The sequence below is a fragment of the Xenopus tropicalis genome, chromosome 10, assembly GCF_000004195.4.
Source record: "Xenopus tropicalis strain Nigerian chromosome 10, UCB_Xtro_10.0, whole genome shotgun sequence".
NCBI lineage: Eukaryota > Metazoa > Chordata > Amphibia > Anura > Pipidae > Xenopus > Xenopus tropicalis.
In genome coordinates, this window is record NC_030686.2 from 27,472,807 (window position 1) to 27,531,830 (window position 59,024).

General features: G+C 39.8%; 1 protein-coding gene across 2 annotated transcripts; it reads right to left on the minus strand.

Annotated features, from left to right (window-relative positions):
• Positions 1-8,212: 8,212 nt before the first annotated feature.
• ccdc57 (coiled-coil domain containing 57) lies at positions 8,213-51,841 on the minus strand. 2 transcript variants are annotated; one of them, XM_031894665.1, is made up of 18 exons: positions 51,698-51,841; positions 49,711-50,119; positions 45,410-45,518; positions 43,866-43,967; positions 38,820-38,977; positions 38,167-38,241; positions 37,366-37,566; positions 35,691-35,849; positions 29,216-29,378; positions 28,604-28,738; positions 27,232-27,439; positions 25,840-26,007; positions 24,402-24,502; positions 22,934-23,147; positions 21,158-21,264; positions 18,469-18,585; positions 12,752-12,944; positions 8,213-8,578 (listed from the first exon to the last, which is right to left on the minus strand). In XM_031894665.1, the coding sequence occupies exons 2-18, from the start codon at positions 50,109-50,111 to the stop codon at positions 8,403-8,405; spliced, it is 2,787 nt and encodes a 928-aa protein (XP_031750525.1). In that variant the 5' UTR covers positions 50,112-50,119; positions 51,698-51,841; the 3' UTR covers positions 8,213-8,402. The 2 variants fall into 2 exon arrangements, with proteins under 2 accessions (XP_031750525.1, XP_031750526.1); XM_031894666.1 differs by lacking the exon at positions 51,698-51,841 and adding an exon at positions 51,211-51,631.
• Between the last annotated feature and the right edge of the window lie 7,183 nt (positions 51,842-59,024).

Genomic DNA, 59,024 nt, shown 5'->3' on the forward strand with positions numbered 1-59,024 from the left:
TTGGATGTTGCTCCCCGTGGCCTCAAAGCAGGTGCTTATTTTTTAATTTCTGGTAAAGAGGCAAGTTTTGGGCATAAAAACCAAGTATAATGCCAAACAGAGCCTTATTTAGGATCCCAGTCCACATAGGGGCTATTAAGTAGCCAGTTATAGCTTATTGGCACCCTCAGAAACCTTTTTCATGCTTGTGTTGCTCCCCAACTTTTTTTCCATTTAAATGTGGCTCAGGGGTATAAAAGGTTGGGGATCCCCAATAAATTTGCCCCTATTCTCCATATAGGTGACAAGACACTGTTCTAAATCTTGAATTGTTAGGGAATTAGTCCAAACTCAACATAAAAAACTGATGTGAAGTACTCAGGGTACTACTACAAAACACATGACAAATGTAGTCACAAGCGTCAAAATATATAGTGGGACTGATACAAAAATCGGATGGTTAAATAACATGTAATTTTTTCCATCCGACATAATACGACTGTTGGATGCGTGTCCACGTCCAATGCAATATTGTCACATCCAGTCGTAACGCCTTTTTTTCACATTGAAATGCGTTGACTGTTTCATGTAGGCTAGGAACATCTGACTTTATCTGATCTGACATTACATTACAGCCTAAGGATCCTACAAAATCTCCTGCTGCTGCAGCATGGTGCTGCGTGCTATTGCATGGAGGATCAGATTAAATCTGCCCCACTAAATCTGATGAAAAAGGCTTGTGGAGTTTAGCCCTAGTCTAAACACTTTCTATGCTCTGCATGTAACAATAGTAACATGGAGGATAAAATAATCATTAATTTATAGTGACAGATTCTTGTGTTTCCTTTCATCCTTAGAGTGGAAACCTACAGCCACTATCACCCCAGTTACTGTTACCCCAGTTAATGAAGAACTACGACTCTCTTAATCCATCCTACCGAAGACTTCTCTCTGGCATTAACAAGAGAAGTGACATTTGCACAGTCATGGGTTAGTGTGTTGCAGATTAATTGATTTCAGTAAATTTGAACTGGTCCTTATTTACTGCTGTTTGATTAGTAGGGTCAGTATCCCTTGTAACCCAAAAATACTTAGAGGCTATTTTTACCACTAAGGGCTCTTAGGCAGGGGCGGGCCAAGCCGACCGGGCGCCCTAGGCAACCCAGTCGGCCAACTCCGCCCACCTCAGGGCGATTAGATCGGTCATTGCCTCTGCCGCTAATGACAAGCGGTGGAGGCAATGACAAAGTAGCACTAGGGGTAGGCAGGAGAGGCTCCTAGGCAGCTGCCTCTTCTGCCTACCCCTAGTTCCGGCCCTGCTCTTAGGGCCCTTATACATTGGCGTTTGTGGTTGATCCTTGGCACAGAGCCATCAACCAACCCAATATCATGAGGAAGATAATCATCCAGTCCTGGTTTTTTTAGGCCTGAATTCCTCTTTACACTAAATTATAATGTGAAATAAGGTCTCAAAAAGGCCTGGAGTGGATCACTATCTCCCTCATGACATGGGGTCCATGTTTCCTAATTGGGATATACTCATTGAGGTACATGCAAAAGCTGAATGCAGGTGGAAGGGCCCTTACACACAACCATCTACAGAGGTTTTGTTTGGAAGTATGTTGAGGATGCAATATTGCTTGCTGTGGCTATGAAATTCTCCATAACAGCAAAAGCAACTTATGAACATTACTGAAGGTGTGGTTGTTATATCCAATTTGGGCAAAAGCTCATTAAAGGCAAGCAGTATGGCAGCATCCACTACTATGTTAGGTAGTTGGCCCAGATGACTAAAATAACTGAAGGGCAGACATAAATGTGTATGGCCCCTTGTACAAGGCATATCAAAGTAGCGGCCTCTTTACCTGTTTCTGAAATACTCTTTTAGTATCCCCCCCAAAAATTTTCTTAGGCTGGGATAGTATAAGTTGCTTTTTAAGATTTAGAGGCTGAACATTGGAAAAAGTTTATACTGGTAATACCTAACCACTGTTACAGCATATCATGTATATTATTGTAAAAGCAAGTACCCTCTACCAAAACTAGCAATCCATATGCTTATAATTACATTTAATTTTCATAATACATTTCAGTGAATTGTGCGAGACTAACGCTATTATTTTTATAAGGATTTATTATATAAGTTATTCATGTCTCTTGGTTATTATAAGCAAATAATGCACTGATCTCTTACTAGTTCTTTATTTTAAAACTGCAGGCAGGTGTGCATTCCTTTATATTATATAGACATACACCTACACCCTTACACACCTTGGTGTCTAATGTTCTCTCAACTCTTTCCCCAAAGACATGCCTATTTATTATTCAGTCACTAAATTCCTGCTAATAATAAGGCTTCAGTAATGGAATTTCCTCACATTCAGGGACATATTCATCAAAGGATGGCCATATAAAACCTATACAAGTATATAGAGAGAACTGTAGAGTTTCCCTCTGGTGAACTCTATTTTCAGCCTTTTGACTAATATATCCCCTTGTGCAACCTTTCCCTTTAGATTGTCACATCTCACAAGCAGGGTCCTCCTTACCTTATGTATCTGACACTATTTGTAGTGTTTAATGTATGCCTTTCTATTATATTAAATGCTGGTACTTGTAAGTGCTTGTGAACAATAATAACAGTAGGAAATGGACAGTCTGGCGTTCATAATGACTGAAAGCAGCTCAGAAAATGACTGCAAGAAAGAACAGACCATTGGGCATAGCAACAGAATTTTCCTCGCAGCAAATGTTGCAAGAGTTTCTTGTACATTTTGTTAATGGAAATGCTACTCGTCTGGGCGACAGAGAGGTGTGCCTTAGGGGGAGTTTCCTAGCCAATGGAAAAGGCTGTGTAGGTGTTGCTAGGAGATAGGGTGATGTGGTGACTGTGCCGAGTGGGAGGGCTCAGTTTGAGAAAGAAGCCAGTAGTGATGCAATCTGAGCTTCACTGAATCAAGTCTTATTTCAGGTCATTCAACTTGCTGGTGCGAGTGCTTGTCAGGGTTATTAGGGTTCACATCTTGGAGAAAAAAAAATAAAAGTATAATTTTTTCCAGAGGTCTTGTAACCACTCGATTTAACTAGAGTTCAGTTCTGCTTTAGCATAACCTGGTTTATGCTGAAATAAGGCGTCAGGCACCAAACCGTGCTGGAATTATTCCTTGGAACACAGAAGCACTGTATTCTGGGCTTGGGATTTATGGGGCTGAACAGCTCCCCATCAGAGATGCAATGAATAGAAAGGCACTGTGTTTCAGAGGGCTAGCCCTGAATTCCAGATTCCTATTTCACACTACTTTCTCATTTGTGCCTTTGTCATTTGCCAAATTCCCCATGTGCATTTATCAGATTAATTCTGGCTCACAGCTTTGTTCTTCTGCCCTTTCACATTCACTCCAGTCTCTCTACATTCATGTGTCACGGCAATGGCAGCAAAGAAACTGTAAAATGGAGGTTTGTGAAGCACATTGCCTGTTTTACAAAACTGGTGCAACTTTTACACATGGGCTCAAAAAATACCTATTTGCACAGATTTATTGCAATGAACCTAAGAATCCAGCACACCAAATATGGGCCAGGGAGTGATATAGTTAATGGTGTCGTTCATTTTAATGAGAAATTTAAGGAGGTGTTGAGACAGATGCCATCTTGTAGCCTAAGTTTCCCTTTGTTGCAGTCAGTGACATGGAGCAAGTGCTGTTGAAGCCAGATCTTGGGCAGTTGCAACTGCACGTGCTCCACTGATGAAAAGAAAGAGGACTAAAGCAACATTATATGACCACTATCACCACTGTATTTTTAAGTTAGAAAAAAGCAATATTTTTTGTTTATTGAGTCCTTGGTTGCACACTTTGAGTCTGTCTGTGTTGTAAGAACAGGCTTTGTTCTCCTGTAAAGGGGCAAACAAAAGGAAGACAAAAAATAGGTCATCTCCTGGCTTCTATCAGTAGCAGGGGCATTGCAGAGGTGAAGGCCAAAGGGATGATATTTAGTATTTATAGTGGTATTTCAACATGGTAATATATAATGGGCAGCCGTCCATGAAGCTCCTTATTTAGCAGAGCACTGCAAAAAAATTATGCCTAAGGAGCAATCCTTTATTTATATAGTAGTGTGTCATCCATTTCGTAAAGAGAGCTGCCTTCTCATATTCAGATTTCAGTCTCAGACAGCTGCAGATACTCCAAACTCCAGAGCTGCTAAAGAAAAAGCTAAAAAATTAAAAACCCACAAAAAAGTACAAATAAATTGCAAACTGTTTTAGAATATCACCGTCTCCATCATACTAAATGTTACTAACCCAAGTCAAGGCACAGCAGCAGGGGATTCAGAAGCTATTGGCATACGCCAGCTGTGCATGCAGCCACATGGGAAGAATACCAAGTACATCTCAAAGATGGGCATGCACAAGTCATTACTTGTGTACTAAGTCTCTTGTGCTGTAGTACAGAATTTATCTAAAGCCTGAATCCCTTGCAGGTACCTAATTATATATTACATTATCTGAATCATGTAAATAGCATTTTAGTTATGGCTATAAAAAAAGAAATTATGTAATTCAGCCATTGATGATCAAGTTGTAATATAGCCAGAAAAAAAACATTTGATTGTTTTGAAATTTTTTACTTCAACAAATATGTGTATATGAGTTGCAGAATTGTCTGTAGGGAGTTCAGGCAGGAACAGACATGCTGCACTTTATGCTCATTGGCAGGGGTGTAAATTCAGGGGCCCAGACACCCCCTGAGAAAAGAAATACATTCCCCCCCCCCCATGGTATTCCCCTGCACAAAATCAGGGGTGACTTGCAATGAAGCCAAAATTTTGCACGTGCATGGGGTCAGCTTCTTCAGTAGTTATGCCATTGTTTGTTGTGGTCTATTTCACAGAATTGTCTTGTTTCTGTAAAGGAGTTGCTTCTGTGCAACAGGGTATACAGTATGGCTAGGCGGCATCAGTAAAACTTCAGGGCTTTCCAACACAAAGCTCACCATCACTTGAACTGTGAACTACATATCCCATCATCCTCAACAACAACAATAATTTGTAAATAACAGGGCTCTGAGCAGCTGTTGAGAAGCTAAGATTAGGGGTTGTCCAGATTATCAAGCAGAAAATGAGGTTGGCCTGTCATATAAACGGATGTTACAGGTCAGATTAATACATTCTGATGCTAGTTGCACTGGTTTTGGAGCTGCCATTTAATTTAATTCTGAATGAATTAGTAATCAGCCTTGTACCGTTCCATCTATATTCTATATATACAGTATATTGTGAGATGGTCCCTAAATTTACTGACTGACTGACAGCAGCACAGAGCATGTGCTATGAATCAGCAGAAAAGAAGATGGGGGGCTACTGGGGCATCTTTGGAGGCACAATCTTCCCTGCTAAAGGAAATGGTTGCCTTGGGCTGGTAGAGTTGTCCAAAGCATTATGTCCACCTTATTTTAAGCCTATTTTTTTAGTAAAGCTTTAGTTCTCCTTTAAATGCAATGCTACAAATAGTGTAATAGTGTATGACAGCTATTCAGGTAATATCACAGCGATTTAACAGACCTGAATTGGGGCAGTTTTCCCATCATAGTCTATGAAAATTCACTGCCTGTTGCACAATAAAGCTCATATCAAAAGCAAACATATTACTTAGTAGTTTTCATTTCCCTGCAATACCTACCTAATGCTCACAGTGGTATGTGTGGTAGGGCATTTTATATAATTATATTGGAAAGCAGAAACCAGAGCTCAGTACAATTACATGCATGTTTTTTCTCTAAGATACTGATGATCAAAATGCTCTGTATACCTTTGCCTTTTAAATATTTATTGTTATTGTGCTATTTTTTATGTACAATTTCTCTCTTCATTTTTTGACAGCCACTGTTGGTCTGAAAAGCCTATTAAAACATAATGTCCTACCAAACATCCATTATATCTACCACATCAGATAAAATAGCAGATATTTGTTAGTGTGGCTCTCATTTAAAGGAGAAAGAAAGGTAAAAACTAAGTAAGCTTTATCAGAAAGGTCTATGTAAATACAGCCATAAGCACTCATAGAAACACTGCACTGACTTCTCTGAAAAAAGATTAGTTGTGTCTGTTTTCCTCTGCCAGAGACACGCAGCTTTCTGTTCTCTGCTCTTTCCTGCTCCCCCCTTAGGAATGTGGATCTGAGCCAATCAGCAGGAAGCTGACGCATAGGGGCACATTTACTAATCCACGAACAGTCTGAAGGCATCCGAATGCGTTTTTTTCGTAATGATCGGTATTTTGCGATTTTTTCGTAAATTGTCGCGACTTTTTCGTAGCCATTCCGACTGTTTCGCAAAATGTAGCGACTTTTTCGTAGCGTTACAACTTGCGCGAATTGTCGTGACTTTTTCGTAGCCTTCGCACCGAGTACGAAAGTTTCGGATTCATTCAAGCTTCAGTATGGTGACTTTTCTTGGGCCAGGTTGGAGCTGCAGAGTGCCATTGAGCCCTATGGGAGACTTTCCTTGGGCCAGGTTGGAGCTGCAGAGTGCCATTGAGCCCTATGGGAGACTTTCCTTGGGCCGGGTTGGAGCTGCAGAGTGCCATTGAGCCCTATGGGAGACTTTCCTTGGGCCGGGTTGGAGCTGAAGAGTGCCATTGAGCCCTATGGGAGACTTTCCTTGGGCCGGGTTGGAGCTGCAGAGTGCCATTGAGCCCTATGGGAGACTTTCCTTGGGCCGGGTTGGAGCTGCAGAGTGCCATTGAGCCCTATGGGAGACTTTCCTTGGGCCGGGTTGGAGCTGCAGAGTGCCATTGAGCCCTATGGGAGACTTTCCTTGGGCCGGGTTGGAGCTGCAGAGTGCCATTGAGCCCTATGGGAGACTTTCCTTGGGCCGGGTTGGAGCTGCAGAGTGCCATTGAGCCCTATGGGAGACTTTCCTTGGGCCAGGTTGGAGCTGCAGAGTGCCATTGAGCCCTATGGGAGACTTTCCTTGGGCCGGGTTGGAGCTGCAGAGTGCCATTGAGCCCTATGGGAGACTTTTCTTGGGCCGGGTTGGAGCTGCAGAGTGCCATTGAGCCCTATGGGAGACTTTCCTTGGGCCGGGTTGGAGCTGCAGAGTGCCATTGAGCCCTATGGGAGACTTTCCTTGGGCCGGGTTGGAGCTGCAGAGTGCCATTGAGCCCTATGGGAGACTTTCCTTGGGCCGGGTTGGAGCTGCAGAGTGCCATTGAGCCCTATGGGAGACTTTCCTTGGGCCGGGTTGGAGCTGCAGAGTGCCATTGAGCCCTATGGGAGACTTTCCTTGGGCCAGGTTGGTGCTGCAGAGTGCCATTGAGCCCTATGGGAGACTTTCCTTGGGCCAGGTTGGAGCTGCAGAGTGCCATTGAGCCCTATGGGAGACTTTCCTTGGGCCAGGTTGGTGCAGCAGAGTGCCATTGAGCCCTATGGGAGACTTTCCTTGGGCCAGGTTGGAGCTGCAGAGTGCCATTGAGCCCTATGGGAGACTTTCCTTGGGCCAGGTTGGAGCTGCAGAGTGCCATTGAGTCCTATGGGAGACTTTCCTTGGGCCAGGTTGGAGCTGCAGAGTGCCATTGAGTCCTATGGGAGGCTTCCAAAATCATGCTAAGTCTGAAAGTTTTGCCCGCAGTTTACGAGCGCTCAATATGAAAAAGTCGCGACAAGATACAAGCAAATTGTAATGGCTACGAAAAAGTTGCGACAATTTACGAAAAGTCGTAAAGGCGACGAAAAAACCGGAAAAATAGGAAAAAGTCGCAAAATGTTCGTTTTCCAATTCGGATTTGGCTTCAGATCTTCTGAACAGGTGAAATATGGGGAGACTTAAGGGCACTATTGAGAAAACTGAAGATATGCCTGCAGCTTGAGATTAACTCTTAACTAGCCTTTCCTTCTCCTTTAACATCTCAGGAATATCCTTTCAAGATGGGAAAGATGACATATGTCTTAATTTTAAGCACTTCAAGGTTTCAAGTAGGCATTATCTATGGAGGGAGCTGACAGTATTTAGTACAGCACATGAATTAGCTTAAAGGGACTATATACCTCTAAAATGGAAGGCATGTACCTTTAACAACAACCTTTTTTACTACTTTAGTGACAACTTTTCCAAAACCCTTGCCAGGATTAGCCATTCCATTCCCTTATGGTTAATTTCTCACGGTGTTTGGAAAGCTGATGCCAAATGACAGATCATCCAATACCTTTCTGATAGGCAGGCAGTCAGAAGCTAGGTGGGCCTGACAGGTAACTGCATTTTATGTTTCCTGTTTCCTTATGTTTCCTTTTTTTAGCACAAATTAAAATCAGATGGCATACATTATACATCACTGCATATATGACAAGGATGATTTTTTTAAAAAAAACTAGTTTTGGTGGATTGCATTGTGTGAACAAAAAAAAAAATACATTGATATACATTAAATCAGTCCTTGACACTGTAGTTTCGTATTTTTGGGGTATTTTGGGAACCTCTGATCTTGTGCTTGGCTGCTGCTGATTTGATGGTTATCTCTTTTTGCCGTTTGAGTGATACAGGGTCTGTAGACAGATCTTCTTTATTCAATTTTCTTTGCTCCAATTTTCTCCCTGCAGATGTAACTAGAAAGAAAATATTTAATTAACGTAAAAATATGAAAATTGCAACACTTAATCGTAATCATTCATTTTATTGTTTGATAGGGCTACTCATTTTACTTTGAAATCAAATATATTTTTCAGTAAAATAAGTATTTCCCCTGAGTTTTGGGAGATTAAATGGATTGATCAAGATTGCAAGAAGGTGACAAATAACAAGGTACAAGGGCAAGATTCAAAGTCGAAAAAATATGCACTTGTCCCCTTGGCCGATGGGTTTCCTGCAAAGGCTCAACTCTTTGCTCTCCTAAAATGGGACGTTAAGAGCTGTGCATTGGTCTAAATACAGTGCTGCCTGCATTCATTTTAGTAGAAAAACTCCTTCTGACTGGGGCCCTCCAATCAGTCTCATTTTAGGGGAAAATACAAGTTTATGTCCATGTAAATTAAGAGGTCATAATTCACTGTGTGTGTAGATAAGGCATATATTACATATAAATGGAAAATGATTATACTGCTTAAAGGGCACCTAGCATAGGCGTGGTTTAATAGTGCCTGCACTCAGATTTGCAGAAACAACCATGCTCATTATGGACATGTGTGTTACCAACATGGCTGCCTACACTGGGAGCTCCTTTCCAGTATAGGTGACAATAGCTACAAGCATTATTCAGGCAAAGTAGTATTATTTCCACTAGCTGGAATATGGGCTCTATTAGCCTGCACCTCCTTTGGAAACAATCTTCCTATAATCAGTGCCCTTTAACGGAAGCACACAGTTAACATAGCATCTCTGTTTATGACCACTTAAGTTAATGTTACACTAAAGATATGATTGCAGCCCTAGCAAGCAATAAGGCATCTCACACTCATATCTACTTATGGAAATACACAAAGAAATGATGCTTTGACAATTTATTATTTTTATTTACAAGTAGGTATGAAACCGTTATAAAAATATGGCACATTATGCCTTTGAAATGAAATGAGATGTTACATGTTTCTTGGGCAGAAGCAGACAGTATAGGCTGGTTAATTATTTACTAACATTCAGCTACTGAGCAGCATTTCACCCATTTCACCCAGACGCATAACTCCTAATAACCCAATAGACTGATGTTGACATGTGGTCTGATGAGGAAGAGAGATAGATAACCCCCTGCCAGGGTCAAATGTTACACTGATGCAATCCATAGAACCAAGCAGACGTCAAATGTGGTCATACTAATAGCTTTGGTAACATGGCCCGAAATTGCAATACTTGCTTGTCTGGAACACATACCAAGTTCAAAAAAAAAAAGAAAAAAGTACTGCAAAACTTTTAAAGGACAACTAAAGCCCACATGAAATATAGTGAAAAGCTTTTATTCTTGCCATTGGTCTGTTGTCCTTATATTATAACATAGGAGTAACCAACCCCTGAAGTGGCTGGGTGCCTGCTCTCAATTAACTTCAGCTCACCTTAATCAGGTTACCTGCCCCCTTTTAACCTGCCCACTGCACTTTGGGGTTAAGTAGATTCTAAGTATGTGCCATTGGCACTGTAACACTGGTATTAACACTGGATCACCTGCACTTCAATGGGTCTCAGCGGATGCAGTATTTCATGGACCCACATTTCCATGTACTATGGGAATCCAGACAATAAGCCTTGTGTATTTTGACCAACCATGTTTGTGGCCATATTGTGCACAGTGTCACTACTATTGGGTTAATCTCCATAAACTAATCAGTCATGTATAGCTTAATAAAAGTATTGTACAACTGCTACCCCAAAAGGGAAGCTCTATCATCAAGGGATACAGTTATGCCCAATGCGTTGAAACCTCAAATACAACAAATGCAAAACTTGTAGAAGTCAATGGGAGTCAATTCTGTTTCATTCATGTTTGTAGAGGTTTTCGCGTTTTTGTTTGTTTTTTTAAAAATTTGTCCAAGATTTGCAAGAAAACTTAAAACCACAAAAAATTGTGGTTTTCGCATTTACGTTTTTGTTCCACAATTTAATTTGTTTGTGCTTTTTCAATTTGGATTTTTTTTTTTTTTATAAATGACCAGACATCCATGGTTTTAGTTGAAATGAGTTTATATGTGGTTTTAAAAAACTCTAAAACCACGAAGACCAGAAATGCAGGGTTTAATATATTATTCACCCCTCTTACTTGGGTCACGGTTCTTTTGAGAAGCAGACAAATAATTCCCACCAATGAGTGTATATAAAAGGAAATATATTGAATAATAAATCAAGCAGTTATTACACATAAATGATTATTTAAACTAAAACAATATTTACACTATTTACAGTTATAAATTAATTATACAGTCTACACATTATTTTTACCACCAGTGTAAATGAATAAAGATCAGCTTGTCTTCCCATCATGGCTGTCCTCCAGCACCTCTGGTCTGCAGGCCTCACATGCTGCCCCCGGGGAACTGGCTCCACATGCGTAGTGCTCACTTTTTATGCCAGTTTTCCTCCCTTGCTCCCACAGCTAAAATGCTAAAGGTAAGAATCCATGGAATGAGTTAGTTGCCTGCAATAGATCTCTGCTATCGCAGGTGAGTAACCCCTCTGAAAAGGCTTTCCACTGGCAACTTTTATTGTTGCCAGTGGAAAGCCTTTTCTGAGCGGTTACTCGCCCATGATAGTAGCAATCTATTGCGGGTGACTAACTCGCTCCATGGTTTCTTACCCAAACTGATCAGATGGGGAAGATAAAAACCACATCTAGTCTTTGTTCAGGAACTGTTGAGAATATTTCTCGCATACAGTAATGAGATTTACAGCTCCTGCAGCAGATGTACTGTCCCACCTCCATTCACAGAAATTATATGTAAGCTTCCTGGACAACTGTCTCTGTAATCAGTACAACACCCCCATACACAGTGTATAACACATAAATATGTATAAAGCCACAAAAATAGTTTTTTCACATTGACATTCCAAGTATTTGCTGTACATTTAACACAAAGCCAAGCAATGCTGTTTTTGTATCCTAGGTAGCAGGAGCTTTGGATACTGTGCCGGGCAGGAGGCCAAGTAGGGAGAACACTATTGCAGCCATTGTTACTCTTGCGCATGTATCCCAGGGGGAGTTTGTCCATGGTTAAGCAATACAAGCACCATGAGGCATACTGCAAACAAAACTCATGAACAAAGGGTAATGACCTGAAATAGAAGATTAGTACCGACACTGCTCTGGTTTAAAGTTGTTGTAGGGCATATTATGCAAGCATAAACTTACAGCTAAAATGAATAACTTATTAGCAATGCAACATAATGTATTTTGTAAAAATCTGACCAATTCAACTCTATAAACAAACCATATACTGTATAATGCATCTTGTAAGAAAGCACTGATATCTGTGCATCCATGCAGCATGTGTTGTTTATGCAATGTCAGTTAATGAGGTGAATTAGTCAGTGTATCTAATGGATTTAAAGTAATAGGTATGGAATACCTTATGTAGAAATGCGTTATCCAAAAAGCTCTGAATTACAGGAAGGCCATCTCCCATTTCTCTATAATAATAATAAAATAGTACCTTGTAATTGATACTAACAAAGATGCATAAATCCATAATGATGGCAAAACAATCCTATTACGTTTATTTAATGTTTACATGATTTTTAATATAGGTATAGAATAATAAAACCTATACCTGTACTAAAATTAAACCTTAAAACTATGTTTGCAGATGAATGAATATGTTAATTTTAAGCACCATGCTTTAAAGTTTCTAGAGGTATGGGACCTTTTATCCAGAATGCTTGGGACCTGTGACTTTCCGGATATTTCTGTGATTTGGATCTCCATAACTAAAATCTACTAAAATCATTTAAACTTGAAATAAACCCAATAGGATTGTTTTGTCTCCAATAAGGATTGATCATATATTAGTTGGGATCAAGTACAAGGTAATGGTTTATTATTACAGAGAAAAGAAAAACATTTTTAAACATTTGATGGCCTCTCAGTAATTTTGGAGCTTTCTGGATAATGGGTTTCCAGACAACGGATTCCATATCTGTCCTACTGATGTACATGCCCCTAACCTTCCCCTTATGAGGAGAACTCTGGAAAATATATACATTCAGAAAAAAGAGAGATACTTTCCCTTTAGGCAATAAGAAATAAAAGGCATCTTTTAGTTTTCACTTCTTGGGTATTTACCACAACAGTCCCTTATTACCTTGCTTGTTGTCTTCCTGAGAACTGATTAAAGACAGGCTTGATCCAATATTTAGAAGTTTCCAAACATTCTGCAGGGAGGAGTCTTCCTCTGCTAAGGATGATGATGGGACGGGAGATGGAGCAATGTTCACCTGATGTTCCAGAAGATATTTGTTCTCATTACTCCCAGACTTTGTGACAGTATGATATGGCTTAATTCAGCAGGGAAAAAAACAATTAGATGGTTGTTTCTTTCAATCCAGAAAATCATGTTATATTTTCACAAATCATTTTAAAGAAAAGTATTTTGGTTTTCATTTGGTTGTATTGGCAACCGTCTACTCCAAATTAGATGATGTGATTATTTATATCTTTGCTTTCCCTGGAAGTAATTTAGGACTAGGTAAATGAGGTATCTGGCAGATGGTAGCAGTTTGGGCAGGTTTTATATAGTCATAAAAGTTTAAACCCTGGATATGCATCTTTTTTTCAACTTAAGTAACTATGTTACTATATTAGATGAGGTTAGAAATAAACATAGACCTACATCAAATTTAAAGGAGAAGGAAAGTCACAATCACTTTAAGGTTCCAAAAGTTAGGCATCCGCAGTGATTATATTCGCAGGGACAGAATTGGGCTTGGCATGCTCAATAAAAAATAAAATATGGTACCTAATAGCACTACTTCGCACAGGGGAAATGTAGTTCACAAGGGATGCTAAACTACATTCTGCCCTGGTTCCAAAACTAGGTTTACCAGCAGGAAATTTACATTGGGAATACAGACTGGCACATTGATAGCCAGGGCCCCCCCTAAAACATTGGTAGCCAGGGCCCCCCAGCTCCCCCCCCCCAGATTGCTTCCCAGCATCCTCCAGCTCCACCCCCACCCCCAAGCATCCTCTGGTTCCCCCCCAGCCCCCACCAGAATCCTCCAGTTCCCCCCCAGCAACTTCCTCCAGCTCCCCTTAGCTCCCCCCACCCCAGCAACTTCCTACGGCATCCTCCAGCTCCCCCCCACCAGCGACTTCCTCCGGCTCCCCTGTGGCTTCCTCCAGCTCCACCCTAGCTACTTCGTCCGGCACCCCTGCGGCTTCCTCCGGCATCATCCAGCTCCCCCACCAGCGACTGCCACCGTCTGCATCCTCTTGATTTGTGCCGGCTCCCCGCTGCATCTCCACATTTTATAAGGTTGCGCCCCGTGCGTACGGGCGCACGGGGCGCAACCAATCAAATTTCCCGCTGGCCACCAATGAACCAATGACAGGTTTAAAGGGGGCCCGAGCTAAAAGAACTGTATCACGGCCGGGCCCCCTTTAAAGCGACCGGGAGAACTGTCCCCCCTGTGCCCCCCTGATGGTGGCCCTGGTGGGCACGGCTTGTTATAACAGTAGAGCTTATAATTGTGGGTGGGGCTTATATTTATCACGGCGCACATCTCCACTTTTTTCACCCCAATTACTGTTCTTATATACATAGGAGAAGCTTTTCTCCATTTCTCTGATTCTCTGCTGTCACTTATGGGGACAATAAGTCCACCCTTCAACTTTAGCCTCCAATATTCAATGAAATATCCATCACTCATCTCAGAGCAGAACAGCATGACTGTCATACAGCAAGCAATGTCACAATGAGAGTGTATAATAGGGATCATTTCTCTAGATAATTCAGAAACACTCCATCTAGGGGACCCCGCCAAAATGGTCCCAATTGGGCCCCGCAGTTGATAAGACCAGCCCTGTTAGTGCACAAACATATCTGAAACATCCACATAACAAATTATTAAGAAAAAGCACTTCTCTAAATGGCATTAAAAAAGGAGGTAACAATGTTATGACAGCGTCTGTTTAAATGAACCATTCCCACACCTTGTGTCTCAACCCTTTCTCCTTGTAGATTGTAAGCTCTTTTGGGCAGGGCCCTCTTCACCTCTTGTATCGCTTACTGATTGCTTTATATGTTACTCTGTATGTCCAATGTATGTAACCCACATATTGTACAGCGCTGCGGAATATGTTGGCGCTTTATAAATAAATGTTAATGTAATGTAATGTAATGAACAGCAACAGGAGTAACAGATTAAAGACATTCATAAGATACAGTAGGTCCTAGATTCTGTCTGTCAAATTAAAGGGGTGGTTCACCTTTCAGTTAATTTTTAGTATGTTACAGAATGGCCAATAGTAAGCAACTTTCCAATTGGTCTTCATGATTTATTTTTATAGTTTTTAAAATATTTGCCTTCTTCTCCTGACTCTTTCCAAATTACAAAAGAGGGTCACTGACCCCAGAAGCTCAGTAACAGTTGCTCTGTAAAGCTACAATTTTATTGTTATTGTTAGTTTTTTGTTTAGATCTTCTTCTATAAATGTATCAGTCTCTCACTCCTTGGTCGCTAAGGTAATTTGGGCCTGATTCACTAAAGTGCGATAAAAATTATCGCACGCTTTTTTGCAGTAAAAAAGACGCGATAATTTGCGAGCGATTCACCATAGTATTATCGCGTGCGATAAATCGCCATTTTCGCATGCGTTAATTTCCGCGCTGAAAAGAATACGATCGCATGATTCACTATAACTTAGGCGCGCTAAATATCGCATTAGGCTATGCGAAAATTAACACCTACTTCAGGCAGGCGATAATTATAGAAAAGTACAGTAAATGAGCTTTTGGCAATAAAATATGGACTTTGCAGTGTTATTTATTGAAGTCTGTGTTTCCCCTAGAGTAGGGGTCTGCAACCTGCGGCTCGCGAGCCACATGCGGCTCTTTGGATGTGAAGCTGCGGCTCTTTAGTTCCATACATAAATATTATTTATTTTATAAAAAAAAAACATTTAAAAATCGTTCTGAATTGATTAACGAGGATTAGGCACCGACTCTATCTCTCAGCCACTTGTACTCGCTTTTCACCACACCCCTCCCCCGTGACACGCGTCGTCACTGTCGTCAGTCCATCGGAAGATTCGTAGCTTCCGACGCCGTTGGCTGGCCAATTTAAGGGAGCGCTCATGCTCTGCACACGGAATGCAAGTGAGGGGGTGGGCGTTGGTACGGACTATGCACAGTTGGTAGTGGCGGCGCGGTATTAGGAGCGCTGATTTGTGAGTAAGCGCCTCTATAGTAATATTGACACACTTGATGTATGGTATATACTTGATGTTAAGAGTGCCGCTGAGGACGCTGTGACCAGATCGCTACACGTAACCCTCGATTTACCTTGCTAAAATGATTAATTGATTTTGCCTGGTTTGCAATATTATCTGGCAGAGAACACAGGATAATTTGAGAGCTTAAGTCAGTGTATTTATCATAAATAATACACAGGGCATCCACACTAAGGAATTTGATTCCCATGAATGACCGAATAAAGGTGATAGTTGGATTATTGATGTATGGTCATTAATAGTCCTTGTTCCCCTGATTGCTGTTCTCTCTCCTTCCCCCTCTCTCCCCTCTACATGTCCACCAATTTTACTATTTTTTACGCTGTCTCTTTGAATTGAGACATGTGTAATGATTGGTTCCACTATGCCCGTGTGTGGACAAGTGGTTTTTAAGTAATATATTGATCATTGATCAAGAAAAAATTTTGTGGCTCTTTAAAAATTTGAAATTTAGTAAAATGTAATTTTTGGCTCTTCCGACCCAAAAGGTTGCAGACCCCTGCCCTAGAGTGACGCAGCCGCCAGTTTGCAGCGAAATGTTCATTTTTAATACAGTAATTTTCCGCAAGTATTGGCATGTATGGCTAACATGGCGTGCGTTCATTTGCGCGAGTATTTATATTCGGCTACAAGTGATGAAATGTTTCGCCAGGCATGGATTCGCAGCGAATTTTTGGACGTGCGTTGAATTTTTCCGCGGCGGATTTTTTCATGCGTTTCGCAAAACAATCTGCCAATGGCAAAACGCATGAAAAAAATCGCCACGCAAAAAATCACCGCACGTCCAAAAATTTATACAAGCATCAAAAAATAATAGTCACGGGCAACAATTTTTTTGCCCGCACAACATTTTTGCCATTTCGTGGATCTTTCGAAAGATTTGCTAATTTTTCACTAAAGATAACCAGAACACATTTGCTCATCACTAGTGGCTACTATTTATAAGCATCTACTATTTATATGCTACCATTTATATGTGGCTAATATTTATATACACTATTTATATGCGGAGACAATTTTTATACACTATTTCTAAGCTACTATTCATATGCGGCGACTATTCGCGTGCGTTATTTACCGCATTGAAATAGTCTTCGCGAGTTAAATAATGCATGCAATATCGCGCGTAAAATAGCGCAAGTATGCTTATAGTGAATCGTGCGAAAAGTCGCAAAAATTAAGACGCGATAAAATAGCGCACGTTTTATCGCACTTTAGTGAATCAGGCCCTTTGGATCCTAGCAACCACATAATTGCTGAAATTCAAAACTGCAGAGCAGCTGAACAAAAAGTGAAATAATTAAAAAAACACAAATAATAAAAAAAATTAGGACCAATTGCAAATTGTCTTAGACTATTACCCTCTACCATCATACTAAAAGTTAACGCAAAGGTGAACAACCCTTTTAAATAAAAAGGGCAAAAACGAATAATTTTACTGCCAATGTACTTTGTAATGAATAAAGGTTGGACAGGGTCAGACTGGGTAATGCGGGGCCCACCAGGGCTCCTGTCCCAGGGGCCCCACACCCGTCCCAGGGGCCCCCACCTGGCCCCCACCCTGGGGGTCCCTGCCACCCACCCAACCCCCTCCTCCGAGCAGGCCTCCTTTAGTCTTACCTTAGGCTTGAGGGGGGAGGGAGGTCCTAATGTTTTTATTTTTCCAACCATACGTTTGCTTTTTCAGTTTAATGAGTGCAACAGTTTAATGAATTTCTGTACTAATTATCCTGTCCCCATTTACTGTGCTTACAATATAATTGAGATGTGTGTAGGGATGAGGTGGGCAGCACTTGGTCAAGGGCCACACACTTATATCCTGTATTCAAGATAAATAACACAGTAAACAGGGGTTTAATAAAGCAAGGCAAGAACCTGGTAGCTGTGATATAATAAGGCGTTAAAACGAGCGCTATTTATAGCATGCGCTAAAAATTTTATCGCGTCTAATTTTTCTTAACGCACGATTCACCAAAAGGATATTTGTGTTAATTTAGACGCAATGCTGTTTGCGTTATTTAAGTCGCGAAGACTTTTTTTGTGCGGTGTTTGACGCAACGTGCGCTAATTAACGCAGCGCGTTGCTTGTCGCGCGCGCTAATTAACGCACGTGTGTTACTTTTCGCACACACACCATATTAGCCATACACACCATTACGTTAGTTGAAAATGACCATTTCCCTGCAAACTGGAGGCTGCATCACTCTAGGGCCAACACAGACTTGAATAAATCACACTGCAAAGTCCTTATTGTGTTGCCAAAAGCTCATGAACTGTACTTTTCACCTACTGCTCCAAGTAGGTGTTAATTTCCGCATAGACTAATGTGATATTTAGCGCGTCAAAGTGTTTGTGAATCATGCGTTAGTATTATTTCTGCGCGAGAATTAACAGAATGTGGTAAAATTAACGCATGCGGTTGCGCGCTATTTAACGCACGCGATATGCGACAATGCATGCGATAATACTTTAGCGAATTGTGTGTTTTTTTGAGCGTCAATTTTAACGCAAAAAAGCATGCGATAAGCGTTATCGCACTTTAGTGAATCAACCCTTATGTATGCTCACCTGCTCTGTGAGAAATTCTGAAATATTATTTTTGTCTTTGTCCTTCTTGGCTCTTAAAGTGTTGCTCTCTTTTAAATGCAAGCTCGAGGTTTTCTGGTACTGGGCAAACTGAAGTTCCTATGGAGAAGCAAAAAAGTCAGTAAAAGAAACATCGAAAACAACCCAGTCTGTATTGAAACCCTTGGCACCTTTTTTTTTTTTTCTTTTTGCTAAATAGTAGCTAAAGAATGAAGGGGCTGTCCATGTCCAGTATCAAGTGTTTTGCTAATACACGTTACTTTCCCTTTACACAATTATAAAGTGCTGAACAATGATAAAGAGCTGTAAAAATACAGAAGAGCAGTAAACATTCCAGAGGAAAAGCTGTCACTAATCATAAAAAGATAACACCTGCACTAAAGATACAATAATTCTGAAATAATCAGTTGGTATCAGTAATAAGGCTATAAAACGCTCACACAATTTGTCCTGACCCTATTTTCCAGCATCACTTGATAGTTGGAAGGCAGATGTGGCTTGCCATTCATAAGGGCTCATTAATATTGCGTAATCTCAACATGAAAAATTCTGCTGCAAATCACCATGTTTTTCTCCAACAATGCATCTTTCCAGTGTACTTATAGGGAGAACTTGTATGAGATTGTTAACAGTAATTTAAGCTCACAATAGTGAATTATATGCAAGCAGCATTTGTGTTTTGTTTGAGTCAATTTGGCTGCAATTTTTGTTATTTCTGGAGCATCTTATGATAACACCCCTTGCGAGTCATTTGTGTTGTTAGGGTGCAACATGAAAAAGGGAGCTCTGAAAGTTACATCTCCTCCATGCATGTGTTGATTCCAGGGTTCTTTTGCATCAGTATGCCCTGTACTTTGCACCTTATACAGAAAAGCAAGTAAAGCATTTTAGTGAAGACATTTGAAGAGTGCATAGATAAAAGTACTTTTGTTAAAGAACAAGTAAGTTTAAAATCACTGGGGGAGCCAAATGTTGGGCACCCCAATGGGATTTTAATCGCTTACCTGATACCCTGGGCGGGTGTTTCTGTTAGCAGCAAACTGCACTGGCCTGGGGTATTTCTGTAGAAGCTTGTTCTGCATGATGATCTTCCTCCCCTGTCTTCTCTCTTTCGGGCCCCTGCAGTTGTGCCTAATTTGGCACTCTGCTACACATGCTCTGACCGGAACGAAGAGTAGACAGAAGAACCCAAAGGAGATGAAGGAGCACTCACAGAAATACCCCAGGCCGGTGCAGTTTTTAGCAAAAAGGAGCACTGATCTCGGGTATCAGGAAAGCCTACATTCTATTAACTAGTTACCACAATGCAGAAGAATTTTGGACAAAACAAGAAAAGTTGTGGCAAGTAATTAAAGACACAGTGGAAATCTTACTGAAAATTGAATTTGCTGTGTTTTGAAAGAATGAGAAAGGTTGGAATTTCAGAAGCAATTTACCCTAGCAGTGACACAGTGGTTTGAATGACAGACTATATAAGTAGAGAGTATGAATAGAAAGATAAGTAATAAAAGTACAGGTATGGGATCTGTTATCCAGAATGCTTGGAATAATTTGGATCTCCATACCTAAAGTCAACTAACAAAAATCATTTAAACCCAACTGGATTGTTTTGCCACCGATATGGATTAATTATATCTTATTTCAGATCAAATAAGTGCAAAAAACAATTGCTTTATTATTATAGAGAATTTTTTTTTTAAAAAAAATGTGAATTATTTGATTAAAATATTTAACCCCTTTGATATTTTTATTAGACAAATACAAAGAAAAATAAAATTGTAATGCCCTTTGAAGGGAATATCTGTTGCTTTGAAATATTTTAGTAACGTCAACCAACATGACCAATATTGCCGGATGCAGAAATGTTCTGCGCACAGCCCACACATTTATCCCCACACTTTTTCTCTAAAACCAACAAGGTAAGTTTCCACAAAGAAGACCGCAGCGCAGATGGATCTTCAATATGGCTAACAGAAGAATCATAATGATAATGATCCAGTGTTTGTACACAAGATATTATATAAGACAATCCATTGCTAATAATGGAACAATGCATTTGAATTGTCTTAAAAATATAATTGCAAGATAATTGATATTACTTTGGCAGTGAAATGGATCTCTTCAACAGGAATGAGTTCAATCATTCAAGGACACTGGATTAGGAAATCTGTCCCAACTGCCAGCAAACGGCACAAAATCATGCTTCTGGGAACTTTCAACATTTAACAAATGAAATCTATTAGTGCAGGGATATCAGCAGACTTGGTGATTCTGAGACCTACCGTATATTTGCAGCAGCTGTAAACTTAGCCCTGCAAAGTTAACAAACACAAAGACCAGCATCTCTATTTCAGCTAGTGACAGATGGGTGATACATCCCAAGCTGCTCAAATGTAGCTTCCAGGCCCATATAAACAAATTACATTAAAGTCAGATGAGACATGTCCTCTTGAACCCAACCACTTGAAACATTTCAGCAGTGCTTTCATGTAGCTCACTCTGGTTTTGGGCTAGGCCCATTCAAGCCAGAATCTCAATGAAGATGTAACTGTCACTTGCATTAACAGAGGCTAGTAAGATAGCCACATTTGGTGGCAACTTAAAAGGCTTATAGAGCTCATATTACATATTTCTTCTGATGTTCCACACTCTATAATCTGATAATACATACCTGGGATGTTAGGTTGTACTGAAGATTTTCCAGGGCTGAGAGGTGATTTTGCACTCTATTCACTTGTGTGTTGGAAGCTGACTGGACAGTAACATCAGGCTTATGGACTATAATGGAAATAATGGACAAAAATAAATTAATTGGCTTCTTCAGCAAATGTAACTGATCAGCAGTTTTATTTTATGGAGGAGCCTGTGGCAAAGCATAGATCAAATGTTATTATTTGTCCAGGTCATTAAACAAGTTGCCCTTTGTCCAAAGACACCCCTCACCCCATCTTTTTATACAATCCACACAAAGTGTTATCTCTCATCTTAACCTCTGGAATTTTATCCCTGAATTTCTCCAAAATGATTACTCTCCATATCTGCTCAAAGAAAACACACATCCCACCTTTTGTGCTTGTATGTTAACTACCAATTTAGACTGTAAGCTCTACGGGGCAGGGACTTCATACCACTGTACATTTTACCATGTGGCACTTGTTTGCTGTATACTCATTTATTTACTAATATTTTTTATAATGTTGTCTTCCCTGTGTGTACTGTAACATTATACAGCATTGCTAGTAGGTTTACAGCATTGCTAGTAGCTTTATAAATAAAGGTGAATTGTGAGGGAAGGGAGGTCAGGAACCAGTATCTACCAGCAGCAGTGTAACAAGTCGGTCCCGGGCCCCCCTGCGTGGTCTCTCAGAGGGGCCCGGTGCATGGCTGTTCAGTGCTTTACCCCCCAAGCTCACTGCCTGTATCCCGTCCACCCCCTGTCTACATGTGTCCCTGCTTCCCTTCTGCAGCTGGGGAGGGGGGATTTTTTAAACTATTTTTTAAACTTACTTCCAAACTAGAGGAAGCAGAACCCATGGTCTGAGCCTCCGGCTTCCCTTTTAGTTACCCCAGTGTCTACCAGTGTATATACCACCTAATATTCATGAATGCAGAGACTGGTATGGATGTATAAGGGAAAACAGAAACTATAGAAAGTCAGGGATATCCAGCTGACCATGTTGGATACCGCCCTCAATGACATCTTTTGTGATCTGTCCACAGGCTCTATATGTTGGTTAGATCAAATGATAATTCAATATAATCTAAACCAACTATATATATTTTTTTGGATAAACGGCTACTTGCAAAGTTGGACAGTACTGCTGAAAGTTATTCAATGTGATTGGATATTGTAGGTGGTAAATAGCAAAGTAGATCAAATATTCTGTAATGGGAATGGTAGATAAGCCTGATATTTTTTAACCAGATCTTTAAGCCTTAAAGGGGACCTGTCACCCATATATAAAAACCTGTTTAGTAAAAGTCCTTAGCAAATTAAACGCGAAACCCAAGTTCTTTATTTATTCTAACATCTATATTTGTTATAAATGTATTTAAAAGTCTGAGCTGTCAATCATATATTACTGCCTGCCCCGGTTTTGGGACAGTAAATTACTTTCCATTTTTGTCGCATTCCCCGCCCTCCTTACAGTCTATACTTGTGTAGCCTATGTATTGACATGGGCATTAGGTTCCCCCATTCTGGTGCATAAACAATATTTTGGCATGATGAAAAGCTTGTCTTAATAACAGTGCCCACAAAATGCCACCTCTCTGCCTGCTGTGACTGTGAATTTCAAGACTGGAGGAAACAACATTTAAATAATTGATATAGTGTAAAGTAAAGTTTATTTTGCTCAACTAACATGACAGAAAAGGATTTAGATTTATTTTTTAGGGTGACAGGTTCCTTTTAAATTATTTCTTAAGTGGCCACGAAGTTTCTTACCTTCAATAGATGCAAGTTCTGCTCGTAGTCTGTTCCCCATATCAATCAGCTGCTGTTTCTCTAGGCTGAGCTGAGAAATTTTCATTGCAGCTTCTCCCAGTTTGTTATTAAGCATGTAAACATGGGTTTCTGGGCAAACATCCTCTGGCATTTTACAACTTAGCTGATGTTGAAGAGTCTGAATTTCCTTAGAAAGCTGTTCTATTGTGGCATTCTGAAATTAAGCAAAATATTTATTCTAAAAATACAACTAAGAACATTTTAAACATGCATGACTGACTGTCTCAGCTACACTTATATCCATAACTAAGTATAATATATGGCAGAGTGGGGTAACAAAAGGTTTACACAGCCATGTTAGACACTGTCTGTAAGGGAAAAAGAATATTGTACACGAGTGACCGGGTCAGGATTAAAAGACAATGTTAATTTTAGAAGAAGAAGGGCTAAAAATTAATGACACAATATTTAGATTTTTTTTTAATTCATGTGTTTATTGAAGATAACACAAGAATACTTGTATTCAAGCTATAGAACTAAGCAGTATCTGTAGCTACTTATTGAACCAGTAACCTTTTGCCATTCTGTCCTGCTCTTGCCATGAAGGAACAGAAGGGGGTGCTCCAGTTACACATTCATAATATGACTAGTATGCTGGGGTTATTTAGCTTTTTAGTGATTGGGAATCTGAGTTGTCTCAAACAGGTAAGCTAGGTAGATAATCTGCATGGCTTGATAGTTTTTGGCTTTTTACCAAATATATTTTGCATTTATAATAATATATTAGTTAAAGTCATATGGACCTGTTTCTCATGCTTTGCCAAAAAAGTAAAACAGGGTGCCCTTTGTTTTCAACAAACTATACCAAAGCCTACCTAGTAATATTGTCTGCACTTCAGTATTAAGGCAGAATGTGTGTTAAAGGGGTTGTTTGACTTCCATAAGGTGAAATACCAGATTTGAGTTAAAGCCCTAAGTAGTTAATAGTCAGTTAAATCTGGGCCCCCATCTAAACACAGATAGTTCTCCATATTTTTCATCTAATATTAGGGGCTACACTATTACCAAAATATATTGGTATATCTGTGGCATATCTGCTCCTCGTAGAAGCAAGTGTTCTGTGTCAAATCTAATGCTGCCTAAGATTTACTGGCAACATAGTTGCATGTACAGCATACGGATACCTGCATATGGATAATCTGGATGGCTTAAGGCATGCTTTGTATTTTGCTGTACTCAGTACTACCTACTTCTGTTTTACCTACGGGTTGGGAGGTGGAAAAATTAAGTAATAAAAGAATAATGACACCTAGAAAATTGGTGCACAACACATGGAGAAGTCAAAGGACAAGTGCAAAGCAATTCCATATATTCTGACAGTGAAGATTTAAAGCTAAGCAGTTGTCAAAATCTTGCAGTGGCAGAGTACAAATCAAGTTTTTTACATGCAGAGCTAAAAAAATCTTACTTTCTGTGTGAGCTGTGAAACCATGGAGTCCAAATGAGCAGCTTCTGCATCCAGTCTCTTTGTAGTTTCAACAGAAGCCACTTTGTCAGCTCTCAAGGGTCCTAAAAAGACAAAAGTATAAATCTGTTCCCTGTAACCAGGGCAGCTGCACAAACCAAAATGGGCCTCAAAAAGCAATCAAATAATCCAATGTGAATCTAACACGAACAGGGTATGAATATATTTGTTTATATTTCCATACATTTAAGTGCCCCAAAATACAACCCTAAACCAAAGTTTACTTTGGTAAAGTCACACGGAGTGATTCCACAAGGTTTGTCAGCCAAGGGTTTGTTTCTACTTGTAGGTGGCCAACAAAATTATTGTAATTGTCCCCTCCTTATTCTTGTGGTAATTGATTGCACCCGTGGCTACACTTATAGGACAGAAAGTTAGTCCTTGAAACTGCATTTTCAAGTGCTAATCATGGGTGGAGGAATGAATGAAGAGGTGATAGGAATGATGGAGAGGTGATCCCGCATGTTTTGTTGCCAGAGCATTTTCATGCCATGAAAACCGAACAATCAAAACAGCAGGAAGCAAAGGGGAGCAGTTACTGGTCATTTAACAAGTTGCATTTAGGTCTACATGTGTGTTACACTAAAGCAACTGGACTTTCTGAGTTTTCTTGAAAACATTATACCGCTTATCCAAACTAAGGGGCACATTTACTTACTCACGAATGGGCCGAATGCGTCCGATTGCGTTTTTTTCGTAATGATCGGTATTTGGCGATTTTTCGGAAAATTGTTGCGACTTTTTCGTTGCCATTCCGAATGTTGCGCAAAATCTGGCGATTTTTTCGTAGCGTTACTACTTGACTTTTTCGTAGCCTTCGCGCCGAGTACGAAAGATTCGGATTCATTCAAGCTTCAGTATGGTGACTTTTCTTGGGCCAGGTTGGAGCTGCAGGGTGCCATTGAGTCCTATGGGAGGCTTCCAAAATCATGCTAAGTCTGAAAGTTTCGCCCGCCGCTTACGAGCGCTCAATACGAAAAAGTCGCGACAAGATACGAGCGAATCGTAATGGCTATGAAAAACTCGCGTTTTTTTGCGCAAATCGTATTGGTAACGAAAAAGTCGCGACAATTTCCGAAAAGTCGTAAAGGCGCCGAAAAATTGCAAAAAATACGAAAAAGTCACAAAATGTTCGTTTTCCAATCGGAATTTTTCCGATTCAGATTCGTGGGTTAGTAAATGTGCCCCTTAGTGTTGCTAATACTGCTGTTCAAAGAACCCAATGGCATCCGTGCAGGCAATGCTTGGTATCTAAAAGACTATCTTTTATAGTATGCCACATCTATTCTAAGAGAGTAAAATGCTTAACTGCTAGAAAACCATAGCACTGTAAATGATTATTGGTTGAAAAAATATTTGTGATGATGGAATTCTTTGTTACCAGTGGTTTTGTAGTACTGTGTTTCTGCATTCTCAGAAAGAACTGCTGGTGCTGGTACCGGCACATCCATGTCTTCCTTGAGACCCGATTCATCCTGTAACCTTTCTTCTATAATCCTGATCTTCTGCTTTAGGGTTCTGATTTCATCTTCAAGAGACTGAACATAGTCTGTAAAAAAAAAAAAAATGTCATATTGGTTTCTTTAAAAAACAAAATATGGCATAGTTAGATGGCCATGGGCCACAGGCCACAATGCAACATGTCTCAAATGACCCTAATTTAATTACACCCAAAACCAATGTCCACCAGTTTCTTAATATAACTCCATATATCCACCTATATTGTTCATGTCCTGCATGGTGAATCGTTAATTGGAACCTTAAAAAATGTTGTTGGATAAAAACAAATGCTGTCTTGATATACATTGGCATGTTCATGTAGTCTTTGGCTGATAGGGTCCCATACCCCCCAGGATATTGAAGCTGGTGGGGTATTGGGTCAAGTTCACTGCAGGTAATGGTTTTGATCTCAAAATTATTTTGTAGCCATGTTATACCACGTTATATGTTAGAAAACCTGCTAGCCATTTCAGTTTTCATTTGTAGGACCCTCCCTGTGTAAGCTTGTGAAACCCACAATAGACACTTTAGAGTGACAACAGACATATCTCAACCAAAAACTTACATCTCCCACAAGAAAGAAATTAAAGGCAAAACAGTCTTTAAACATAACTTCAACTTAATGCAGAAGGGGATTTGTACTGAAGAATCTAAGTATGTGTCTTTCACATTAAGTTTCATTATGATTGTTCTGCATCTTTTTGTTGGTTTGATTTTACTGAAAAAAAAAGAGATTGTGTTTTTGCAGACTGCTTTTTTTCTGTGGCCTTTGAGGATCTTGGTTTTATATCCATAGTTTAAGATTTATAACTTATCTTAGGTTGGTTGATTCTTTGTTTGGGGGGGGGGGGGGGGCGGGGTATAATTTATAAGTGACCTGTTTGGTATGGTTGAGAGTCTATAAAGCATTAGAATGCTTTCAAAGGCATACAGGTATGGGACCTGTTATCCAGAATGCTTGGGACCTGGGGTTTTCTGGATAAGGGATCTTTCCGTAATTTGGATCTCCATAAGTCTACTAAAAATCATTCATTCAAATATTGAATAAACCCAATAGGATTGTTTTGCCTCCAATAAGGATCAATTCTATCTTAGTTAGAATTTAGTACAAGGTACTGTTTTATAATTACAGAAAGAAATCATTTTTAAAAATTAGAATTATTTGCTATATAATGGAGTCTATGAGAGACGGCCTTTCTGTAATTTGAACTTTCTGGATTACGGGTTTCCGGATAAGGGATCCCATACCTGCACTGTTATTTGTGAGTCTCACCTGGTGTGAATACAGCACCCGATTTGTTAGTGCCAGAAGCTCCTGGTGTATCATGGGCTGGAGGCATAATCTGTTCAGATGCAGACTCCATCTCTTTCCTCATCTGGCCAATCACATTCTTCAACTCAGCATTTTGTTCCTGCAATTTCTGTATCTTATCAGAAGGATACTGTTTCTGGAACTCCTGTACAGCTTCAACAAGGTACACCTGTTAACAGACCGACACAAGTTTCGCTGGTTTGTGGTTTATAAAAAAAAAAGGTAAATTGGCACCTACAGATTTTGTGTGCAGTTCCTAGAATGTGACCTATAAAAGTCTGCTGATATTATAACTAATTACATAGTGTTTCCCAAATTATGGGCCAGACAAAGAAGACTGGTAGGGAAGCAAAGAAAACTTAAACTTAAAGGAACAGTAACACCAAAAATGAAAGTGTTTTAAAGTAATTAAAATATAATGTACTGTTGCCCTGCACTGGTAAAACTGGTGTGTTTGTTTCCGAAACTCTTCTATAGTTTCTATAAATACCCTGCTGTGTAGCCATGGGGGCAGCCATTCAAGCTGAAAAAAGGAGAAAGGGCACAGGTGACATAGCAGATAACAGATAAGTCCTGTAGAATACAATGGTGTTTAATCTGTTATCTGCTATGTCACCTGTGCCTTTTCTCCTTTTTCCAGATTGAATGGCTGCCCTCTTGGCTACACAGCAGCTTATGTATATTAACTGTAGTAGTGTTTCTTAAGCAAGCATGCAACTTTTACCAGTACAGATCAACAGTACATTATATTTTAATTAGGTAGATTTCAAGTTATTGGCCAAGGGAAACAAGCAGTGAAGTGGTTACTGTGAGTGCCTACTTGATTAAGTTAAGTTTTCCTGCATAGCAGATCAAATTACTTGGAAATGTGACATTAGAATGGATGCATTATTTTGACAATACTCTCATCAGCAATTAATCAGACAGGCTGATATTGCTGGTGCTCACTACAAATGGTAAGCCCTATGTTCCATAGAATATTCCTATTCCATAGGGATTTACAAAATGTGATGTGTGGGTGGGTAGTTTGGACTGTGGAACAGCAGTCTTCACATGGCAAAGGTTGCAGGAGTGAGTTGTTACCCTGAGCAGGGACCAGCTGGATGTAGCATAGCTGCTTTCTACTTTGACAGTATATACATAAGGGTATATTCAAACAGATTTCTCTCATTTTCTTTACTATGTAATATATTTAGTGTATGGGAGTTTTGATAAGGCCAGCTCCTGTTGATATTTCTAAGAGAAGTCTATTCTGGCCATCAAAAGGATTTTATGTCCATTATTGTCCCAGAGTCTTTATGCTTCTTGTTTCTTACAAACTATACACACGTACCTTCTCTCCCATGTCCAGCTTTGCTCCATAGTTCTTCAGGAAGTTTACAGCCTTGTCCCTCTCCCATGATAAAGTGGACACCAGCAGTTCCAGCTTATTCATTTTACGTTCTTTCTCTTTAAGTTCAGCGACTGCCTTTAAAAAATGTTTTATTATTCATTCTATTATAGTCCAAGGATTGGACTAGTAATAAAACTCTACAAATACTTTCTCATAGTTGGATAAACAATCAAAATTAGTTTCAGTACAGTACAAGTTGTACAGTACAGTAGCACTAGTCCTACACCTTCTACTGCTTGAAATCCCTTTAGGTTTAGAAACCACTAGCTTAACTTGATCATGCCACATGTCCTTGTTGTCTGAACATATAGCTATTCCTGACATGTGGCTCTTTAAGGGGTTGTTCACTGACCTCACACCCACATAGCACAGGGTCCGTGCAGAAGTGAAGGATCCGCAGAACTGCAAGGTGCTAATATACAGATATAAAAATTCTAAATAGAGGGATTTTTTATACAGTAAGTCTAACTAGCCTCAGAGTTGTTGGCTGCATATATGCAATTGGGATGTAAAATGTTATTAATGAGTGGCCTATGTTCTCCTAGCACTTACCTGGTCTTTGGCTTTAATAAGGCTTTCGATCAGTTCCTCAGAGTGTTGATACTGTGTTTTTTCCACTAGCTCACAGCGTTTCTGCCAGTCCAACTCAGCCTGTACTCTTGCCTCTTCCAAGTTGCGCTCTATCTCCACTGCATTTACCAACTGCTGCTGGTACCTGTTGGTGCACAGTACTGCCATAATAACCTAATAAGGGTAAGACAATACTGCATTTGGGTTCAAGGTTAGAAAACAATGAATCTGGATTCTGGAACAACTGGAATCTGAACCCACTGGAATCTGATGGTCATAGCTTGTAAGTAGTACAGGTATGGGATCCGTTATCCGGACACCCGTTATCCAGAAACCCGTTATCCGAATTACAGAAAGGCCATCTCCCATAGACTCCATTATAAGCAAATAATTCTAATTTTAAAAAATGATTTCCTTTTTCCCTGTCATAATAAAACAGTACCTTGTACTTGATCCCAACTAAGATATAATTGATCCTTATTGCAGGCAAAACAATTCTATTGGGTTTATTCAATATTTAAATTATTTTTAGCAGATTTAAGTTATGGAGATCCAAATTACGGAAAGATCCCTTATTGGGAAAACCCCAGGTCCGGAGCATTCTACAGGTCCCATACCTGTATAGTATACAGTATTTGTACCATGTTTTACGACACTGAGTTTTATTTCTGTGAATGCCTGTGGACCCAGTGTCCTTAAAGGAATACTATCACAGGAAAACTTTTTTTTTCAAAACGCATTAGTTACTAGAGCTTCTTCAGCAGAATCCGGCATTGAAATCAATTTTTCAAAAACAAAAACAGATTTTTTTTTATATTTAATTTTGAAATTTCACATGGGGCTAGCTATATTCTGTATTTCCCAGGGTGCCATAGCCATGTGACCTGTGCTCTGATAAACTTCAGTCCCACTTTACTGCGGAGCTGCAAGTTGAAGTGGTGCCCCCCTCCCAGCAGCCGATCAGCAGAACAATGGGAAGGGAGCAAGATAGCAGCTCCCAGTAGGTATCAGAATAGCACTCAATAGTAAGAAATCCAAGTCCAGCTTGGGACTCCTCCACTTACATGGCAGTAAGAGAAACAATAGGTTATCTGAAAGCAGTTCTACTGTGTAGCGCTGGTTCTTTCTGAAAGCTCAAACTCACGCACAATGCACTGAGATGGAGCCTACACACCAATATTACAGCTAAAAAAATACATTTGTTGGTTTAAGAATACATTTTTAAATGGTAGAGTGAATTATTTGCTATGTAAACAGGTCAGTTTCAGGGAAAGGGTCATAGCGGCTTTAGATAAAGAAAAAGCCTTTGATTCTGTAGAGTGGCTTCATCTCTGGACCACTATGCAACACCTAGGTTTTCAGACAAGCTTTATGAAGTGTACAAAGGCTTTATACAGTGCACCTAAAGCTTGTTTTAAAATCAATAAAACTGTGTCCTCAGATTTCTCTGTCCAGGGGCACTAGACAGGGGCCCTCTGTCACCCATTATTTGCCATTGCCATGGAGCCCCTAGTGTGTTTAATACATGAAACTCCAAATATAAAGGTCTCAAACTTGAAACCCAGGTTGAAAAGCTGCCACTCTTTGCAGATGACTTGGCCAACTCCACCACAGACCTAGATTCACCTTAACAATAATAAACACCCACACCAGCTACTCGGTCTCCAAATTAACTGGGCCAAATCCACACTTTTTCCCATAAATCCCAGCAACACCCAATCTTGCACAGACCTACAGTGGGCCTAATAACCCAATTATACTGGGGGTCCTTCTCCCCCAGAGTTAGTTCAGCTAAACTGCAACTCCCCGCAGACAGTGGGGGGGCTGGCAGCACCCAAAATGTTTCTATACTATTTAGCAGCTAGATTGGCAGTGGCTTGGTGATGGGCCTCCCCTAGACGGCATAACCCAACCACCACACTAGAAACTTGCAATATGGGGTCAAATTAAGGATTAAAAAACATATTATATAGAGGATGGAGCTATACTTCTAAAACAACCCCCCTAATGTAAGAATTAGAGCAAGTCTAGTGCACAGCTCTCCATGTATTCCCCACACCCTCAAATCAGCTCTCCTCTTGCACCCCATAGTGGCACAGCCCAAACATCCCTTAACTGCAAACCATTCCAGATCCTCACATGTGAGCCAACTACGATATTAAAAATGTTGCTACTAGCACCTTACTATCGGATTTCCAACACCTCAGGGACAAACTTCAGTTGCCAAACAACATGCTATTTAGACATGCTCTTATTCACAAATCCAAGGACATGTTCTTGACACAGCACCTAGGTACTTGGAAAAAAGTGCCCACAGCCCACGGCTTACCAAACCTCTTTTTAAATTCTACAGCTAACTGATTATAACCAACTTACCCATAGAATGGTCACAAGATATTCCCTCAGATATTCCCACAGTCACTACATGACTGGGCTGACATACTAGACTCCCAATACGAAAACAGGTATGGGATCCATTATCTGGAAACCCATTATCCCTAAAGCTACGAATTATGGAAATGCCATCTCCCACACACTCCATTTTAATCAAATAATTCAGATTTTTAAAATGGACTTCCTATTTACTGTAATAATAAAACAGTACCCTGTACTTGATCCCAACTATGGAAAAACCCCTTATCCAATATACCCTAGGTCCCAAGCATTCTGGATAATGCTTCCTATACCTGTATGTGGTTGGGGCCAGAGACAAACTAATTCAAATTCAAATTCCTGCATAGAATCTGTCTCACTCCCTCCTGATTGTGTAAGATCTTATCACATTCTGAAGGATGTCCAAGATGCCACCACACACCTGCTGATTTTATCCACATGGTATGGACCTGCTATAAGATACAAACCTTCTGGGAATCCATTTGTGAACATCTTACCACTATCATACAACCAGGTTACAATAGTGGCCCCTACTAGAGCTTTGAGAACTCTCCTAGCAATACTCATCGTCACAGCTAAAATGTGAATTGTCATGCAATGTAAAGCACAACACCCACCTTCTTTAACTTGATGGCAAACACAGGTTGATCAGATCATTCCACTTTACAAACGTATCTATGCTAGACGGGGATGCCCTGGCAAATTTGAGAAAGTTTGGGTTCCAAGGCTGAATGCTTAACCGGTGCAGTGCCCAGACTGGAAACGGTCACGTCGCTGTCTGCAACCTGTTACTTTAATTTTATCATATTGATTGTAAAAGTGCTATTGTCAACCTACATGCATAAAAATCTGCTGGATATATATTGGATATATTGTCCCCCTCCCCCCATTATCCCTGTTCTCTTCCATCTTTTTGGTTAATGTTTGGAACAACAAAACTATAACTGTAATATGCCATTACTATATCAATGTACGGCCTTGCTTGTTATGTACTACATCGTCTTTAACTTTATTGTTCAGTAAAATTGCACTGTTAAAAAAATAAAGTAATAAAATAAAGTAAAATAATATAATGTGATATAAAGATTTGCAGACTGCAATTAATAGAAAAGGATGTATTGGCTAACTTTTGGCAAGTACATTTGGGCTAAATAAATATCCCATATAATAATTTATATTGTGGGTTTAAGCAACCAGTAGATGGCGTTATTAACTCATTTAAAGGATCGCACTAGTTTGATACTGAAAAGAAATTAAAGGCAAAAAATGAAATCCCTTTTTCAGTTTCCTTAATTATTAAAAGAAACCTTTTTCCAATATACTTTTATTAAAAAAAAAATCTGTGCTGTTTTTAAAAAACAAAACCTGATTGTAGACAGTTCAATTCTCCCTTTGCTTTACTTGTTCTGACCGCTGCAAAAACCAGTCTGAAACGGCTGCTGGCTGCACTACAGGGGAAACAATCCCTACTTTTGAATGTGAGGGAAGCATTGTGCAGGGATATTTTATGTTTTGTTTGTCTAACCTTTGATAACCTCAGTGCAAAACAACCCCTGCACCCTATTTCCCTGCGGGAAAGGCAAGTAAAGGTGGCCATACATATTAAGATCCAGTCGTTTGACGAGGTCACCTAATGAGTGGATCTTCTCCTGATATACCCACCTAAGGGCAAGGGCACTGCTGCCATGAGGCGAGTTAAGAAAGCTGCTCCTGATAACTTAAAGAGCTGGAATTTCAATGTTTAAATCGGGACCTGTACATGGGCAAATAAGCTGCCAAATCGGTCTAAAGAACTTGAATCTTAAATCTGACCGTATATGGCCACCTTAAAGCAAATGGGGAATTGAACTGCATATAATCAGGTTTTTTATTAAAAACTCATGATATACTGTTGGGGGCAACACAAACATCTATAGACTGGGCAAAAGGTGATTTCACTATGAGCATCAAATGTTTTTCTACATAGTCTGCTAACCAGAAGAGATACTAAGTGATTCTTTGTTAGGCAAACTACCATCAACAAAGTCAGGGTGGCCAAGGTGGGGAAAGGTCATTATGCCACCCCCATAGGAACAGTTATTATAGGAACAGTCAGGTTATTGTATTTTTTACCAAGAGCTAGAATAATGAGTTATTTCTTGGATACAATTCAAAAGCAGTTGGTACAGATCTTTTTTGTAAAACATATTTTTAAAGGCCAACTGAGCGCTGGCAATCTTTCTCTTTCTTTTCCCAGAATATAGCTCATAAGCAGCTGGTACAGATCTAAAAAAAAGCATGCATGTAGCTATACTGGATTAAAGGAGAACTAAAGCCTAACTAATAAAGTAGGGTAAAAATGTTGCATATAATGCTTTGGGCTTTTATACCAGCACAAAGCAACCACAGCCCTTTAGCAGGGAAGATCTGTGCCTCCAAAGATGCCCCATAGCTCCCCATCTTATTTTCTGCTGATTCACGGCACATTCTCTGTGCAGCTTTCAGTTACTGAGCTTAGGGACCGACTCAAAATACACTGCATAAATAGAATATAAATGTAACAGTAAAAGACTGATTAGTAATTCATTCAGGTTCACATTACATGGCAGCTCTAAAACCAGGGCAAACTGCATCAGAATTAAATAATTAACCCTGTAGCATCAGCTTATATGACAGACAAACCTCATTTTCTGCTTGATAATTTGTAATGACCCTTAAGCTCAGCTTCTCAACTGCTGCTTAGAATACACTGTACACTATGTGCACTGTCCTCGACAGTTATAACAGAATCCAACATGAGGAGCTCCTGTGACAAATGTTAAGACCTATATCACTCGGTTGCACCCCCTACTATTATTATTATTATTAACATTTATTTATAAAGCGCCGACATATTCTGCAGCTACTACTGCTGTTTCCCATCTTAAACCTTTCTGCCTTGATGCTTCTTATATTTGGAATGCTGATTTCCTAATTTCCTCCGGAGAGGATCATCCCTCAGTATCTTCAGAACTATTCTCAAAGACTACGTCTTGGGGCAGTGGGAACTGGCACATTTTGCAGTGTCACCCACTGTAACCTGTAGCAAAATATCCTCCTATTTGTGTCTGTAAGTTACTCTCCCATTTAGATTGTAAGCTCTATGGGACAGGGACGTCTATCCTCTTGTCCCTTTGTCACTTAGATCTATGAGATCTTTAATGCAACTGTACTTATTTATTTGTATTTATCTTTTATAACCCCTTGCTTGTTTTTACAATATTGTTCTGCTGTACAGCATTGTGTACATAAGAAGCACTATACAAATATACACACATACATTTACTAATAATATTGTATTAAAAATCTGACTTAATTTACTTTAGAAACAACAAAATCTCAGATTTAACTTCTGTGTTGGTTTCTATTTTTATTATACTTGTCATTCAACAAACATAGTCTCTTTCCAGGGGCAAGTGGCTGACATTTAGAGAGTAGTAATTAGTGGTGCCCCGGCCTCCAGAGCAGCAGTGATAAGGTTCCAGGTTGCAATGCCAACTGTGCAGTCAGCATCATTGGCAGAAATGGTATTCAAGACACAATATATCATAAAGGTAAGAAAGCATGTACTTGTTTACTAAAACTATCACTGGTTAGTATAACATAGCTTTAATATAAAATATAGCTGCTTCAAGGAAAGACGGTCTGTTTAGAAACTGTTGTCATTTACGGTATGTGGTTTACTGTAAACAGATTGAAAGATTTGCTAATTCACAGTAACATATGCAGATTAAAGGATTATATTTAGCACTAGCACACAGATGTTAAAACAACCTATACATAAGTATTGCTATTTAGTGTTGTTATAAATAGCTAATTGTCCACTTCAACATAATTTGCACTGTCATTTCATATGATACTATTATATTATCAGGGTGTTCATTTTCAACAATGTTTCATTATGCAAAGCGACTCAGTCTGACATCATTAATCATCCAGAATATGTGTAACCAAGAGAATAGGATATGAAAGGTCAATCTATACGTACAAGCTTGAAGCCTAGGAATGGAAACGAAACAAATATGTAACATAGGTTTTCACTTACTTTTCTATGTCCTTTTGGCATCTTGTTATCTGAGCTTTCAGTTTTTCCTCATCCTCTTTTAGGGCCTGAATCTGTAGGTCCTTCGTAACAGATTCTTTTGATATCTGGGTGATGTAAGAATCCCAGCCATTCTTCACTGTGTCAACTTCTTGCTTTAGTCTGTTAAAAAAAAAAATAATTGTTTAATGTTACTATGTTAATATTGTGTTTAACTGTTGTAATGTTACCTTTATTTTAATCAGCTGACATCCATATATCTTCTGTAGTTGAAATAAATATGATTTTGTTGGCTTTTCTTTGATTACCCTCTTAATTCTCAAAAAGAAATAAAGAGCCATACAAAAATCTATACACAAGGTATATCTATAACTTAACATTAATGTATAAGGGTTCAGTTTGTAGCTTTATTTTTATATAAATTTGAGCTATGATCATGTCTAAGCAGAGGACTCCCCAAGGACTTCAAAAATAGCACCACATTTGGTGCTTTTGAAGCTTTTGTTCTTAGAGGTTGCATATTCCTCCATTTTGTTTTCATGAAGAGTAAATACAGGTATGGGATCCATTATCCAGAAACCCATTATCCAGAATGTTCTGAATTATGGAAAGGCTGTCTCCCATAGACTCCATTATAAGCAAATAATTCTAATTTCTGAAAATTATTTATTTTTTCTCCATAATTATAAAACAGTACCTTGTACTTAATCCCAACTAAGATGTAATTAATCTTTATCGGAGGCAAAACAAGCCTATTGGGTTTATTCAATATTTAAACGATTTTTAGCAGATGTAAGGTATGGAGATCCAAATTACGGGAAGATCCCTTATCCAGAAAACTCCAGGACCCAAGCATTCTGGGTAACAGTTCCCATACCTGTACATATAAAATGTGTATTGAGTTATACCTCTTCATTTGGAACCCTAATATGCTGATTCATGCTCAGTTGTAAGAGCTATGTCATGTGAGATTACTTAAAATTCCACATCATTTTATAGCAATTATAAGAATTTAGCAGCTTTGGGGATCAAGTTAAGGCTAGAGCTGGGGGTCAGTATTCAGGCATACTGGTCATTACTATATGAATTGTGGCTTGCTGCGTGCAGCACTACTACCAGTACCACTAAGTACCAGCCTAATGGTTCAGGATCTTGATAACGGTAATGATCCAGGCCTTCAAAGTTGTCACAATGTCTCATCATTTTGGATTTTGTGCTCAGTGTAATCTAATATATATATATATATATAAGATTGGCCACAACCCCATTAAAAGCTTTGTACAGGGGTGTACATACAATTTTCTTCATATTCCTGTGGTTGTCTTGGTCTGGTACAAAATCTTAAAATATTATGTGTAGCATTTCTACCTTACTTCTTGGTTCAGCTTTAGTTCTCTTTTAACACAATGAATCTGTCAGTACAACCCCATAGACTACAAAGTGCTTCTGGAAACAACTGATAAAGCTATACTCACAAGCTTGTGTTACAATCAACCCTCTTAGGTGACCTTTTTCAGCATTTAATAGTCTTATCCTGAAATATCAGTGCAGGGTGGGACTGCAGTTTTGATGTTGACAATCTGCCAGTCACTGGACATATTGGAGGAGTGAACAAAGCTGTCATGAATGGCAATTTTGGAATAGAAAGCAAAAAAACAAAAGCCAATCTATTACTTACTTTTCAATCATTGCTTCTTTCTCTAGCAGGAGCTCTTGTTGAGTACTTTGTGCCCGGCGATTCTCCATCTGTAAGGTTTCTGTACACATATGCAGCTCCTTTATTTGTTTCTCAAGGTGCTGCACTTGTTCCACATGTGCCTCCTTCATGGATATCAGAGATGACTCCTTCTCTCGTGCAAAGTGATCCAACCGCTCATATCTAAATACAAAGTATTATGAACACACAGTCAACGTTTCCCCTAAGCTGTGGATGCACAAACTGTGAAACCATTGCACAAATCACAATTAGTGCACACTTACAAACTTTGAATAAAGCAGAATGGTGTTGCAATGGTTACCACTGCGAGTCCCAGTACATCTACAAGGAGTTCTTAATTTCTCCCCATGCTCTGCAGTTGCTCTGGTTTACTCTCACACTCCAAAAATATATTGGGCTGGTTAATTAGCTCCTAATATAATATACGAGAGAGAGAGAGAGAGAGAGAGAGAGAGAGAGAGTGTGTACATGCAATATAGACCATTTACAAATTCAGAGCTGTGTTGTAAAGACTAGGAAACACTCTTTCCCTTGAGAATATTACTGCAGCAGTGTACTAAAAAGTATAGTATGTGGTGTATCCACCAGTAGGAGGGTGAGGAAAGCTGTTCTACAACCTCTCTATGCCAGCCAGTATGTCAGTGGCATCTAGCTGAAAAGTTCAGCACCTATAGATATGAGATTACAGAGCAGATAGTTTTTGGGTAGATGGCATTATTACAGATTAGTTTTGGCTTATAAAATAAAATAGGGCACACTTACTTTCTTTGAAAAGTTTCTTCTTCTTTCTTCTGTCGAAGCTGCAGGTCTTGAAGTTTATCTTCTAACTCTTTTATTCTGAAATAAATATATAAAAATAACTTTAGTGTATTGTAGTTTAGCGTAAAAGCAAATATATGACAGGGAAGGATCACAGGGTGCATCACAAATTCCCACTTTATAATGTTGTGCAGTCTATACTGAACATCTATACTGCTATCTGAGCTAGCGGGTGACCCTCTGATAGTGTTGCACAATCATGGGATACTGTATGGCATTGCAAGTGCCCATTGCAGTATGCATACAATGCGGGACGGTGCGCTAACTATGGATTGGGGAAATTTGAAAGAAGGAAACTGAGCAAAATGATGTTTACAGAGGCACAGTATAGAGAGTTCCAACAGGACTGTTGTGCCCATATTCCATTGGCACTGCAAGTGCCAATGAGAACCTCTTTCATAAAATAAGCCTGTTGCTGCCAATACGTGTATTTGCAGATGCTGGATAAAAAAAATTATATAAAAAGGTTTTTTTTTTGTTTTTGCTCATACTGCACCATGACAGAGGTGCAATATCCCCTCCCTGAATGAATGTTAAGGGCTGCGCCTGTGTATGCAGTGCTGGCCGAGGTGCTCTGGAGCCCTGTTTATACCAACCGGGCATCTTTTACAGCTGATAAATTCTTTAATTCCCATTCTTTCTGGTTCAGAGCCTCCTGAAGTTTCTCACTGGCTAACTCAGCTTGCTGGAGAGATTCCAATAGTTGTAGTTCTTTTTCCCGCAGTATAGATAATTCTTTTGTCAGTAACTTCACCTAATAAAATAAATAAAAATACATGAATATATGATAGATCTTTCATACTAGGCTAGTCTTATAAACATGTAATTATGTAGAGTACAAGTCAGAGTTTCTTTATATTGTCTGATTTATTGCACCATATCAAGACAAATCCCTTTCCATTCAATACATTGTGCTTCAAATCCTATAGATATTACACCACACCCAACAAAAAATATTTTGATGTTAACCGACACCTCCTACAGATCTTAACCCGGTGTACAGGGTTAATATTGATGCATTTCTGGTTTATGACATTCTCCTCCAAAGTTTGATTAAAGAACCAGGAAGTAATTCTCACTATTTTGCCCTGTTTAGTAAAGGGCATTATTCCTTCATTAATCATCTGAAGCTGAAAGTGAAGAACACCGGGTTCATTTTGGCATTCAGTAAGAGGAGTTTAATAGCTAATTGTAATGCTTTAAAGATCTACTAACATTTTGGTCACAAAGGACAGTGTTTATAAGGAATTCCTATAGTAAGGAAGGTTCTAGGAACAGGTTTTCCAGTACCACCCAAGGGAAGGGGTTTGTTTGTCCTGAGAGGATTTAAGAATAAGAGGCCCTTTTAACTTATGTAACCTGGAGCAAAATGTGATGCCAAGAACCTAAGAAAACATACCTCAGTAGTGTTGCATGCCCATCTATATTCTTGAGCAGTCAGGCCAACTAGTGTCAGGGAGATTCTGTGGAGCCCACCTTAAAAGGTGAGGCACAGGAGTAGGCAACTTAGGGCTCCACTGAGGCCAAGCACCAGAAACAGGGCCATGGGTAATGAAACACCTTGATTTGTGTTTGGAGTGCATGCTTGATGAAAGGGTGTGCCCCTGAAATAATGTATGTTTACTTACACTCTGCTGCGTCCGTATTCTATTTTAATAAAATATTGGCAGAGGGCTGACCCTCCATACTGGGCCCTAAACTAAAAATAATGTAATAGTGTCACGGATAACACAGTGAAAGGACATATTTTAGTTTCCAATGGTTGGAGAATATTTATATCTCTTTTGCAATCTATCATACTTAGGCTTATACCCTAACGTACCAGAAAAACATATTATCATGGCACAAATAAAGTCATGTTATTGTTAATTCTGAACTATAAACTAAAGGAAAAAATATTGGTTTCGTCCTGAATTCCAAAAGACAGGCAGCTCTCAGTAGTGTATGATACACTGTTGTATTCATACACACCAAGCACTAAATCTTAAAAATAATAAGACAGTGCACAAGGGAAAACTCCCATAGTGTTTCAACAAGTAACTAAATGTAGGATTCCAAGATAGCTGTTACCAACTTGCAGGGAAAGTGAGTAAAGTTTTGCAAGTAAGGGTCCACTGAGGTGCTCCCCCTCTCACCTATATACTCACAGACACAATGTTAAAAGTCACTTAACAACCAGCTTCTTTCTACAGCAATTTTACAAATACAGGTATGGGATCTGTTATCCAGAATGCTTGGGACCAGGGGTGTTCCGGATAAGGGATCTTTCCACTGTTTGGATCTCCATGCTTTAAGTTTACTAAAAAATCATTTAAACATTAAATAAACCCAATAGGATTGTTTTGCTTCCAATAAGGATTAGTTATATCTTAGATTGGATCAAGTACAGGTACTGTTTCATAATCAGAGAGAAAAAGGAAATAATTTCTAAAAATTAGAATAATTTGTTTAAAATTGAGTCTATGTGAGATGGCCTTTCCATAATTCAGAACTTTCTGGATAACGGGTTTCCGTATAACGGATCCTATACCTGTACTTACCGTCAAGTGGTGCACAGGAGAAAAGCATAGATTCAATTGTGCATTCATACTTTTTACATTACATAAATAGCTAGAAACAGATGTCTTCTTGCAAACATAGAGACAATAAAAGTGGTGAAAATATAAATCATACGGTGCTGACTTCTCCAGGCTTCCAAAGCTTCTAAAATATTTCAGACTCCAAACCCCTGCCTATATGCCTAAATTACAGAGAGTGCATAGACCTACATTACTGAAAAAGGAAAACTAAAACAGATCCAGCTAAATCTATTAATCAGATATAACTTATTGGGATAAATATATAAATCCCAGATTCAGAGCAACTAATCACTCGTGGTATGTAGCAGCGTAGATTTCCATGCAAATAATTTGCCTAATAAAAGAAAACATTATTCCAAGCAACTTTGCAATATGAATTTATTTAAAAAAGTTATTGAGAGCAGCATCTGACTTTTTAATCTATGTTGCAAAAGCCAGTCTCCTCCAGCTAGTATGGGTCTGTCCATCTGCTGGTTTGTGTTACATTGTTTCAAAAGCCAGACCCACAAGGGCAGAGAACAGAAACGGACAACCACTGCTTTTAATAGCAATAATATATACAAATAACTTTTACCTATCCTGATGCATTATAGATTCAACATGGATGGACATGAACCTTTCTTAGTAACACAAAAGAATATAGAACTGGCAAGAATTAAAAACAATAATTAAATATAAAATTAAGTTAAGTTTCCTAATTAACTTTACAAAAATGTCATGCAGCCCTACATCTTTAATTAAGAGTTTAATGCTGTGACAACAAACTGAGATAAATTCAAGGGTGGGTGGTTTACTGTACTGATATTTACAATACAAAGTTGAAAAAAAATAACTGTTTTGTTGTATTTTCCCCTTTCCAATCAAAACAAAAATAAAGAGCATTAAGACAAAAAAAGGCAACCTAAAAATCCTTTGCACCTGTGTTGTGGTATGTTTACTATGATCCACATGTTTACAAAACAAAATGAATGTGGTGCATACAACATAAAAGATTATTCTGGACAAGACATCTAAACACACATATATTTGTAAACAAGAGACACTCCCTAGCTAAATTCATTACATGTGTGAATTACTAGATCTTGGCAATTTAGCAAGCAGACTGGGATGTGAATAAGACATTTGTCTGTATGTATATGTACATGATCCATTACCTGTGCTCCCTCACAATACTGTTTAAACAAATTATTCTTATTTGTTTAAATGATTTCCTTTATCTAAACTGTATATAAAACTGTACATTTCACTTGAAGTTAGAATAAAGCTATTCATAAAAAATCATCTTGAGTTTTTTATTATATTTTGCAATATCAATTTTTTTTTTAATTTATCCATAAGGTATGGTGGTTCAACAGGCTTATAGCATAGCCCCCTAAATAGATGCACATATGTATACCTATGTGGAGGGGCTGCTGTAAGATGTCATAGACTGTCACCATTAATTGGGCCTGTGGGTGGCTTTTTGTGCCTCTGTGTACTTGGAATGCCGGGGCCTATTTTAAATCCCAGTCCAAACCTGGTGGCCTATCTCTATGTATAGCAGTGCATGGCAGGGCATAAGCACATGCACTTGCTTGACTAGAAAACCAACAGTTAGTGGTAACCATAAAGGATCTATGAATTAAAAAAAAAGATAAATAAAAATGTACTAAATTTGGGTGCCGAGCTCCATAGTGTCTGTATTATAGCACCACTTCAAAACACAATCTCACAGGGTAACATGGACAAAGGTATAGATGCCCTAGCTAGGTTTTAAACTTGCCATAAATGGGCCAATAAAACTTGTCAACACAGTTCCTTCAGACCACTCCCATTTACCATAATGGTACCTGTTCCACAACCTACCTGTCCAGGATGGGACAGGCACAAATGGGATATCCAGAATGCTTGGGACCTAAATGTTTTTTGAATAAGGGGTCTTTCCATAATTTGGATCTAAATACCTTAATTCTGCTAAAAACATTCAAACATTAACAGTATTGCACTCAACGAATATGGATTTATATTTATGCAGCCAAGTACATTGTTCTGTTATATTATTACAGAGAACTCTAAGGGAGATACTGTAAAGAAGATGGCCTTTCTTTCTGGATAACGGGGTTCCAGAACATTAATCCCATACTTGTAATTAACTGTGGTAAACTTTTTTATTTATTTGAAAAATATGCCACATAGAACTTATTTGGAATCCCTGGATACTAGCATCTTCAAGGAGCAATGCTGATTTTACCCCTGTCATATGTTTACTTAATGCCACCCTAGCCTTCTAAAATTGTATAAATCCTCCAGGATGCAGCAGTCTAAAAAAGGTTTTAAGGGATTAAATGTCAATACTGGGCTATATGGCAGGGAGCAGGTTACTATTATTAATTTTGATAATAATAAAGTTTTTCTATTATACAAAAAAGGTTTGGCTATAAAGTAACCCCTAAAGATTAGCAGCAATTGTACCATTTCTATTTCTTGTATGTCTTGTTATTTACTTACTAGTAATAGTGTTATCTTATTTATAGTGTTATAGTGTTTAAATTATCTTAGTGCCTAAACAATCCCATGTACTTCCGTGAAAAGCACCCAGCATATCCAGCACTGAAGAGCTTTACAGTTCAAACAACAATTAATGGGCTTTAAAGTGGACATACACATTAAGATCCAACTGCTTGGTGAGGTCGCCAGAAAAGCAGATCCTTCACGATATGCCCACCTAAGGCGAGCGATATCGGGCTAATTCAATTTTTGGCCCTAGGACCAAACAATCGATTTAAAATGGGGGGTATGTGGGTTGTTGGACTGAGGACCACATCAACGAGCTAATGCGGTCCCCAATCTGATTAAATCTGCCCAATTTTAGGCCAGATATCAGTTGGGTAGGCCTGTCGGGAGCCCACATACACTGGCAGATAAGCTGCTGAATTGGTCTAAAGGACCCGAATCGGAAGCTGAAATCTGCCTGTGTGTGGCAACCTTTGGGGTGTGTGAATTTTACCGTTGAATCAGGGACTTTATCAGCTAGTTAATGCGGTACCTCCATCAATGTTCTAAAAGGTTCTCTGCAAAGCATACCTTAAGTTCATGGGACAGAACCACTGTACTCATTTCATCCAGCTGTAAGCGAAACTCATGCTCCCGCTTTTTCATTTCGGTATTAAATTCCAGCATCAACTCCTACAAAAAAATGAATTCACTTGAAGATCAAGATCATTTGAATTAAACTGCAATCAGTTCAGCCCACTTAGCTGTATATGCTAGAGGTGTCCCTGAATTTTCAGCTCATTTGGAAAACATTAATTTAGAAGGTGTACAGAAAAAAATGCTATTAGGTTATAGCTTTGTGAACTCACAGATGTGCATACAAAAACATGATAATGTATTATATGACAGAAGGACATAGGAAGAGACTGCTACTCATGTCCTTTTAGACTTGCAGTCCGTGTCTTCCACCAGGGAAGCTGACCTTAATTCAGCACCTCAAGTTTAAATGGTTACTATTGGATCCACTCTGTGCTGTCTAAATTTTTGCATTTGCTATGTGTCGGTGTCCCTGTTTAGAGCCCTTGCCAAACTGATTTGCAGGTCACTAGCAGCTGCACAGTTTACCCTTTCAGTATGGATGATTGACTGGGCAGTTATGCAAGCAGCTAAAATTGGCAAGCTGAGATCAATACCAAACAATGAAATATGTGTACCACTACATCCAGCTGTTCTGCTCTATATTAAAGTTATGCACTACCTGGAATATAATTCTGGTAATTCAAAACTCATATAAAAAGAAGAACGTAACACAAATCCATTAATATAGGGAAGAAAAGATCTTCAAGTGCAGTAATTAAAAGCAGAGCAGTAAGGAGTCATGTACATTTGCCAGGTCGCAGATTGCAGCATCAGAAGGTGAAGGCTTCCTACCTTGTGTGTCTGAATGCTGTCCCCTAGCCATTAAGTAACGGCTAGGAGATAGAAAGGGAGACTCCTACATGCCACCCACCCCTCTAGAGTGTGGCCTAACATAGGCAGCGCTCTATTGATGCAGCTGAGCTTTTGTATGTGAAATTTATTTGCAAAAGGCAAATCTGTAAGACTTATGCCTTTCAAAGGTTTAGCTATTTTATTAATTTTATACCAAAATATTGGTGATTTTAGGGGTAAATTGAATTTATGATTTTATAAATCTTCCCCTTAGAAACACGCTGAAATCTTACTCATAGAAAAGGACCTTCCTATAATGGCACATAAAACAATTCGATTAAACCACATCTCCTGTCTGGTAGTTCCAGTTCAACAAAATCCGGGGGGCGAATGTTACACGTCTGCCAGAACACAAGACTATATACTGTATTGTGCATACTGTATATGCTGGCAAGCACCTTGTAGAGAGTGTGCTTTTATATAGAGCTTTTACAAAACCAGTAGGGCCATATTCCAGGCAATGTAAGCCCACAGGGTTTGCTCATGACCAGTACAGAGAGATAGCATAACAGCATTCCCCTGTGTTACACACAATTGAACAGAATCATTTAAGGGTACAGGGGCATGTCACATTTCAAAATGCTTAATATCTCCTTATCCCACAAATTAAACAGGTTATTAACTAGTTCCTATGATCATCTCACCTGTTTTTGTAAATCCAGATCACTTTGCACGTCCACAATTTTCCTCTCCAGTTGGCATTTGACTTTCTCATACCCCTCTCGACAGTGATCAATTTCGGCGTTTTTAGAGCTGAAAGAGTATTTATTGGTAATAGGTTTACATGCTTCTGGAAAGAGTTACTGCAGTTATATAATTTCATTTTTATGTTTTATTTGTTTTATTGTTTCCTCAACTCAGAGTGCCCTGATTGGTGCCCTTTAAAGGAGAAGGAAAGGCAAAGTCACTTGGGGGTGCCAAAATGTTAGGCACCCCCAAGTGACTTCAATAGCTTACCCTTTACCCCGGGCTGGTGCCCCTGTTCAGAGAGAACAGTACCAGCCCGGGGTAGCTGCCAGCGTTTCCTTCTTCCTGGTTCACTGCACGCGAGTGAAAAGCCGAACTTTAACAGAAGAAGTCGGCTAACATTTTGGCACCCCCAAGTGACTTTGCCTTTCCTTCTCCTTTAAAGGGCACCAATCAGGGCACTCTGAGTTGAGGAAACAATAGTAACATAGGTTGAAAATAGAAAATATCCGCTAGTTAAAAAAACAGACTCATAGATGGCAATCGGACCATATTACTGGTCCTCTAATCCTTGTTCACTATACCCACTGCAGTTGTATTACTGTGTTAATGTGGAGGGCAATGATGCACAGTATAACGATGTTTGTGCTTACTGATTATTAGCAAAACACATTATGCAGGGCAGAGTAATTCAGCCTCAAAAAAGTAAAACTAAAGTGTGACCGTTCCAAAATAAATACCTGAGCTTTTTCATTCTAGCCCCTTCATCTGAAAAAAATGGACAAATAAATCCAGATGCTTTAATCTGGTTCATATTATAATGTCTGGATTAAACAGGTTGCTAATCTTAAAGTCCCCATACATTGGCGATGTCGCCAAGTGAGCGGATCTTCTCCCGATATCCCCCACCTACAGGTGGGCGATATCGGGAGAATCCAGGGTAATTCGATCGTTTGGCCCTGGGGCCAAACGATCGAATTATAATGACGGGCATAGGTAAAGTTGGTCCGGGGACCACATCAACGAGCCGATGCGGTCCTCGATCAGACTAGATTTTCTAACCTGCCCGATCGAGATCTGGCCGATTTCAGGCCAGATATCGGTCGGGAAGGTCCGTCGGAAGTTCCCATACACGGACCGATTAGCTGCCAAATCGGTCCAAGGGACCGATATCGGCGGCTACTATCGGCCAGTGTATGGGGACCTTTACACTAGGCCACTATTTGGATACCAGAGGAGCTGGACATTGGAAACAGTAGTCCAGTCACTTTGTATTGTAGTCAACTGAAATTACCACATAAATGCTGCAGCTGAACAGCTGTGACCTTAAAACACAGATAAGTACATTGCCATGCAACAATCATGCAGGTTTGCCAGTTCCACAATGGAAAAGGATTGTAGGCAAATGCAGGTGAGAAAAGTTACAGCTATTATTTTGCTGAGAAATTTACTAGTGTGAAAGTTGCCAAATAATAGCATAGTAATAAAAAAAAATTAAAGTATTAGTGTAATAGTGTAACATCCTACCTGAGTTAGAGGTGGTATAATATCACAAAGAGAAAGTCAAAAGTTGCCTATCCTTGTGATGGCAATGACCAGAAACATTGCATCATATATCAAAAGAATCTTCTATACTGGCATAAAAATATCTATCCTAAAATAAGATTAGTAAAATATTGTACATAAACCCAAATCTGATGCAACCCTAAATGGGAGAGTACAGCACATAAGTCAGATTCTATCCTCTGAAACCGTTTAATACAACACCAGCGTCAATTAAAAATGAGCCTGCAGTTCCAGTCAAGAATAGGGTTGTCACTTTTCCATGGCCGTAAATTTGGGTGGGGGGGCTGAGATGTGGTGTCAGTGGGCGGGGTGTGATATCATAGGGGCGGGGACATAATGTTACATCGGCGGGACTATGATGTGGCGAACGACGATTGGCCAATTTTCTAAATTGGGAAAACCAGGCAGGCAGTTTAGACCCGGACAGCCCTTCCAAAAACCGGGGCAAAACTGGACAGGTGGCAACCCTAGTCAAGAACAAAATCCTGAGCTGGCTACTTACTGTAGTAAGTTAATAAGATTTAAAGGGCACCCTATATTGTTTCTCCCACCAGAGGTGCAGGCTAATAGAGCCCACACTCCAAAAAAAATAACTGCCCCCGCCAGTGCTGAGCACACCAGGAGGGAGCCCATGGGGGGGCAGCCATGTTGGGACACAAGCACAGGGCCAGAACTAGGGGTAGGCAGAAGAGGCAGCTGCTTAGGGCGCTAAACATAGGGGGCGCAGTCAGCATTGCCTCTTCTTGTCTACCCCTCCAACGGCCAGCCACTGATTTTTATTTATATTTGCTCATTACTTCACCTTGGCCCGGAAAGGATTCTAACACCTGATGCACTGACAATATAGGTTGTACCAGCGCGACTCCTTATTATACACGCCTACCAACTTGGCCACCCACACTGGAAGCTCCCTCCCGGCCCGGTGAGGTTTTCTTAAAAAAAACTTATGTTTCCCCCAACTGGAGTGCTAATTCTATTAGCCCACCCTTTTGGTGGGAAAAACAATATAGAGGTCATAGATGCCCTTTAAGTGTCAGAATTAACCTGTTGGCAGTAAAAAGGCAACCGACTATAAAAATATATTTCCAAAATGTGAGGGTTCTTTGCACACCAATAGGTTGCACACATTTTGCTTTTTAAATATTCAGGCATTTTACTTTTAAGGCTATGCGGTGCTGCTTTGCTTGCTGTGTATCTTCCAGCCAATAAAAAATTAGCAATGGTATGAAATTTATGTCCCAGAAATAATAGTGATGTAAGGAAACTTTCATCCTAGGAATTAAGTTTTTGTTTAAAGGAGAAGGCAAGGTAAAAACTAAGTAAGCTTTATCAGAAAGGTCTAATTAAATACATACATAAACACTTAGGGCTGTGACAGACGGGGAGATTAGTAGCAGCGTGACAAATCTCCCCGAAATGCCATCCCACTGGCTAGAATGTAAATCGCAAGTGGGATGGCATACGCGGTGCAGCGAGTTGCTGAAATCGGCAAAGTTGCTTTGAGAGGAAACTTTGGTGATTTCGGCGCCGCGTATGCCATCCCACCGGCGATTTCCATTCTAGCCGGTGGGATGGCATTTTGGGGAGATTAGTCGCCGCCGTCTGTCACAGCCCTTACAGAACTGCTGCTCTGAGCAATCTTATTCTCTAAAACATGATACTAAATGTGATCCCTTTAGGGTTGTATTTAGGTCCAGTGCTGCCCTAGGCACTATACCTATGCTCACTCCCTCTCCTCTCCTGACCCATTGGCCAACAATCAGATCTTAATGCAGGCCTACACAGACTTATAGGGAAAGGACAACATCCACATGCCACTGCAGATATCGATCGGGAAGGCCATCAGAAGGGGACCATACAAGGGCCATTAAGCTGCTGGTTGAAATATTTCATTGGCTCATGTATGGGCAGCTGAAGTTCCCTTCTTTGATTATTTTGATCTTCTGACTAAAACACTCAGCTAGTCTTGTCCTCTCCATTCATAACTTGCTTCCTTGATACCCTTTTAAAACTGTGCTGCTGCAGTACTCACCTATACTATTCTTATCTATTGCCTGTAATTTTTTTCTCTTTATTCAAACAGACCTGTGTCAAGACTGGCATCAGAAATGAAATTAATTTTTTTTATCATACTGTGTTGTGTTTTCTTACAGGACAAAAGTTTGGCAATCTGCCTTTCCAATCTTATTGCAATAGCCAAGTTGCTAAGGCCATATGATGCCTCTATTCTCATCCTCCTAGATTTATTATTGGCATTTGTTTCTGTTGACTGTTCCCGTTTAATAATGTACATACTTCATTCCACTGGTGAAGCTACATCATGGTTCTCCTCTTACCTTTCTAACGATCCTTGTCAGTGGTAAAAATACCTTGTTAGACATTTACAGCACTGCATATACAAGTTGTAATACATGTATGCAGAAAAAATATATATTTTATATAAATATTTTTTTTGCTATATGCAAAACCTAAAAGAACGGTACCAATTTTGATGAGCTTGTATATACAGCCCTCTTATTGGTCTGCAAGAAAATAAAAAGTTGCTGATGGTGTAGTACTATTAAATAAAATAACTACCACATGCCTGTTTTAACTGCTTACACATGGCCTTTAAAAACAGCATGTGTAAGTATTTATAACAGGTGTGTGGCAGTTATTATATAATATAACCATATTTAGGTAAAAGCAGTACCTGCGAACGCTCTCTAAATGCAGATGTTGTTCTTTGAGTTTTTTCTGATAGTGACTTTGTAAGTCTTCTACTTTTTTCTTTTCTTTTTGGATCTGCTGCTGGAGTTTCTCAATCTGCACACGTAAGTCACTGATTCTGGCCTGCTTTTCACTCTCAACTACTTTAAGTTGACTGAACATCATTTCAAACTGTTCAAGCTCTTGGTCCCTCTCTCCCAACACCTTGAGATTGTGGGTGAAGTCCTTCTTCAGAGAAGCAAATTTCTCTCTTTGTTCTTGAAGTTCCTTTTTTGTATCTTCCAGAGTCATCTCCAAAAACTGAACCTGTAGCTGCTGAAGTTCTCTCCATTCTTGTTCTTTTTTAGCCAGAAGAACAGAAAATTCCTCCTCTTTTGGCAACATTTTTGAGCCTGTGAATGTAGGAGGTACATAAATCTAAGTTAATATTTTCAGTAAGTCAGAATGTGCTTCTATGTTAACACAGAGCATCTAGTATTGTAATAGTGGGTACAATCAATTAAATTACATAGTATGTTCTTCTCAACCATTTAAGCATACAAAAATCCCTATTCAAATAATTTGTATCCAATAGGTAAATAAAGCACAGCTGAAAAATTAGAAAGTGGAAACTAATCCAAAAATAACCTTTAGTATAATAAAATCAGTGTCGGACTGGCATAAATGGGGATTGTTAGAAGACCTCAGTTAAGGGTCCAACCAGCCCCGATGCACTAGTCCAGGGGTCCTTAAACTTTTTGGACAAGGGACTGGTTCATGGTCCCTCAGACTGTTGGGGGGCAGGTCTACCCCTGTGTTGGTGTTTTACTCTGGCCAGCGCGTCATCGCGTCACACGTAACACGGTGATGTCACCGTATTATGTGGTGACACGGTGACGCGCTGGGCAGAGCAGAACGCCAACACAGGGGTAGATGGAGGAGGAGGCTGCCGGCAACTCAGTTATGCCTAAAACTACAGCCCACGGCAGCAGGGGGTCATATCTGGCCCGCAGACCGTAATTCAAGGACCCCTGCACTAGTCCTTTAGGCTGATGCCACACCAGGCGTAGGGCTGATTTTTTCGGCAAGCGGAAAAACGCTTGCCGAAAATTCAGCCCTACGCCTGCTACTTGTGCCTGCACCCGAATGAATGGGATACGCTCGGGTGAAGGCACAAGTAGCCGATATACGCATGAAAACGCGAGAGAATGCAAAGTCTCGCGTTTTCATGCGTATATCGGCTACTTGTGCCTTCACCCGAGCGTATCCCATTCATTCGGGTGCAGGCACAAGTAGCAGGCGTAGGGCTGAATTTTCGGCAAGCGTTTTTCCGCTTGCCGAAAAAATCAGCCCTACGCCTGGTGTGGCATCAGCCTTACCGCTGCCAGTTACCATCTGGTATTTTGCCAGTGTCCTGGTGACCCAGTCCGGCCCTGTTTCAAACATAAAAAATTAAGAGAACATAAGAAATTTTCAGTATCACATAGCACAGCTTTACACTTACCCTATCATCAAATGGGAAGCCACAAAATGCATTTTTTTTATTAGGACAAAATACCTTTTGTTTATATGTTGTGAGGTGCAAATCGAAGGAAGGAAGAATTGCTTTCTGAATGAGCACTAAGAAACAAGCTCTCACACTCAACTTATACAACTTACTGCTCTGAACTTCTTTCCCCAGTTTGCCATAAATCACCCCAATAGTGTTGTGGGTCTAAATGAGTCTATTTATGGAATTAAAGGACATGTAAATCCCAAATTACCTCACCATGTTCATAAGTAGGGCACAGCTCCCCACCTGAACCTCAGAATTTGAAGGCAAAAATCAGAATGGTGTGACAGCAGAATATTAGCTTTTACCCAGCGGCCATCTTTCCCTCCTTGAGTCATTAATTAAATGATACCGCTCAGCCCCGCACCCTGACCGCTCTCACAAGTGCACACAATACAGAATGCATGCAGACTATACATTAACAGAACATTCTCCTTACATTCAGCGCCACAATAGTTAATGTGCCCTCTCGCTGAAGACAGGAGTAATATTAAGGAACAGAGCGTCTAAACACGTATCCGCGTTACTGTGGGAACCAATTCGCTCTCCCCATTGGTGGGTTCATGCTGGGCCAGTTCTACCGCCTTTCACTGCGCATGCGTCTGTATAAAGACTTGCGCACTTTCGTTGTATTCTAACCTTTGGGGGCGGCGGATGCGTGGTGTGCTGGGGTGATTGAATAACTGTGGAGAAGGAAGTCAAAATGATTAACCTGCTGCAGCAAAAATGTCGAGGGGATGTTAGTGGGTGCCCAACACAAAAACTTTTAGTGGGTGGGGAAAGTTTTTGTGTCAGGCAAAGTCTTTTTGTGTGCGTTACATGTTAATAGGAAATGCTGTGTAGGAAGTGAAAGGACATGTAAAATCTGGGGGGGGGCTAAAATGTTAGGCAGATCCCCCCCCCCCAAGAGAAATAGATTGCTATATTTTTACCCAGGCTGGTGCTATTTCACTGGGGGGTTCTCTACATTTTGGCTCCCCCCCAGTGAATTAGACTTTTCATGTCCTTTAAAGAGAGGACTAGGAAGCGCCATTGCATGCTATTAAACAGGAATATTAATTGCTGGCGTTCAACCCAGAAGTGATGCCATATTGCATTAAATTGCATTAACAGTGTTCTGTGGAAATAATCACACTACCTGCATACCTCCCATCATTTCAGTAAGAGAAAGAGGGAGAAAAGTATGCAGCGCGGCAAAATTTTTGGGCCAAGCCTGCTTCGTGACCACGCCCCCACGTGCCGCACCTAGTTTATGTGCCCCAGATGTGTCAGTATAATCACTAAATAAAAAGAATAAAGGTGCCAGTATGACTACATTAAATTGATAAAGGGCATATTAACCCCAGACATGCCAGTAAAATTACTAAATGAAACTGATAAAGGCCATATTAGCTTCAGTCATGCCCAGTTCTGTGCATTTGCCATAGTTATAAACAGGGCCAATTCCGGTGGTACATAAGTCTATGTTATTTCCTTCTATTCTTAATCTGTTGATAGCAATGCAATATTAATGTACCACTAGAATTTCTAGCCATATTAACAAGGCCAGCCTAAGGTTCCCAAACTTATAAGGGCCCCTTTCAAATTTCTGCTATATTTTATGAATGGATCAGCAATACCTCTGTCTTCTAATCTCCTGCATGCTGTGCTCTGCCAGAAATTCCCAGGAGAGATAGAGATATATGTAAGGGCAGTGACACACGGGGAGATTAGTTGCCGTGCAACAAATCTCCATTGTCGTGGGCGACTAATCTCACCCGAAATGCCATCCCACCGGCTAGAATGTAAATCACTGGTGGGATGGCATACACGGTGCCACGATTTGCGAAAGTTGCCGAAGCTTCCTCACAAGGCAACTTTGGCAAATTGCAGCGCTGCGTATGCCATCCCACTGGCGATTTACATTCTAGCCGAAGGGATGACATTGAAGGGAGATTACAACGGAGATTTGTCGCAACGCGACTAATCTCCCCATGTACCCCTGTCTTTAGGGGAAGAAAAAGTGAAACTGTCCAGAACACAAATAAAGGCAGCAGCCTCTTCCACGCGATAAAAGACAAAGCGCACTCCCAGCCCCTGACCCAGTGAGCAGAAGCAAGGAGAGGAATGTGCGCCAACGCTGATAGTTTACCAGTGCCTGTCACAATTAAACATCAAGGTAAGGCTGTGAGCTTGAGCGTAGCAGGGGAGATTCAAGAAAAAAGGGGGCGGGCTTTTTCCAGAGCAATGCTGAGAAGAGGGACATCTAACAATGAATCTGGGACAGTGGGCAGTGCTTTAAAAATTTGAGACTGTTCAGCTAAAAGCGGAACAGTTGGGAGGCATGTACCTGCAGTATTTCATATTAAAATCAATGTGGTTAAACTTGTGGTATATCACTAACATTTTGTCTCCTGCTATATGTAGTAGCCATGTATTTGTGTACAGTATAGATCAGAGATCCCCAACCTTGCTTACTCGTGAGCCACGGTCAAATGTAAAAAGACTTGGGGAGCAACACAAGCACCATAAAAGTTCATGGAGGTGCCAAATAAGGGCCAAGATTGGTTATTAGGCAGCCTCTATGCACACTATCAGCTTACAGGGGCTTTATTTGGTAGGAAATCTTGCCCCCAAGTCAAAACTTGCTCCCAAGTCAGGAATTCAAAAATAACTACCTGGTTTGGGGGCACTGAGAGCAACATCCAAGGGGTTGGTGAGCAACAGGTTCCTCCAAGCCACTGGTTGGGGATCACTGGTATAGATAGTGGTTTTTGTGTACAAGAATCAAGTAAAATTATGTCCTTTTTATGTTAAAATGACAAACATGTTTGGGCTGCAAATAACAGTTTGTATGTTGGATAAATAAAAATATGTTGTAAACGTGGAGAGGTATTATTTCTTTTAAAAACAACTGAACATTTAGGGCCTTGGGGAAACTAATACAACTGGAACTCGATTTGTTTGGAAAATAGGCAGATTTTCTGGAAGGACAAGAAAAGGGGTTTCACCCTGTAAGTGCATCTTGCACAAAGAAATCAATGATGATCATAGGGTCGAAGAAAGGTTTTTAGGTGTGTTCTGTCTCAGTCCGTCATGGCAAGAAAACAGGGGCAAATGGATCTGAATGTTCAAAAATAAAAAGGAGACTATTATCACATAGTATTCCGGTTTTATAAATCACATATATTAAGTCTACAAAAATTATTTAATATTAATTAAGACCAATAGGATAATTTAGTCTTTAATAAAGTATATCTTTGCAGCAAAGTGACATATCTCTGTTGGGATCAGTACACAGTACTGTTTTATTATTACAGAAAAAAAGGAAATGATTTTTAAAGGAGAAGGAAAGTCATTTTGACATTTTACTGCCAATAGATTAGCCACAATAGTGCCACTTGAACACTATATTTATTCTGCAGAAACCATTACCATACCTGAGTAAAGAGCAATAGAAGCTTTCTCTGTTTGTTTAAGACAGCAGCTGCCATTTTAGCTTGGTCTTCATAGCTTCCTGATTGCAGTGTAGCCAGTTAATCCACATTCCTATGAGCAGGGGAGTGAATTTTTTGAATTAAAAGAAAGTAATCCTGTGTTTCTTTGGATAGAGGACTCAGTGCAGTGTTTCTGTAAGTGCTTATGGCTGTATTTACATAGACCTTTCTGATAAAGCTTACTTAGTCTTCACCTTTCCTTCTCCTTTAAACAACAGAATTAGAAAGCCCAGAATTTCAGGAAGCCCAAATTCCATACACTCCATTATGATCAACTAATAAAAATTGTTTTCAGTTATTACATTTTTTTCTGTAAAAGCACACTGCCTTGTACTGGATCCCAGCTAAGATATAATTAATCCTTATTTGAGGCAAAACAATAGATACCTGCATTAAGAAAAAACAGAGAACATTTTTTAAACATTAATTCATACATTAATACATACATATGTAACTCCAAATAATCATTACAAAATCGGTAAAATTACTTAACCTACTTGTAAGAGATGTGGAGTTTGGGACAACTCATTTTGGTACATGGTGTGCCCTCTGCTTACCCAATTCTGCACCCACATACTTAGCTGAGTCCTTCATTTACCGGGGTTAGTGGTATCTTCCCCAATAATAATGTCAAGCTTGTTAGATCACTTATATTTTATGGACTCCTCCCAAGACTGAATGGCTAACCTATGTGAATACAATACTTTAATAAATATCAATGTCAAGAGTGTGGGGAACATGGCAACCGCAGTGGATGCTCAAATATTTATACTCTGAGGGTGCAGTTCATGTGTACAGTACAAGGTGCTGTTTTATTATTACAGAGAAAAAGGAAATCATTTGTAAAAATTAGAATTACTTGATTAAAATGGAGTCTATGGGAGACGGCCTTTCCACTTTTCGTAACTTTCTGGATAATGGGTTTCCGGGTAAGGGGTCTGATACCTGTACCTCAATTATGCATCATTGCTGTACAGTATGGGATGCTTTATCCGGAAACTCCTTATTCAGAAAGTTCTGAATTACGGAAAGGCCATCTCCCATAGACTCCATTATAAGCAAATAATTCTAATTTTTTTAAATTATTTATTTTTTCTCTGTAATAATAAAACAGTACCTGTACTTGATCCCAACTAAGATATAATTACCCCTTATTGGGGCAGAACAGCCCTATTGGGTTTATTTAATGGTTAAATGATTCCCTTTTCTCTGTAATAATAAAACAGTACCTGTACTTGATCCCAACTAAGATATAATTACCCCTTATTGGGGGCAGAACAGCCCTATTGGGTTTATTTAATGGTTAAATGATTCCCTTTTCTCTGTAATAATAAAACAGTACCTGTACTTGATCCCAACTAAGATATAAATAATCCTTATTGGAGGCAAAACAAGCCTATTTGGGTTTATTCAATATTTAAATGATTTTTAGCAAACTTAAGTTATGGAGATCCAAAATAAGGAAAGATCCCTTATCTGGAAAAACCCAGGTCCCGAGCATTCTGGATAACAGGTCCCATACCTGTACTTTTTTCTCTTCGGTACCCCCTTGTTTTGAAGACTAATAAAAATGAGACCTGTTTAAAGGAGAAGGAAAGGCTAGTAAAGAGTTAATCCCAAGCTGCAGGCATACCTTCAGTTGTCTCAATAGTGCCCTTAAGTCTCCCCATATTTCTCCCGTTCAGAAGATCAGAAGCCAATCAGTAAGGAAAAACGCTGAGCTGGGTAGAGAAGATTCCCATAATGCATCGCTCATCCCCAGACTTGGCGACTTAGAACTGTAGGCGGCGCATGCGCAGAAACAGGAGGCTCCCCCTAACGTCTGCAGCGGCAGCATGAGACACAGGTGCTGGTAGGGGGGAGGATGGTGGGGACGCATGCGCAGTGGAGATAGTGAGGAAAGAGGAGTGGGCATCCCTTGTTAAAGATGGCGGCGCCGTTCACTGAAACAAGTATGTAGTTTGTAGTATGTGTATCTCTGTAATATTTTCATTAGGCAAGCCAGGAATATAGGGTTTTTACACAGCAATAGTAGAACTATTTAATAGTGTGCTTAATAGATTTTGACTTTCCTTCTCCTTTAAAAAAAGTGAACATTTTTAATTAATGCACATTGGAAAGTTGCTTAGGATTATATTTGCTTTTATTGGGCAAAAAATGTTATCCAGTTTGCCTTACAATTGTAGGAATATGTATCACTGTAAAAATTTTGCAAAGTTTAACTAAAGAAGTAGGGCAGAAATGCTAAGGATTATGTTTTGGGCTCTGTCACAGCCAAAGGCCCCCACAGCCCTTTAGCAATATAGATCTGTGCCTCAAAAGATAGTAGCTCCCCATCTTCATTTCTGCTGATTCCCACATGCTCTGTGCTGCTGTCACTTACCTGATCTTAGAGAAAAACTCATAATATACTGTATATATAGTGTATAAATGCCATGATGTAAGGCTGGTTAGTAGTTTATACAGATAATTACTACATGGCAGCTCTACCAGTGCACCTAGCATAAGGATTTTTAGCCCTGTAGCACTAGCTTACATGGCAGGCCAACCTTATTTTCTCTTTGATCATTTGCAACTACCCCTAAGCTTAACTTCTCAGCAGCTGCTCAGAGCACACTGAGCATGTGCAGTGTCACTGACACTTCTAACAAACTCCAACAAGGGGAGCTCCTGTGACAACTTTCAAGGCCTGGATCATTACTGCTATAGAGATGCTGAACCTTTAGCATGGTGGAGTAAGTTTAGTATATAAAACATGGCATTACTAGCCAAATTCATTTTTAGGTTTTAGTTCTTCTTTAACTATGATCTGATTGCTAAGTAAAGGTGCCCATACACGTTAAGATTCACTCGCTTGGCGAGATTGCCAAGCGAGTGGATCTTCACCCGATATCCCCACCTACGGGTGGGCGATATCCGGGAGCGTGTAGGCTAATTTGGTCGAATTATATTGGCGGCAGTGGGGCAGTCAGTTCAGGGACCACATTAACGAGCCGATGTGGTCCCCAATCCGACTAGATTTTCTAACCTGCCCCATCGAGATCTGGACGATTTCAGGCCAGATATCGGTCGGGCAGGCCCGTCGGTAGTCCCCATACACGGCCGATTAGCTGCCGAATCGGTCTAAGGGACCTTTAGTTGCCAATAAGCTACCAACCTCATCTGCAAGAGCCAAGTCAGCAGCTTATGTCACCCCATTTATGCTTAGCTTCAGGTATGCATTCCAAGTGGGTGCACTTGACTGTTGGACCTGCTTTGAGGCCACTGGGAGCAACATCCAAGAGGTTGGGGAGCAACATGTTGCCCCCGACTCACTGGTTGGGGAACACTGTCCTACAGAGACTGCTATTTTCATGCTATTATTATCACATACAATTAATTTCTCTCCATTCCTTTTTTTTAACATCTCTGTCCTCAATTACTCGGTTAAATGAACAGTGCCTTTTCTATGCCCTCTACTAAGTGGACTTCCTGCTGTGTGTTTGTCTGTATTTTTGCAATGTCAGAATATCTATTTGTTAGATTATAAAATTCCTCTTACTGAAACAACAGGCAAGATGACAAAATCAAGATCTCATTAGATTGGGAATGTACAATTTACCACTCTCCATCTGTTGCTGAATAAGTCCTATCCTGAACCAGAACATGGTTTGCAGATAATTAAAGGGGAACTCTACCCAAACACAACTTAAGCTTTTTGAAAGGTAAACTTAATTTTAAGCAACTTTGCAAAATAAATCAATTAAAAAAATATGCAGGCTTTTCATGATTTTTAATGTAATAATATGGTTTGGATCAGTTACCTAAGGCCTTGCTTCCTGTTCTCCTGATCTCGCTGACTACTTCAAGACTCAAAAAAATTCAACAGTAGTCGTCTGTCCTTAGCTGGCATCCTCGAAATCCCACAATCCCCTGCACTTATGTCAATAAGGAAAGGAACGTCACAGGGCAATGCATTGTGGGTTATGTAGTTCCTGCATGCTGTCTGTAAGCTTTGGAGAAGTTGTGACAATTTGTAACATCAAAGTTTTAGTCCCTCCTCTTTTGCCAGGATTTCAAATGGGTAATCCAGATGCAAATTGTTTTGCATCTGGATTTTAGCATATAAAAATGGTATTTATTCATACTTTTTGAAGGAACCAATTACAGTAATAGGTATATTAGGGATTTCTGTGTTGTGGAGACTCTTTAACAAATTTTGGTTCTTAAGCCGGAATTCCCCTTTAAGGGCTCTGGCACCCGGGGAGATTAGTCACCCGCGACACTCCCTGTTCACGGGCGACTAATCTC

Excerpts from the sequence above, each read along its gene's own strand:
- ccdc57 (XM_031894665.1), bottom strand. The coding sequence starts at position 50,111 with ATGTTGCCAAAAGAGGAGGAATTTTCTGTTCTTCTGGCTAAAAAAGAA. Across the intron at positions 26,008-27,231 it reads GGGTGCTGTATTCACACCAG|ACTATGTTCAGTCTCTTGAA; the intron begins GTGAGACTCACA and ends TTTTTTTTACAG. Across the intron at positions 8,579-12,751 it reads TCAGGAAGACAACAAGCAAG|TTACATCTGCAGGGAGAAAA; the intron begins GTAATAAGGGAC and ends TTTTCTTTCTAG.